This window comes from Camellia sinensis, chromosome 3 (assembly GCF_055761805.1).
Source record: "Camellia sinensis isolate YWXY chromosome 3, ASM5576180v1, whole genome shotgun sequence".
Taxonomy (NCBI): domain Eukaryota; kingdom Viridiplantae; phylum Streptophyta; class Magnoliopsida; order Ericales; family Theaceae; genus Camellia; species Camellia sinensis.
This window is the reverse complement of record NC_138963.1, coordinates 20715526-20787614: the sequence shown is the minus strand read 5'-3', so window position 1 is coordinate 20787614 and position 72089 is coordinate 20715526. Positions and strand designations below refer to the sequence as shown.

Genomic DNA, 72089 nt, shown 5'->3' with positions numbered 1-72089 from the left:
GTAAAAAGTGATTTGAAAAGTCACAATTTCGGGACTTAAACCCAGTCGCCCGCTCGAGCGTAAAACACCCCGCTCGAGCGTCACTCACAGACTCCCGCTCGAGCATCCAAACTTCCGCTCGAGCGCCGGATGCACTCTCCCAGCATTTATACAGAACCAGGCCTCCGCTCGAGCTTCCAACTCTATGCTCGAGCGGCACTCAGACAACCCTGCTCGAGCGGCCAATACCACGCTCGAGCGTACAACGCTGCACAGGAAAATACTGAATGGGTGTAATCTCCGCTCGAGCGCCAAAACCCCCGCTCGAGCGTACAGGCCAAAACCTGGGCAACTAGTTTTGGTTTCTAAACTCAACCAACCTGTAACAAACTTGCCCAACACATCCTATAACTCAATTACGAAGTGAAAAGGATATAAACAAAATAATAAACAACTACCAACATCCACGGACACATGTCCGGATCACTGTACAACAAGGATAAACCCGGGATCGCTATAGAGGGTGTCTTAAGGTCCTAAGAAAGAGAGGGCCATCCCCTCTCCTTATTGTCTTCATTACTTGCATTTTTGGCCTTACAAAGGGGCCTATGTTTGCACACATCTTGAGCTCGGTTCAGGCATTTTTCAGTGGGTTTTAGGACCCTCAGAACTCATTTTCAAAGTTGGTTTGGTCTTTCTAAATGTCTATCTTGCATGTGCTTAATAACTCCTTGCATGGCCCTCTAAAGTAACTCATCATTTTTGCATGTCGTGGTTGCATAGCAGTGGTTATTTGGTCCTATTTTCACATGTTTTATTCACTGATTTTTGATGGTTTGGTGAGATTCCATGTGCATCATATACTTGCCATGCAACCCATGTTTGCTAGTCAAAGTTGCATGCTATTTTAGTCCATCTTGCTAACATCTTTAGGCCATGCTTTGAACTGGAAATATGCATGTTTTGGGACTGCCTTGACTCTGTCTTCATGCTTCATAATCAAGTAATGCATGCTTTGTATAGCTATAGGCCAATGCGTATGCCTAGTTTTGTGTTTCGGGAGCATTCCATGCATCGAGTGCCATGTTTCCATGATTCGGGGCTGTTTTGTATCACATTTCAGTGCTGGAATTACATGCTTGTATGCCATATTTCATGCCTTGCCATGCCTTGTTAGAGTTGCATACTATGCCTTAGGTTTGGTCCTCGGTTTGCGTGCATGCGTGCACGCGTTTCGAGAGTCTCATTTTCATCTAATAGCCACTGATTTTGGCATGCTTGCGAGCTATCCATGTTAGTTTAAGTCCATCATCACATGTTGTTGCATGCCATGTTTGCTTACATGTTTAGGTTGCGCGTCTAGTATACATTGCTCACTTACATGTTCATGTTGCATACTTAGCCTCCATGCCTAGGTTGCATTTCATTGAGCATGCATCACTTGCCTCTTGATCAATCATGATAGGGGTTGGGGCCCTTTGATGTATTTTGTGCTTGCTTTTCATTTGATATCGAAGTTGCAAAACTTGGCCTCTTAGGCCATCATGCATAATTGATGGCCCGAGGGTCGAGGGACATACTCCCTTGAGTCCATTACATGATTGGGAGAGTGGCCATGCATACATTGCTTTGAAAATTCCATGCCATACACTGCTTGCCCTCTGCTGCTGTCAATTGCAGGTTCTGCAGGAAGTTTTGGCCGGTTGGCTACATATAGTGCCGACCGGCCAGGAATTTGCAGTCGATATATCAAAATGCAGCCGGTGATCATTCCCCGCGGCCGGTGACCATTCCTCCTAGCCGGTGGTGCTCCAAAGTGTGCAGAGAACCTATTCCAAGACTTGTGCAGTCTTCAAAGGAGCTAGGGCAGTGTAAACAGAGGCAGTAGTGTTATGGCAGCGAGTTTCCGGGCAAGACGAGTCAAACATGCATCACTCGCGCATTCTGAGGCACAGCTGCGGCCACCTTCTTTCTGCATTTATTTTGTTAATTAATTAAGGGTCTGTAATAATTAATTAGCTAGGATAGTTGATTTGTTATTCGGACTGTATTATTCTTTCGGACCCTGCGAGTGAGGGCAATTGTGTAATAAGTGTGCATGAGTGTGTGTATGTCTTCCAACCCCACGTCTTTCTTCCCTTTTATTTACCCGCTTATGATGGTAGACTAGGGCATATTTAAATTAGCATACCTTATGCTTAGCATGCGTGCATCCATACATTTGTCTTACATGCACCAGGCTTGGTACACCATGCTAACTGCACTCGTATTTCAATTCCAAGTTGAGTATTTGTTAGTTGCAGCATTTCACATGCCATGTTTAGGATAGCCGAGCCTGTTTGGATTGCATCTTTGCATGTGTTGCATTAGCCATTTCAAATATGAACTAGGATCATGCATATGATTACTAACTGGTTTCTGTTTTGGCTTAGAGTACTAGGTGAGCTTTTATGCTTTAGCATGCCACATGCGTGTGAGTGTTGCCATAATTGCATGATTACCATGAGGCTAGCTGCTTATGTGATATAACTGCTTGAATGCCTGTGGATGGAGGTCGAATTGCTTAAATTGGGATATTGCTCAATCATTAGCTAGCTGCCTTTGATTAAAAAAAATAAAAAATAAAAATAAAATCAATCTGATATTGCTCAATGAGAAAAATGAATCAAATTTTACAAGATCAATAGAAAAAAAACGTTCCCATAATTTAAAATATGTGAATGAGATGCAACATATGACCCACAGCCACAACACACAGAATCAGTTTGCTCTATATCTTCATCTATTCATCATTTGCTTCTTTTTGGGAGGCTTGATTTTGCCAGAAATGGATTGATTTTCTGGAAACTTGTAAACAATTGATGGTGCATGATATAAATATTTATTTGGAGATTCTTAATTGTTCGATAGTTCTTTCTATTTTACATTATCATCGATAAATGCATTATACATACATTAAATGCTTGCAAAATACTTCCTGTGAATATAATTAAATTAACGATATTTCTTTTTTCATTTGAAGATATTCTTCTTATTCATTTATGATGTCCCAGGTACCTCAAATTGGGCCATCTGAAGATGAGACGGTTCAGCTACAGTGTCCAGTACCTGAACCATAATCTCTAGCAAGCTCAAAGGAGGCTGATCATCCAAGTTTGGTTTCAGTTTTGGAAGCCCCATTTGTGGAAGATGTAAACATAATATCACCTGGTTCAGAATGCTTTAAGAGAGTCAATGCTGATCTTCACGATAACCCAAACAAAAACTTTTTATTCATTTACTAGTGTGTCGGAACTGTTGGAATTGTGGTCATTGCATCTAATTTGTTCTGTAGGCTGTGTTGGCTAGGCCCATATACAAAAGCCATGATGTTAACAAATGATAACAAAAAATTCATTGCAATATTGGGACATCATACAGTTATACACATGCTATAGGTGTAATGGGTTAGCATTTATCTTATACAGTTAATAAATTGATACCCTTCTGACTTTTAATGAGTAGTATAGTGTGAGCAACTTAGAATCTAGCCCAGAATGGTATGATTCACCAGCTTTATACCATTTATCTTGGATTAGGGTACATGAATCTCTGTAAGCTAAGTTAATTCTTGATCTCACCCTTTTTTGGCCTTTAATAAGCATAGATCAAGTCCATTCCATATACTACATCGGTCATTGTATGATAAATTCCATATACTACATCAGTCATTGTATGATAAACTACAGTTTAACTACTCTGCTTTAATTTTTTCTTTATGTTCCTTGTTACTGGTAGGGCTTCCAATGCAGCTTAAGCTACTCAAGATGGAGTCTGGAGCAAATGCAGATGGACTAATGCTTACACCAAGTGACAAAGATGTTGGCCAAGGATTTGTCTCGGTCTCTGAGAACAATGAAGTATTTAATGATGAGAGTTAGGAATCTGTCTATCTAGCTGATGTGCTAATTGACTCTAGATATGATGATGCTGACCCCGACACTTTCATGTCAACATGGTACTCTCTCGATTGCCCTATGGACCCTTGTTTATTTGACAACATCGAGGAGAAGTATTCCAATGAGACAACGTTATTGAGGTCTGAAAGGAAGCTCCTGTTTGACCGCATAAATTCTGGGCTCTTTGAAATGTTCCATCAGTTCATGGACCCACTCCCGTGGGTGAAGCAGCCTACAGGGAAGGTGGACCTTACAAGGCAGAAGCATTGGATCGGTTACGAGCTGCGTAAGTTGTTGGCAAGTGAAGAGAAGAGCATGCATGAGGACGTGACAAAGAGGGTGTTGGATAGGGAGATGCAGTGGCTTGATTTTGGGGATGGCGTGGACGCGATAGGTACGAAAATTGAGAAATTGTTGATGGATGACTTAATAGTGGAGGTTGCGAATATGTTAAGTATGGATCAGAACTCGATTTTAGGCGGAACTAGAGACAAACGAATACCAAATGCAAATGGACTAATGCTTACACCAAGTGACAAAGATGTTGGCCAAGGATTTGTCTCAGTCTCCGAGGATAATGAAGTATTTAATGATGAGAGTTGGGAATCTGTCTATCTAGCTGATGTACTAATCGACTCTGGATATGATGATGCTAACCTCGACACTTTCATGTCAACATGGTACTCTCTCGATTGCCTTATGGACCCTTGTTTATTTGACAAAGTCGAGGAGAAGTATTCCAATGAGACAACGTCATTGAGGTCTAAAAGGAAGCTCCTGTTTGACCGCATAAATTCCAGGCTCTTTGAAATGTTCCGTCAGTTCATGGACCCACTCCCATGGGTGAAGCAGCCAACAGAGAAGGTGGGCCTTACAAGGTAGAAACATGGGATTGGTTATGAGCTGCATAAGTTGTTGGCAAGTGAAGAGAAGAGCATGCATGAGGACGTGACAAAGAGGGTGTTGGATAGGAAGATGCAGTGGCTCGATTCTGGGGATGGCGTGGACGCGATAGGTACGAAAATTGAGAAATTGTTGATGGATGACTTAATAGTGGAGGCTGCGAATTGTAGACGCGCCCGCGGAGGGACCCTCGCTACAGCTCGGACTCTTGATTTGTGTCACGGTTCTTAATCTGAACCAAAGAGTCCAAATCTGGCAAATCGTTTTGAGAAAAACAGATTTTTCGAAAAGTAGTGCCAAACATGGACTGCTTCGCCAGATACAGAGTCGCCACCTAAATATTTTAAAATGGGGAAATTTAGGAAACCCTGACTCGGTGCCGAAGGCCACACGTCCGTCATCACCGGAGTTGTCTCGGCTCGGGAGCTTGGGTACGATCGGGGAAGGTCAGCTATGAGCACCCCCTTTCACCCGGTCCGAAGACCGGCCTCTACTAACCGTGATATCCGTTTTTGAAAACTTTATGTGTTCTTAAACCAATTGTTAGCCTAGAATTACTATGTTGTGCGCGCAGCAAACAAGTATAGACTAGATTGCCTAATTTGGAAAGAAACATTGCATATCCGTTCGTTTTGGAAATGCTTTAAATTTTGCTACTCGCAAGTAGGCTAAAATACGGATTTCAATGAGTTTTTCCAACTCAAACAATCCAACCTCCACCCACAGGCATTCAAGCAGTTCATAACACATAAGCATCTAGCCACATGTTAAGCATGCTGTTATGGCAACATTCACACTCATGCGATATGCTAAAGCGGAAATACTTACATCGTACTCCGTGCCAAAACAAAGAACTCGTTAGCAAACATGCATGATCCAAGTCCATGTTGAGTGTCTAATGCATCGCATACAAAATGTTGCTAGAATAGGCTCGGCTATCCTAAACATGTCATGTGAAAATGCACAATTATCACATATTCACTTTTTGATTTGAAGTACGAATGCAGTTAGCGTGATGTACCGAGCCTAATGCATGTAATACAAAATGCATGAATGCATGCACAATTATCACATATTCACTTTTTGATTTGAAGTACGAATGCAGTTAGCGTGATGTACCGAGCCTAATGCATGTAATACAAAATGCATGAATGCACGCATGCATAGCATAAGGTATGCTGAATTTAAAAATGCCCTAATCTACCATCATAAGCAGGTAAATAAAAAGGGAAGAAAGACGTGAGGTTGGAAGACATACACACACTCACGCACACTTATTACAGATTTGCCCTCGCTCGGAGGGACCAAATAAATATTACAAATTAATTAACTACGCAAGCTAATTAATAATTACAAATTGCCTAATTTAATTAACAAATTAAATAGACTAAGAAAAATAGTAAAACGTCTCGAGAAGCGCGCCGCCATGCACAAGCTGCCTCTGTTTTCCTTCTTTTACTCCTCTGGAGGCTGTCAAGGCCTCAGGACTGATCCCTTGGACAGAGAGGATCACCACCGGCTGATTGAGATTGCCACCGGCAGTGTGGTATGGCCATCGGCACAAAATTGAATCTGTCGGCAGAGAAATTGTTGCCGGTCGGCACATTACACTGCCAGTCGGCAGAGTATTCCTGCAGAACCTGCAACTCACAGCAACAGAGGGCAAGGCAAAGCATGGCAGCACAATTCAAAGCATGTATGCACCAACCATGTCTCTTATCATTGTAATGACTCAAAGGGACATGTGCCTCGGTTCTCGGACCACCAATCACGCATTTCCATGCATGATGGCCCAAAGAACCAAGTATGCAACTTTGATTTCAAATGTATGCAAACCAATCAAACAAAACTCCCAATCCCTATCACACAAGTCAAGGGACAAGGAATGCATGCAAGATGCAATGCAACCTAGGCATACAAGCTAAGGATGCAACATGGCATGGCAAGGCACTTATGCAAGCATACAAGCATACATATGGCAATGCAAATAGATGGAAAGGTGGTCTTATACATGAATTAGGCAGCTCTAAAATAGGCCTAAAACAGTAGCCAAAGTGCTAAAAAGTGAGGGCTAAATGGGATGCACACACATATGCACATAAGGACCAACACTTAAGCGTAAATCAAACAACATTCAAGCACACTTGAAAGGGGGAATCATGGACAATTAGCATGCAACATAAGCATTGAAAATGCATGTTAGAATGGTGCTAAACCAAGCAACAAATCAAGCTAAACATGCAACAAATAGTCTAAGTGTTCAAAGCAAATCCAAGGAGCATTGAAATCCACTTGCAAGACTAAATATGGTATGAGCTTATTGACCCAAAACAGAGTTTTAGCACACAACATAAGGCCCAAAAGACCACTTAGATGGCATCTAAATGGCTCAAAACAAAGGCATGCACAAATGGTCAAAACAAGGAGCATGCAACACATGCTTCCAAAGCATTAAAGAGGCATGCAAGGCAATCAAACAAGCATGGAAATGGGACTGAAATGGCATATAGAATGATCCCAAATCACCAAAACAATGCAAAGATGCCATGCTACACATGCACATACTCAAGGCCAACAAGCCCAAATACAAAGGAGCTATATAATGCATGTTAAAATCGACCCAAACGCTTATGGACAGACCTAGAACATGGAAAAATAAGCACATAATCTTCACAAGACTAAGCCTAAAACATGCTCCAACAAAGGCTAACAACCTAAGGCACATTAAGGCATAAACAAGGCATTACATGGCAACTATGCTAAGCATGCATGGAGTTCCAAAACCAACTTGAAATCATGTTATATTATGGATATATAAGCATGAAAAATAAACCAAACATGCTCAACACACACTCAAGCATAGGCTTCCTTAAGGGGCCAAAATATGTCCTTTTCAAGGACAACAAGGAGAGGGGGTGGCCCTCTCCTTCTTGGAACTTCAAAGCATCATCTTCACCACTGAAATCCCTCAAGATTTCAGTGGTGAAGAGACCTCAACACCAAAATCCCGGAGCTAACACAAAATGGCTCAAAATGAGGCCTTTTGAGGCCTAAGGGTGGTCAAAAACCCTCAAACAACAAAACACTCTTAACAAACAATAAAGAGGGCCTAAAAACAGAACTTTTTATGTTATACAATAAGCACAAAAACAGCTCTAAGATAGGTATAAAATCAATGCAAAAATGGGGGAAAAAGGGACTAGAATCTCACCCTTGAAGACCCCTTCACAAATTGTGCTCCAATGGCCTCCTTTGGCTTCAAACCAGTCAAGAAACTCAAGAACAAGCACTTAGAACCCTAGTTTCAAGAGGAAGGTGAAACACTAGGTGTTTGTGTGCAATAGTAAGACACAAAGCACCTAGTGAACAAAATGAGAGGGAAAGAGAGATAGAATGTGTATCTCACCCAAACCCTAGAACAAGAGCTCAACAATGGCTGTTTTACTCTCAAAATATCCTAAGTCTCTAACCTTAGTCTCTCCTTTTTGCCTTAGAGAGAGCTTCTCTCTATATTGTCTTGTAAAGCTTACAAGACAAGCTTTTTAAGAGGGAGATCCCTCCATACACGTGTATGGAGGGATGCAATAGCAAGACAGCTGTCTAAAAATATCTGCAAAAGCAGATGAATAGCAATCGGCCGGCCAAAAATGCCATCTTGGCAAAAAAGGGTGCCGACCGGCACAAAAAAGTGCTGACCGGCAACAAATAGTGCCGGCCGGCAAACTATATTGCCGGTGGCAGCAAACACCAGCCGGTGGCCTCTAGCCACTGCCGGTGGTGGGTGGGGATGGTCTACAAGCCCCACCCTGCCTCTCAAAGGCAAGATGCAAGTGTTTGGTGCAAAACCAGACACTAAACGGTCAAGTTCGGAGATCCTGAGGCAAGGCGCGCGAGCCGAGGCCTCCGGGAACTCCAAACGAACACAAACATGGAAGATCACCATGTGTTCAAACAGTGACGTCCAAGTCTTGAGGACGGTCAAAAATGGGGTGTCTACACGAATATGTTAAGTATGGATCAGAACTCGATTTTAGGCAGAGCTAGAGACAAGTGAATACCAAATGCAGATGGACTAATGCTTACACTAAGTGACAAAGATGTTGGACAAGGATTTGTCTCGATCTCTGAGGACAATGAAGTATTTAATGATGAGAGTTGGGAATCTGTCTATCTAGCTGATGTGCTAATTGACACTGGATATGATAATGCTGACCCTGACACTTTTGTGTCAACATGGTACTCTCCTGTTTGCCCTATGGACCCTTGTTTATTTGACAACGTTGAGGAGAAGTATTCCAATAAGACAACGTCATTGAGGTCTGAAAGGAAGCTCCTGTTTGACCGCACAAATTTCGGGCTCTTTGAAATGTTCCATCAGTTCATGGACCCACTCCTGTGGGTGAAGCAGCCAACAGGGAAGGTGGGCCTTACAAGGCAGAAACATGGGATCGGTTACAAGCTGCATAAGTTGTTGGCAAGTGAAGAGAAGAGCATGCATGAGGACGTGACAAAGAGGGTGTTGGATAGGGAGATGTAGCGGCTCGATTCTGGGGATGACGTGGACGCGAATATGTGGAGGTTGAGAAATTGTTGATGGATGACTTAATAGTGGAGGTTGCGAATATGTTAATTATGGATCAGAACTCGATTTTAGGCAGAGCTAGAGACAAGCGAATACCGAATGCAGATGGACTAATGCTTACACCAAGGTTGCGAATATGTTAAGTATGCATCAGAACTCGATTTTAGGCAGAGCTAGAGACAAGCGGATACTAAATGCAGATGGACTAATGCTTACACCAAGGTTGCGAATATGTTAAGTATGGATCAGAACTCGATTTTAGGCAGAGCTAGAGACAAGCGAATAGAATTGAACGGAATGGAATGGAGCTAGAGACAAATTCCACGCTCCCTACCTATGCTAATTTTATTATCCCGTCCAATTGACAACTAGTACCCTTAATTTTTTATTTTCTGTTTTTTGTCTTTTGTATACAATATGATCATAAAAATTATTAAATATTTTCGGATTATCATATAACATTGTCTATATTTTTTTTTTTTATCTTCATATGACATTGTCTATATGATAATTAATCTCAGCAAATGAGAAAAATCACAACACACAGCCATCATTTGTCTTTTGATTGTCTAATAAAGGTATAAATCTCCATATTTCAGTCATACAATATTTTACTACATGATTAATTTAGAATATCACATAAATAATATTACATAATGTTTTGAAATTACTAAATAATTACCCTATGATCATGGTTTTTCTACCAAACTATATGTTAGGATTGAAATTTCAGCACTTCTTTAAAAAAGAAAAAGAAAAAGAAAAAGTAGCATTATATAAATGAATGTAAATCATCATGATAGTTTACACGAATCTACATTACTTGTTACCTCTTTTCTCTTCTCTATTCTATTGGATCTTGTTTGATTCTTATGATGATTTTTGTGACATGAACAATTTTATAAATTAATAAAATTTAAAGAGACAAAAAAGAAACATGTGATATTTGTTTCGTTTACCCATCAAGTGATATGAAATTAAGCTTAAGAGGTTGTTTGGGAAACTGATAAAATAAGATAAAATAAAAAATCATTAAAAAAGTTTTAAAAAATCTTATGAAAAAGTTAAAGATTCATTTCTTTCTTTTTGTACTTCTTTTTGTAAAAATTCAAAAAATTATTGTCAAACACTTTATTTTTTTCACCTCATAATTTAACAAAATTACTAAAAAAAACCATTTCCTTAACACCCTAAGTATTAATGCATATATTTATTTTTTTTCCATTCAGATAAGAGCATCTCAAACTTTTACTTAGACTTTCCATCAAATTTAAATTTGTTAAAATACGCACACTTTTGTTGCTCCAACCATGGCATCAAACCCATATCAAATGAAAGGAAAATAAAAAAATTTCATCAAATTGAGGGAGGCTTCATCGTTCATCAAATTTTAACAGATAGCCGTTACTTTTGCAGAGGCTTCACCGTACACCGAATGACTGGCCGTTTGTCCTCCCGATCAACTGATTGTTTGATGAAAATTTACATAGGTCGGACGACCTCCTGGTCAACCAGTTGTTTGATAAAAATTAAAAAATTAGCATTGGAACACATAGTATCATATGAAACTTTTCATTAATTTTTTATTCAAATTTAATATTAAATTTTTTTTGAGTAAGCGTTAGAGATACTCTAATAGCTGTCTAATTGTCTAGCACATGATCTGGGTGCCCATTATCCCCCCAATACAGCCAAATGGAAAAAAGAAAAACAACTCAATGAGGACACAAAGAGGAACATACCGATACATACATGGTTATTGGAGACTGGAGAGAGACGAGAAGAGAAGAGAAGAGAAGATGGGTTGGTTCATCTCCAAATTACAACAACATTATTTTTATTAGAATGCCTTTAACCCAGATTGATGTTGTTATATAAATATATGAAAACAATTTTATCTTGTATTCTTGTGAGGTTATTTGATTGTCTCAAAATTATATATTTGATTATTTAAAACAACCTTTTTAATTAATTAATGTGTATTTGATTTTATTGTTGAGCCAAATAAAATAAAATAAGATTGAATATATATTTAGCTTTGGTTGTGAACCTTGGAGAAAAAAAAAAGGTCATGTTGGGTTGGGAAAAATCCAAACGCATTAGGAGATGGAGAGGTTAGTACCCATGGGGAATGGGGAATAGGGAAAAATTATTATAAGGGAATGGGGATGGGGAATTAATATCCATCCCATTAACCCCCATTGCCATCCCTAGCGATAGAAAGGGAGAGGAGAGGAGTAGAAAACAAGAAGAGGGAGAGGGAGAGAAACGCTGAAGAGAGAGAGGCGCTAGTTTGTTTAGGGTTTGGTTTGGAAACAAAATATATATGTATATATATATGGTTATTGGTCATTTTACACAATTCGCGACTAAATATTTTGGTCGCCAATTAGTTTTATAAATCCCTTCAAAAATTTTAGTTTTTTAGCGACTAAAATTTTTTCTAGTCGCTGAAAATAAATTTTTGTCGACTAAACTTTTGGTTACCAAAGATAAAAAGTAATTTTTTATTTTTTATTCTGCGACTAAATTATTTTAGTAGCTAAAACTAACTATACAGCAACCAAAATATTTTTTAATCGCTAAAAATAAATTTTTTGTGACCAAACTTTTGGTCGCCAAAGATAAAAAGTAATTTTTTATTTTTTATTCGGCGACTAAATAATTTTAGTAGCCAAAACTAACTATACAACGACTAAAAAATAAATTTTTGGCGACCAAAAGATAAAAAAATAAATTTTTGTTTTTCATTCTGCAACTAAATAATTTTAGTTGCTAAAACTAACTATACAGCGACTAAAATATTTTTTCGTCACTAAAAATAAATATTTGGCGACCAAGCATTTGGTCGCCAAAAATAAAAAGTTAATTTTTATTTTTCATTCAGCGACTAAACAATTTTAGTAGCCAAAACTAACTATACAACGACTAAAATATTCTTTGAGTCGCCAATTGTGGCAAATTTAGCGACCAAATTTTTTTTAGTCGCCAATTGTGGTATTTTTAGCGACTAAATTTTTTTTTAGTTGCCAATAATCAATATGCCCTGACTAAAAAAATTTAGTAGCTAAATATTGTACTTTTGGCGACCAAAATATTTTTAGTCAGCAAAAGTGTATTTTCTTGTAGTGTACAGTCATAAAAAATTTAAACCATATTATGAGCACACAAGATTTGTGTGACCAACTGGTTCATGTGAATTAGACCTCGATTAGTTTGACTAATTAACCCCAAATTATTTAGTGTTTTATAATCAATACAAGTCTTTTAATTTTGTCAAGTTAAAAGAAGTTGCAATATGAAATATGAACTTCTAAAGAACCATTAAAATACCAAAAGGATGGACAAGCATGAGAGAGTATGGCCAAGAATTGGTTTCATAAAAATAAAAACAAAAGAAAAATTTTGATATACAAATAAAAATTTGTACAAAATAATGTCATAGATTTGAATTCATTCATTTCAAAAAAAAAAAAGAAAAAAAAGAAAAAGGAGACCAATATTAAATTGATTTATTATTTTAAAAATGTCGTTGACATAGATAAAACGCATCAATATATGATAATGACATTTTTAAAATAATAAGTTAGGTCTTTTGGTTTAAAATCACTGATACAAATTTGCATGACATTTTTAAAATAATAAGCTGGGTCTTATAGTTTAAAATGAATTGATATAAATCTCCAAAATCATATTCTATATAAGTGATTTTTTGTTTCTTTTTTTTTTTTTTTTTTTTGGTATACTCCTTATGTTTATATATTTTACAAAGAATATAGGATATCAAACAAACAACATAGTAAAATCAATTATGGATTCAAAATTTATTGATTCAGTTCCACCCATGAGCTAGTTGGTATTTCGGCTGAAAATGAACGGATAAAAAATAATACATCAATATAAATTTTTTTAAAGATCCATTTTTATATCCGAAAATGAAATTAAGAATTGACTAGATACATAGTCTAATCACATGATTTTATAGCCCAAAACAACACAATAAAACAGAATTATCATACAACTAATTTTGAAAACTTTTCTAATTTTTTTCCCCCCTTGTGTACATGACATTTCTAATTTTCAATTAATATTATTATTGGGCTGATTATCACCATATACCACATGTTTTTAGGAAGTTCTAGATGCTGAAAGGTTCTGCATTATACTCACCATACAAAGCTTAGACCAAACTGTGAAAATTTTGTTTTCAATCCAAACAAAGCCATAACAAAAATCTCTTCTCAACAAAGGCCATATGATAGGCAAATTTCGATTCACTGTTACTGTGGTATATATTTGACCCCAATTCATTAAACAAAAACAAATTTGAATTCATACTACAAGGTCTCACTGTCATACACAAGAAGCAATGAATCACTAGTCCTTACAATTTTCAGACATGCACCGTGTCACCTTGCTCAACTCCACACACAATTTCTCCATGTGACAGCCAATGGCCTGCCGCTAGAGTTTTAATATTCGATGCATCTTTGCTCTACAAACATTCCCTTGACATTGACAACCTCCCCTAAAAACAAATCTAGATGACAGGTTTGTTTGTCTACCAAACTAAACCTAGAACAGCCAAACTAAGCAAAACATATTAGCAAACTGCAGTTTGTGGAGGGGTGTAGGGGAGAGAGAGAGTGAGAGAGAGAACTGAGCAATTACTTCCATAAATCCAAAATTCAAACACAGCCTAAAGAGTTTCATTGTTCTATGTCCAGGTACATACTGTAACAAAAAAGGAGTATAAAATAAAAAAATGGAGTAGAAAAATAATTTCGAAGTGATGGAATCTGATTTTTATGCATTAGATTGTGCAAGTCTATCTTGTACCTTCATCACTTTGAAATTATTTTTTTCTACTCTCCACTTCTTTGAAATTCACCCTAACAAAAATATCTTCCTGCAATGCACACTCTAAAAGAGTATTTTTTCATCTTAAACTGTTTGCATACCCGAAGACAAAATGTAGGGATAAAAGATTTAAGAAAAGAAAGAAACAACAGCATGCATGCATATTAAAAGGTCAGCATGCATGGCTGCTTTGTGACACACCTCCTTTCCTATTCATACATGAAAACAAAAACAATTCTCAATCAGATCACTGGTATGCTAACAAAAGAAAATAGCAGCAATATTACATAAGCAACCAAGAATGAACAAAATAATCCCTAATTCCTACACCTTTAACCGCGCGTCACTAATCTGCTATCTGCTGCACCTTCTTTTCTAACATTGATGTCCCCTTAAAAATCATCAGCTGGAGGTTCCTCGTATACTTCAATAACTGCTCAGACATGTTTATATCAGTTAGTACTGAAGCACTGGCTGTGAACATAAACATGGGACACAAATAGTACCAAAGTCGATGACCAATTAAACCATGAAAGTACCCATTTTGCCAACACCCTTTTTCAGAGTGGAAATGTAAAAAATTTTTCTTCCTTCTTAAAAGAAAAAAGAAAGAATTTATAGTAACATCTTCACTTGTATAAATATGTAGTTGTTTCAATCCTATCTCATGGCATACATGCAGTGGCGGAGCCAAGAAATTAAATCAGAGGGAGCACTTATTAATTATAACATTGAAAATTTTTACAAAAATATTTTACATAAATTTTTATGATTGACTTCAAGAAAAATAAATAAATATATATATATATATATATTATTTGTAACTAGTATATCATGGACAATATAAAAAAAAAAAAAGAATCATGGATATAAGTTTTAAAATAAATTATATAATAATAAAGTAATTTTTTATACAAATTTCAGTAAAAATTCAATATAATAGTAATACCACATCATCATTGACATATGATATCACCAATCAATAGTAAAGAAACACATAGACGATGAACCCCAAATGTCAAATGTAACTAACAATTCAATGAATTTCATATCTTCATTGAAATTAATTATAATTGAATGTCAATAATGATAGATATCGCCATTGTATTGAAATTTTCATAGCTAATAATATGACTTATCGTAATATCTTTATTTTCAATAAAAAAAAAGCAACCATTATTATTCTCATAATTTTTAAAATGTCATTAATATTTTACTCTAAATAATATTTTATAATCTTTTATTTAAAATATTTTTTTATGTTTGCAAAAAAAAAAATTATTCCAAAACCCGGAGTTGGAAGGGGGCACATGACCTCCCTAGACCCACTATGGCTCCGCCACTGCATACATGTTATGTACCTCCTTCTGAGGCATACAAAACTGTAGAGTTGCGCATTAACTCAAAATTGAAGCAAATGTATTTTAAGGTTGACACTGTAAAGAAAGAACCTCAAAAAATGCCCGATCGGGAAAGACAAGATTTGGTAATTAACAAAATGTGATTTATTGATCACTTTGATAACTAACCCATATCATCTAAAACCACAAAATCTATGTTCTTCCCTTGCCCAATTATAAAATGGCAACGAAAAGTTCTGGCTACACACCTCTGGTCAATGCACTGACAAAAGTAACTAATATGCGGTGCCAAATACCGAGTGTAGCATAGAATGCATTCCCATTGCATTTTCAATTTTTTTTTTTTTCAATCCCCTGCGGACTGGAGATTCTATAAGTTTAAGGTAAAAACATGGGAGAAAAAAAAAATTGAGCCATTAATTAAGTTGTAGAAGAGCATTACCCTTTCATCACTCATCTTTCTGAAACCTAATTTTTTCGTCCAGATTGATTCAGCTTCCTCAGCAACAGGGAGTACCAGATTTTCAACATTCAGGGAATACAATAGAATATCGATACATGAAAACAATGCTTGGAAATATCCCTACAGATAAAAAAAATCATCAACAAAAAAAAAGGAAGGAATAACTCCGGCTGCAAAGAAGGGAAAAAAATCAATAAATAAAGAAAATTAAAAAACAAAAGAAAAACTTACTTTTCCTTGATTCTCTCTACTTGTAGCCACTAGAGGAAGCTCAGCAACCTCACGTCCAAAAATCCTCAGAAGACCAGCCGATACAACAACTGACCTGTGCATGACATTTTGGAATCCAATGATTAAAAAATAATAAGAATATAAAACTACTAACAACCATTAACAAAAATGAAAATGAGAATGTAAAGTAAATTAATAAAACATGCAGAAACAACTTTAATGTGAAGCAACTTACTTTACGATTAAAACGACACAGTACATTCCACCAAATTCTTGCCCAGATATATTTCTCCTGCATTAAGTACAACAAAGGGAATTTTAAACAGGTTTAGTAGATTAACCAAAAACATAAAGATCAATAAGAAGTCAGGAAAATTTAACTAGTGAAGCAAACAATCTACTTACATAGCGCCCTTTTTCTCCTTGTTTTTCCGTTCTCAAATTTCATTAAATAAATCCAATCCTTTTCTCCTAATTGAACCTTATGGTCAATCTTTGAAAAGCACATAATGTAAGTTGAACAATTCTAGGACATAAAATAGAGGTTCGTTTGTAAGCAAAATTCATATTTTCCTCCTGCAAAATGCATTCTTTTTAATAATGTATTCTTGATTAATGTAGTCACAAGTATTTGTGGACAACCTACAAAATAACTTCATTTCACACCAATTCATTAATAGAGGGAAATGATGAAATTTTCCTCAGAAAGCTCTTAAATTTCTTCCATATGGCATAAGTTTTGGTAGATACCCTTCAGATGAAGAGCTACTTAAGCACAATGTACAATGATAACACACCCATAGACCATAACAGGTATAAGATCACAACCAGAAGTTGCAACAATAGGATCAAAACATTCCTGCCAAAGATGAGACATACAAATAGATTTAACCCCCCAAGTAATAAAAGAAAGTATAACATAACAAAAAGGAGTATCTTTATACAACTGCTGTCAGAAGGACTATACAACAAAAGAAAAAAGAGTCAAAATCAAAACCATTTTTGGACAAAGATACATTTAAGATATAGCATAGAGAATCAATATTAACCAAATGCCCCGAAGAGGTCCTAGCCCCTAGATCTGTTTCTTCTAGTACATAATATTACATTATGTTGCTAAAGAGAAGTAACCGAGAAGTAGCACTAGAATAGATAAGAACAAAATTAGACAGGCTTTTACAAATTTTAAAAATCACATTTTGCTATTCTACATGGTAGCAGCAAAAACTTACTCGAAAAATTGTAGCAGCCCTAGACAGTATTGGCAAATGTTCTGGATAGCGACTTTTCCCACTTAAAATCCACCATTGAACATCATTTGAAACTCCATTTGTAAATCCTTTCTCAACATGTTTTCTGTGTATTGCATATGACACTGAAGCTGGAATCATCTCCGCACCAACTAAAACTAAATTTTGTAGTGCCACATGGATCCTATTGCAGTCATCACAACAAAACCACTTATCCCTGGGCAGTTCCTGCACCAAATATGAGAAACTATACTGAGTCGCTAAATAAATACATGTTGAAAGCATTACAAAGATTTTGAAACTTACTTTTAAATCACAAAGGCCACTGTCACGCAAGCAGCCAACATGGTACTCCTTCTCACACTAAACAACAATAAACAGTTAGATTTAGATAATTAAAAAGAACACACATATGGTAAAATATACAAGGGAAAATGCAAGCCCTACTTGGTCACAAAGCATAATTGTTCGTTCATCAAAATTTTCAACACTGAAATCGTGAGCCTTGTAAAGATAACAAACAAAATTAGTCTTACTAACAACACAGAAGTGGACATGACTTAATGAAAGGGCATAGATGGAGAGAATTGGGATAATTAATTTTCTGGAGGGAATAAATAAGCATATGGGTTAATGAAATAATAGCGAATAATTTTGAAAGTGACACAATTTGATGCTGTGTATAGCATGAAATTTCTATATTGGTATAAATTTTTTGGACTTTTACTGTTAAACTGTAACGCCCTCAAAATAACAACAATAAACCCATCAAATAAGACATACATTTACATATAAACTAACCACATTCTTTCATTCATTAGAATTTCATTACATAAGTATTACATGTCAACATCGTAACAAAATGCCCTACGGGCTTACAGCTTTCCAAGTTAACACTTGGTTACAACAAAAGAGTACTAACTCGTTTACACAATAAGCCCTAGGCTTGAAGTTACATGTAATACATCAAAAGTTAAGCGACAAAAGTATGTCCGCCACTAGCCTCCAGCTATGTCCTTGGAGGTGGCATGCTTCCTGCACCTGAAAATGATATTCCCATATAGGGTGAGCCACAGCCCAGTAGAAATACACTAAACCAACCATGGACAATGACTAAAATATTAGCAATTGATAGATGGTCAACACTGATACAATCACATAAATCACATATTTATGTCTTACAACTTATGAGTCTAAGTTACCTTTCATTTTCCCTTTTTTCAACAGATAAGCATGCTAGCTCTATTAACATTTCCACAGATATGTATAAAAACTATATCTCACATTCAGATAAGCATACAAGCTATATCCACATTCTCAACAGATATGTATAACAACAATATCCCACATTCACAGATAAGCATATAAGCTGTATCCACACTTCACAACAGATATGTATAACAACAATATCCCACATTCACAGATAAGCATATAAGCTGTATCCACACTTCACAAAGATAAGCATATGAGCTCTATCTTCACTTCTCTAGACAAGCATATGAGCTGTGTCTACGGAGTTCATCCCCTATCTCCTCCCAATACCTATCCGGTTTAGAGGTACATCCCCTATCTTCCCCTAAACCGCGGAGTACATCCCCTATCTCCTCCTCTACACATAACGTATACAAACACAATGGTTCTATATACAATCACCCAATACATACAAATAATGTATTCTATCAACCGTCAAGTTCCATGACATATTTCATTGATTAGTTTCAGTTTACCTAATCATCATGCATTGTCTACAACAATCACGACTATCCTCCACCGATAGCCCAAAGCAGTTATTTCTAAACAGAAAATAAATGCACAAATGGATATTCAATCAACATTTCATTCCTCATTTCTCACAATTAATTATCTCAATTAATTAAACAATGTAATTAGGCCATTTTCCATAATTACCATTTCAACCCTTAGGTCCCATTTTCATCAATGATTCAACATCAATTCCATTTCTCCATGCCAAACATGCATCTAGGTTTATTATGAATAAAACCCCAACTTTTGTAAAATTACACAAAAGCCCCAAACTTTCACAAAATTACCAAACCAAGCCCAACATCTCAAAATACCAAAATTTAAAGACAAAACCCATAGAGAGGAGTAGGATATCCCTACCTCAAATTCGGAGTCCCAAAGGAGAAGACGACAAAACCCAACGTGCTCCAAAACCCGAGATTTTCATATTAAAATGAAGCCCTCGACGATCAACAACTTTTTTTGTAAAGGCCAAAGGTGAGTAAATCACTCCTACTAGATCAAAACCTAGAGAGAAGGTAGAGTCTAGAGTGAGAGGCTCAACAATGGTGATTTTGGAAAAGTAAGAGAGAGAAGAGAAAGTGAAAAAGTGATTTGAAGAGTCACAAATTCGGGACTTTAACCCAGGTCTCCGCTCGAGCGTAAAACACCCCGCTCGAGCGGCCACTCACAGAATTCCGCTCGAGCGGCCAACCGCCCGCTCGAGCGCAGAATGCACTCGCCCAGCACTTTTGCAGAACCAGGCCTCCGCTCGAGCTCCCAACCCTACGCTCGAGCGGCACTCAGACAACCCCGCTCGAGCGGCCAATACCACGCTCGAGCGTACAACGCTGCACAGGAAAATACTGAATGGGTGTAATCTCCGCTCGAGCGCCAACACCTCCGCTCGAGCGTACAGACCAAAAATCTGGGCAACTAGTTTTGGTTTCTAAACTCAACCAACCTGAAACAAATCCGCCCAACACATCCTATAACTCAAATACGAAGTAAAAGGATGTAAACAAAATAATAAACAACTACCAACATCCACGGACACATGTCCGGATCACGGTATAACAAGGGTAAACCCGGGATCGCTATAACCTCCCCCCCTTAAAGAATTTCGCCCCCGAAATTAAGCACAAGTTTTCAAAACAAGTTTTCCTTCATTTTAGACAATGTTACAATTTAACATTCAACAATTCGACCCATTACCGGTCATCCCATCCCTTTAACAAGAGACATATCACAATATGTAAACAACATATGTATTTTCAACATGCATCAACATTATGCACTATCTTTCCAATTTCAACAATATATTCAACATATATAGTGTTACATTCAACTTCCATATGAGGCAAGTTCTTAAAATATAGTTCCAATAATCAAAACATTTTCAATGTTTCACAACTTAAGACATATTTAAAAGCTCTTAAGTTCAACAAAATGTAAAATTTAAATACAAGATCACACATCAACAAACAAGTCCGGATATTTCTCACGGACTCCCAACTCACGTTCCCAAGTGGCTTCCTCCACTCCGTGATGTTTCCACAAGACTTTCACCAAAGGAATGGTCTTGCCACGAAGGACCTGATCCCGCCTATCCAAGACCCGAACCGGTCTCTCCTCATACGAGGCATCCTCATCTACCTCTAAATCAGTCCAATACAACACATATGATGGATCTGGCTCATACTTCCGAAGCATACTCACATGAAACACGTCATGCACTCCGGACAACTGCGGTGGTAAGGCTAACCGATAAGCAACCTCACCAATCCTCTCAAGGATCTCAAAAGGACCAATAAACCGAGGGGATAACTTCCCACTCTTCCCAAATCTCATCAAGCCCCGTCTAGGTGATATCTTCAGAAAGACATAATCACCTACCTCAAACGCCAAAGGCCTCCTCCTACGGTCGGCATAACTCTTTTGTCGACTCTGGGCTGTAACAAGCCTCCTACGGATAAGCTCAACTTTCTCCGTCGTCTCCCTAACCAACTCTGGACCCAACAAAGGTGCATCACCCACCTCGGCCCAACACACTGGAGACCTACACGGTCGGCCATACAAAGCCTCAAACGGTGCCATACCGATGCTAGACTGAAAACTATTGTTGTAGGCAAACTCTACCAAGGGCAAGTGCCTCTCCCACGTCCCACTGAAGTCCAGGACACAACCCCGAAGCATATCCTCAAGGATCTGAATAGTACGCTCGGACTGCCCGTCAGTCTGAGGATGATAAGCCGTACTAAAGGTCAACTTAGTGCCCAAGGCACTCTGCAAACTCTGCCACAACCTAGCAGTAAAACGAGGATCTCTATCTGAGATGATCGTCACTGGGACCCCGTGCAATCTCACTACGTCCCGAATATACAAGTCGGCAAGATGATCTACCGAATCTCTCACGCGCATAGGAATAAAGTGTGCCGACTTAGTCAACCGGTCTACAACCACCCAAATAGCATCACTACCCCGTTGAGTCTTCGGAAGACCTGCAACGAAGTCCATAGTGACATGCTCCCACTTCCACTCGGCAATAGGCAAGGGTTGCAACAAACCCGCTGGCATGCTCGGCCTTCACTTGCTGGCAAGTAAGGCACTTCGATACGAAAACAGCCACATCTCTCTTCATACCCCGCCACCAAAACTGGCGACCCAAATCCTGATACATCTTAGTACCTCCCGGATGCACCGCAAGGCGCGAATGATGAAACTCTCGGAGTACTTCCTCTCTGCAAGACTCCGGTACAAACAAACGGTCTCGGTATCTCACACTCAAGTCGGGATACACCGTCAAACCCTTCTCAACTTTCCCACTGGAGATCTTCTCTCGGAGGGATTCTACCTCAAGGTTACCTCTCTGTGCCTCTAGCACTCTAATCACAAGTGTAGGCTGCGCAACAACAGAAAACAAGGCCGCAGCCTCAACAGATTCGCCCAGAAGCAAATCAAACTCACCAAGTGCTCCCAACATCTCCCATTCCCGGATGGCTATACTAGCAACATCACTAATGGTCTTCCTACTGAGGGCATCGGCCACAACATTGGCCTTTCCCGGATGATAATGCAACTCAAAATCATAATCCTCGATGAACTCCATCCACCTCCTCTGCCTCAAATTCAAGCCTCTCTGTGTAAACAGATACTTCAAACTCTTATGATCCGAGAATACCTCGAACCTCTCACCATAAAGGTAGTGCCTCCAGATTTTCAAGGCAAAAATCACTGCTGCTAACTCTAGGTCGTGTGTGGGGTAATTCTTCTCGTGTATTTTCAACAGACGTGAGCCATAAGCTACCACTTTTCCCTCTTGCATCAACACACAACCCAAACCCTCTCGTGAGGCATCACAATAAACCGCATAACCCAACCCTCTCGCCGGAATAATCAACACCGGAGCGGTGGTCAATCTAACTTTCAACTCCTGAAATGACTTTTCACAAGTCTCACTCCATACAAACTTGACTCCCTTCCGAGTCAGTCTAGTCAACGGTGACGCTAACCTGGAGAAATCTTTCACAAACCGACGGTAATACCCAGCTAATCCCAGAAAACTGCGGATCTCAAACACACTCTTAGGCTGTGCCCAATCCTGCACTGCCTCAACCTTGGATGTATCAACAGACACCCCTTCCCCGGATACCACGTGGCCTAAGAATTTGACTTCCCTCAGCCAGAACTCACACTTCCCAAACTTGGCATACAGCCTATGGGCTCTAAGTAACTCAAGCACCACTCTCAAGTGTTCCTCGTGCTCCTCCTCGGAAGACGAATAGATAAGAATGTCGTCCACGAAGACGACCACAAATCGGTCTAAGAACTCCCGGAAAACCCGGTTCATCAAGTCCATAAAGACTGCCGGTGCATTGGTAAGCCCAAATGGCATCACCAGAAACTCATAATGGCCATACCGCGTTCAGAATGCCGTTTTCGGAATATCCTCTTCCCTGACCCTCAACTGGTGGTAACCCGATCTCAAGTCTATCTTAGAGAAACAACGGGAACCCTTCAATTGGTCAAACAAATCATCTATACGGGGCATAGGATACTTATTCTTAACCGTAGCCCGATTCAACTTCCGGTAGTCAATACACAATCTCAAGGCACCATCTTTCTTTTTAACAAAGAGTGCCGGTGCTCCCCACGGTGAAACACTAGGGCGAACAAAGCCCTTATCTAGCAATTCCTGGAGCTGAACTTTCAACTCAACCAACTCTGCTGGAGCAAAACGGTAAGGTGCCATAGAAATCGGCGTCGTGCCAGGCACTAAATCAATAGAGAACTTTATCTCTCGGTGAGGTGGCAAACTAACAAGATCTTCGGAAAAAACATCCGAATACTCACAGACCACCCTCGGCAATACAACCTGGGTCTCACCACTCTCACCACTCTCAAAGCTAGCAAGTAAACTACTAAGCTCACTTCGCCCTCGCGAATCATACCCCGGTGGCAAAACACTACCAACCCGGTCTCCCAAGAAATGGAACCACTCCCCGCTCAAGGTACATAACGTGACCTTCTGGCGGTAGCAATCAATAATAGCCCGGTATGACGATAGCTAGTCCATACCCAAAATAACATCAAAACCCTTCATGGGCATGACAACAAACGGAAAAGGAAGCCTATAGTCGGCGACCTCTATATCACATCCTCTAACACCCTGTTTCAGGATCAACTCACCACCCAAAGGCGATACTACACAAATAGGAGATGCTAACTGTGCTAACTCCAATTCCAAAACCGATGCAAATGCAGCAGATACAAAAGAATGAGATGCACCCGTGTCTATCAACACACTAGCAACTGAGTTGCAAAACAGAAAAGTACCTCTCACTACTGATGGAGCCGGTACTAAATCCTGCGCGGTAATAGCATACACGCGCCCCGTAGGCCCCTGGTCTACCTGCTCACCTCTCGGAGCAAAAGACTGCTGCACAGACTGGGATGACGAAGCTCCCGGATTGGAGAAAAGATTAAAAAATAAAAAATAAAAAATAGCTGGCCTGCACCAACCCAAACTTCTTGTGAGTTCAAAACCATAAATGAGACTATAAATAAAGAGATAACAATTAAAAGGAGCTGACATGAGATAAAAACCCATTTAGACAGCACTGACACAACAATCTGACCCTGATAAACATGGAACTATACTAATAATTAAATGTGTATATATTTAACAAATCAATGAACCTCAAGGAAAATATAAGATCGTGACCTTTTGATCAACACTCTTGAAAGAGCCCATCATACATAAAACTGCTATTTGGGTTCTCAGGATTAGAGCAATGTATAAAATCCATAGAAGAAGTAATTAATTTCTTCATTATAAGAGAACTTTAACCAAAATTTTATTGAATGACTACACTTAACCAACCTGCAAACAACGCAACCACCTATTTCAATTTTTAGGGCCTTAACAACTCGTGTCAACCGAATTATAATATGTCTTCCCGTATTTGAGGACTCTCCAGCAGATTTTCGTCCAAAACCAACTTTATCTCTACAATATGGGCAGTGCCAGTCACCTTTAGGTGCACACTGTAAATCCAAACAAACTGAAAGAAGCCACAAGACAGTGGGAAAAAGGAAGAGCAAAAAAAAATTGATAAGTATTTATATAACAGAAGAAAAACAATGAAAATGTATATCAGGTTAAACATAAGTTAGATACGCTTAAATATACTAGCTTATTTGAGTGTAGGTGTAGCAACCCTCACCTTACTCTTGTCATACTTGCATACATTCATGCATGATCTTGTCTTGTTATGCTGTTTTGCAAGTTTTGTCTTGCCTTGTTTTGTTTAAGTGTTGCTTGCATGATTTTGTTCCTTGCTTGGCGTGTAGCCGAGGTCATCTTGAGCTTAGTTCACCTTTGAACCTTTGTGTTTAGAACTGTTTTGGAACCACCTGGTCAGCAACATCTTCACCTCGGGCTTTGTTTGCCGAGATGTTTTGCACTTAGTGATCCTTGTCCTTGGGCAGGTATGGCCTAGACCGAGGTGTGGCACACCCCGGCCAAGGTGTGGCATAGCTTAGTCAAGTGTCGTCCTCCCTAGCTGATGTCTTTGTTACCTAGTTGCCGAAGCTTTGACTTTAGCCGATGTCATTACTTGCTGATGTGTGTTGCCTTAGCTTGCTACATACGCTTTGTCATAGACTTGTCTTATCAATCAATCACCTTTTGAGTTGAACCAACCCGATAGCGCCACATGTCCGAGCTGAAGGTTAAGACAGCCGGCAGACCTAGAAACAAATCATTTTTGTCTCAAATCTTTGCCTTTAGAGAGAGAAGCTCTAGAGAGAGGAGGAGAAGTTCTTGAGTGAGAATAGATCTTCCAAGCTTGATCTTCGAGGTTTGAACCGTTGGATTCGAGTTTTGAGGTTAGAATCTTGATCTACTCTGGTTGTTGTTATTCATCATCTAGCTGCATTGCATGATCGGGTCTGTTTTGCATGTCATGCATCGATTTGAAGTTGGTTTTGGAAGAGGAAAATAGTATTCATGTGTTCTTGAAGAAAAGTCTCGTTTTGATCCGAAAGTTTGGAACCAGAACCATGTTTTTGTGTTTGTTCTTGCATGACCTTCTTGTATGGGTACCCAGGTCCATGTTTTGAACTCATGGCATGAAATCTCAGATTTTTGTAACAAGTTGTGATCTTGCATTCATTTTTCCTCATGATCATGTTCATCATGTTCTTCATGTTCTTCAAAGGGAAACCCAGGTTTTCCCGACTTTGTTTTTGAATGAGGCCATCGGGACCACACCTCGGCAAGGAGGTGTAAGACCTCGGCAAAGACCTGGTTGGTACCCAGTGTGTTTTCATGAGACGGGAGCAGTGTTTAAACTCCCAGCATGTTTTCCTTTGTTATTGACGTGGATTTGGTGAGAATGCCGAGATCATTTGCATGCATATAAAGCTTGTTTTGAGAATGTGATTGCCATGTGATTGTAGGTCCTTGATCTTTGCTTTGAGCCTACACCCGAGGAGATCTATGTGAGTGGTGCTTTTAATAAAGCTATGTTATACTGTTTTGATAAATCTTGCTTTGCTTTGTTTTGACGAAAGTATTTGTTAAGCATGAATGAATAGCCCTGTTTTGAAGTATAAGCCTTGTTTTGATGTCATTCTTGAGAAGTCCCTTGTGCTGGAGGACTCTAAACTTTCGCAGCACTAAGTATAAAAGGATACGGTCCTTCTTGGAAAGACTATCGTGTTAAAGCGGGCTACGGGCGTAAGTAACACAAGACTACCGTGTTAAAGCGGGCTACGGGCCTAAGTAACACAAGACCATCGTGTTAAAAAGAGCTACGGGCTTAAGTAACACAAGTCCCTTGTGCTGGAGGACTATAAACTTTCGCAGTACTTTTGACTAATCGATTACGGATCGTGCAATCCTTGTTTTGCCACTGACGGTTTACCGCGTGGACTTGTTTGTTCGGAAAGCTTGATTTGTGTTTTGCCGATGTCAGTAAGCATCCCTCGAGACTTGTAAGACTTTGATAGATAAATACGGTTCATCCCTTGTTTTGATAAAGTTTTGATGTGTTTTGCTTGGAAAGGATCTCGGCTAATATCCGTAAGGTTTTGGCATATTTTGTTTGGAAAAGACTTCGGCTATATTCATGCAAAACCTTTATTACTTGTACCATTCACTGAGTATCCAAGCTCACCCCTCTCTATATATATGTAGGTGATGAGCAGGACGGCGGTGACGCCTAGATGTGTTTTTGAAAGACTGTTTTGGATCCTTGATTTTTGGTCGGCTTTGTTTTGTATTCACGTTGGCGAATCTTGAAAATCATGCTTCTTGGCTTGTATTCACTGTATTTTGTATATGTCGGCTCGAGAAGCCTTTTGATCAAGATGTAATACGTATCTTGCTTTGTTGTATTCAAGTTGTAGAGATGTATGCCATTACATTTGATCTATGCACTGCTCTTATGGACCACTGGCATTTTGATTTATTGCTTCCGCATTTGTGAGCCCCGTTTATTATACTCTGATTGTGTTAAACTTTTGAAAGTTGGCCTTCGGTAATCTTGGATTACTGGCCATCACGGCACCAAACTACTAGGGGCGGTTTGGGGTCGTGACAGAATGGTATCAGAGCACAAGTTCCTCAGTATACGTTATTCACACACTTTGAGTCCTAAAGAGCATAGGATTTCCCTTAGAAAGATGTTAGGATTGCATCATGGTGTTTGCTATTTGAAAGAGGTGTGCATTGTCTTGACAACCTATTTGTTACTTGCCTACGTGGTTATTTGCTTATTTGTTTAAAGTCACACTTTACATGCTCATAGCATCATGAGAAGAGGTAGACCTCCACTTGGTCGGGATCAGCCCGAAGACAGATTGGACAGATTGGAAAGATTAGTGGAAGGTTTGGCCCGCGAGTTGAGGCAAACAAGACAGCAGTACGCTAGTGCTACGTCGACTCAGGCCGAGCAGACCAACGGCCGAAATGTAGTTCCGCCTCCACCTCCTCCAGTGCCGCAAGTTCCTCCACAGCCAGCCTTATATGGGGATGGCCAATATCTTTGATCAGGGAGTTCAAGAAAATGAAACCATCGAGATTCTCTGGGGGTATAGAGCCAATGAAGGCTGAGGCGCAGGTTTTGGAAATGGAAAAGTTGTTCGAGATCTTTCCTAGCACCGACACTCAGAAGGTGACGTTGGCAGCATTCACCTTAGATGATGACGCTCGCAGATGGTGGATGATGGTTCGAGAAAGCAATCCAGATCTGAGCTGGACCCGATTCTTAGAGTTGTTCTACAACAAACACTTTCCCCTAAGTGTTCGAAACCGCAAGGCTACCGAATTCCAGACTTTGACGCAAGGCAACCGAACAGTGGCAGAATACGACCACGTTTTTACTGAGTTGGCGAGGTTTGCACCTCACATGGCCAATGATGAATACATGAAGGCCAGAATGTTCGAGAGTGGGCTTCGCGGACCGATTCAAGACCGGGTTAACTTGCATAATATGCTGACTTATGCCGAAGTGTTGGACAAAGCCATTCTGGCTTAAGCTAACCTAAATCGATACTAGAGCTCGGGGGAGAGCCAGCGGAAGAGACAAAACTATGACAATCGCCGAGCACAGCTAGGCACCAAGAAGAAGACGAACATGGGCAGTGCTGGTAACCTAAGGCAGGAAGGTAATGCTAAACCGACGTGTTCGGATTGTGGAAAGAAACATTTCGGGGTCTGTCGTCGGACGTCTAGAGCTTGTTATGAATGTGGCGAAATGGGTCATTATGTGAAAGATTGCCCTAAGACAAAGGCTGATAACAACAAGAAATGTGAGAATACCTTGGGTTCCGTTCAGAAGGGTAATGTTGGAAAAGGGCAGATGAGACAGGGCAGAGTATTTGCACTAGTGCCAGGGGACACTCAAAATGCTAAGACAGTGGTGTCAGGTATACTCCTAATTTGCTCCCAAAATGCCTATGTGTTGATTGATTCGGGTTCTACGCATTCGTTTGTATCTGCTAAGTTTGCCGAGAAAATTAATAGAGAACTAGAGCCCCTTGATTATGTATTATCCGTGTCTACTCCATCTGGGAGATCTATGATTGTTGCGTCCATTTATAGAGCATGTGTTGTTGTGATAGAGAATGTTGAATTGCTAGTAGATTTAATGCCTCTGGACATAACTCATTTTGACGTTATACTGGGAATGGATTGGTTAGCCGCGAATCATGCTTCTATTAATTGTGTTTCGAAAAGTGTCACACTGAAACCCTCAAACCTAGCCGAGGTTATTTTCCAGGGTAAAGGGATAGTGCCCCCACCTTACTTGATTTTGTCCATTAAAGCCTATAAGTTAATTCAGAAAGGGTGTCGAGGCTACTTGTGTAGTATACTGAGCGATCAGAATGAAAATGTTAATTTAGCCAACATCCCAGTTGCTAGTGAATTCCCCGACGTCTTCCCAAACGAATTGCCTGGCCACTTAGCCGATAGAGAGATAGAGTTTACTGTTGATATCATGCCGGGAACACAGCCGATCTCCAAAACACCCTACAGGATGGCCCCAGCTGAACTTAGGGAATTGAAACTGCAATTACAAGAACTGTTAGATAAGGGATTTATTAGGCCGAGCACATCACCATGGGGAGCACCTGTTTTATTTGTTAAGAAAAAAAAAAGATGGCACACTCCGTCTTTGTATCGATTATAGAGAACTTAACAAGGTCACTATCAAGAACAAGTACCCATTACCTAGGATTGACCATTTGCTTGACCAATTACAAGGAGCACGAGTCTTTTCTAAGATTGACCTTAGGTCTGGTTACCACCAGCTTAAAGTTAAAGCCGAAGATGTTGAGAAGACTGCTTTTCGGACAAGATATGGCCACTACGAGTTTTTAGTAATGCCTTTTGGGGTGACCAATGCCCCAGCTGCATTTATGGATTTAATGAACAGAGTCTTCAAGCCATATTTAGATGAGTTTGTAGTTGTCTTCATTGATGATATATTGATCTATTCCAAGAGTAAAGCTGAACATGAAAATCATTTGAGACTTGCCTTACAGATTTTGAGAGACCGGAAATTGTATGCTAAGTTTAACAAGTGTGAATTTTGGCTTCCTACTATCTCATTCTTGGGTCATGTGATTAATGAAGAAGGTATCTCGGTTGATCCTAGCAAAATTGAAGCCGTAGTAAATTGGCCGAGGCCGACTAATGTGTCCGAGATTCGTAGTTTTCTGGGTTTGGCAGGATATTACAAGAAGTTTGTGAAGGATTTCTCAAGGATTGCAATTCCATTGACGCAATTGACTAAGAAGGGAACACTGTATGAATGGACTAAAGATCGGGAGTCAGCTTTCCAAGAACTGAAGACGAGGTTAGTTACAGCACCAGTACTCGTACTTCCATCAGGTAATGAAGAATTTCACATTTATAGTGACGTATCACATAAGGGCTTGGGTTGTGTGTTAATGCAAGGGGGTAAGGTCATAGCTTATGCATCTCGTCAGTTGAAACCCCATGAGAAGAACTATCTTACCCATGACTTAGAATTAGCGGCCGTGGTATTTGCTTTAAAGATTTGGCGTCACTATTTGTATGGAGCTTCTTGTCAGGTTTTTACAGATCATAAGAGTTTAAAGTACCTGTTCACTCAGAAGGAATTGAATTTGAGGTAGAGAAGGTGGCTTGAGCTGTTGAAGGACTATGATATGCAAATTCAATATCACCCAAGTAAAGCTAACAGCGTGGCCGACGCTTTGAGCAGAAAATCAGATGGAAATTTGGCGTGTTTGACCATGATAGCAGTGGAGCCAACTATTGTTGATGAGGTAAAGACAAGACAGATGGAGGATAAATTCTTCAAGAAAATAGCCGAGGAGATTGTCACAAAGCCGAGATCAGGGTATACCATCGAAAATCAAGTGCTCAAGTTTGAAGGAAGGTTATGCGTGGCCGACATCCCGAGTTGAAAAGGAGAATTTTGCAGGAAGCTCATGGTTCCAAGTTTGCTGTTCATCCAGGGAGCACCAAGATGTATCAAGATGTGAAGCGGACCTTCTGGTGGCCAAATGTGAAAAGAGAAATAGCCGAATTCGTGTCCCAATGTCTGCATTGTCAACAAGTGAAAGCAGAACATCAAAGACCGGTAGGACTTCTTCAACCTTTGCCGATTCCTGAGTGGAAATGGGAACACATCTCCATGGATTTTGTGGTGGGTTTGCCGAGGACGCAAAGAGGTATGGATTCAATTTGGGTTATCGTTGACAGGTTAACTAAGTCAGCACACTTCTTGCCAATTAAAACTATGTTTAATGCCGACCGACTTGCCGAACTGTATATGAATGAGATTATTAGACTTCACGGTGTGTCAATGTCCATTGTATCAGACCGAGATTCGAAATTCGTTTCTAGATTTTGGTAGAGCCTGCAAGGAGCCTTGGGGACTGAGTTGAGGTTTAGCACAGCTTTCCACCCCCAGACTGATGGGCAAACGGAAAGAACCATTCAGACACTTGAGGATATGCTCAGAATGTGTGTATTGGATTTCAAGGGAAGTTGGGAATCGCATCTACCATTAGTAGAATTCGCATACAACAACAGTTATCAAGCCAGCATTAGAATGGCGCCGTACGAAGCCTTGTATGGAAGAGAGTGCAGGTCGCCGATATGTTGGACCGAGGTGGGAGATACAGCTTTGATTGGCCCCGAGTTAGTTCAAAGAACGACCGAAAAGATTAAGCTCATTCAGCAGAGGATTAGAACCGCGCAAAGTCGACAGAAGAGTTATGCCGACCAGAGGAGAAGGGAGCTAGAATTCGAGGTTGGGGATCATGTATTTTTTAGGATCTCGCTGATGACAAGAGTTTCAAGATTTGGGAAGAAAGGTAAATTAGCACCCCGATATATTGGACCGTTTGAAATTCTTGAGAGAATTAACCCCGTTGCCTACAGACTTGCTTTGCCGCCAGATTTAAGCCAAGTCCACAATGTGTTTCATGTTTCGATGTTGAGGAGGTACATCCGAGATCCACTACATATAATTGATCATTCTGGGATTACGGTTAATGAGGATTTGGGCTACGAGGAGAAACCAATGAGGATTATTGACAGGTAAATGAGACAGTTGAGAAACAAATCGATACCAATGGTAAAGGTCGAATGGAAGGAGCATTACGGCACAGAAGCCACGTGGGAAAAGGAAGAGGATGTGAGAATCCGTTATCCAGAGTTGTTTATAGAGCAAGGTAATTTAAGTTTGGGGACCAAACTTCTTTAAGGGGGGTAGACTGTAGCAACCCTCACCTTACTCTTATCATACTTGCATACATTCATGCATGATCTTGTCTTGTTATGTTGTTTTGCAAGTTTTGCCTTGCCTTGTTTTGTTTAAGTGTTGCTTGCATGATTTTGTTCCTTGCTTGGTGTGTAGCCGAGGTCATCTTGAGCTTAGTTCACCTCTGAACCTTTGTGTTTAGAACTATTTTGGAACCACTTGATCAGCCCCCATCTTCACCTCGGGCTTTGTTTGCCGAGATGTTTTGCACTTAGTGATCCTTGTCCTTGGGCAGGTATGGCCTAGACCGAGGTGTGGCACACCCCGGCCAAGGTGTGGCACAGCTTAGTCAAGTGTCGTCCTCCCTAGCCGATGTCTTTGTTACCCAGTTGCCGAAGCTTTGACTTTAGCCGATGTCATTACTTGCCGATGTGTCTTGCCTTAGCTTGCTGCATACGCTTTGTCATAGACTTGTCTTATCAATCAATCACCTTTTGAGTTAAACCAACCCGATAGCGCCACATGTCCGAGCTGAAGGTTAAGACAGCCGGCAGACCTAGAAACAAATCATTTTTATCTCAAATCTTTGCCTTTAGAGAGAGAAACTCTAGAGAGAGGAGGAGAAGTTCTTGAGTGAGAATAAATCTTCCAAGCTTGATCTTTGAGGTTTGAACCGTTGGATTCGAGTTTTGAGGTTAGAATCTTGATCTACTCTGGTTGTTGTTATTGATCATCTAGCTGCATTGCATGATCGGGTCTGTTTTGCATGTTATGCATCGATTTGAAGTTGGTTTTGGAAGAGGAAAATAGTATTCATGTGTTCTTGAAGAAAAGTCTCGTTTTGATCCGAAAGTTTGGAACCAGAACCATGTTTTTGTGTTTGTTCTTGCATGACCTTCTTGTATGGGTACCCAGGTCCATGTTTTGAACTCATGGCATGAAATCTCAGATTTTTGTAACAAGTTGTGATCTTGCATTCATTTTTCCTCATGATCATGTTCATCATGTTCTTCATGTTCTTCAAAGGGAAACCCAGGTTTTCCCGACTTTGTTTTTGAATGAGGCCATCGGGACCACACCTCGACAAGGAGGTGTAGGACCTCGGCAAAGACCTGGTTGGTACCCAGTGTGTTTTCATGAGACGGGAGCAGTGTTTAAACTCCCAGCATGTTTTGCTTTGTTATTGACGTGGATTTGGTGAGAATGCCGAGATCATTTGCATGCATATAAAGCTTGTTTTGAGAATGTGATTGCCATGTGATTGTAGGTCCTTGATCTTTGCTTTGAGCCTACACCTGAGGAGATCTATGTGAGTGGTGCTTTTAATAAAGCTATGTTATACTGTTTTGATAAATCTTGCTTTGCTTTGTTTTGACGAAAGTATTTGTTAAGCATGAATGAATAGCCCTGTTTTGAAGTATAAGCCTTGTTTTGATGTCATTCTTGAGAAGTCCCTTGTGCTGGAGGACTCTAAACTTTCACAGCACTGAGTATAAAAGGATACGGTCCTTCTTGGAAAGACTATCGTGTTAAAGCGGGCTACGGGCCTAAGTAACACAAGACTAATGTGTTAAAGTGAGCTACGGGCTTAAGTAACACAAGTCCCTTGTGCTGGAGGACTATAAACTTTCGCAGTACTTTTGACTAATCGATTACGGATCGTGCAGTCCTTGTTTTGCCACTGACGGTTTACCGCGTGGACTTGTTTGTTCGGAAATCTTGATTTGTGTTTTGCCGATGTCAGTAAGCATCCCTCGAGACTTGTAAGACTTTGATAGATGAATACGGTTCATCCCTTGTTTTGATAAAGTTTTGATGTGTTTTGCTTGGAAAGGATCTCGTCTAATATCCGTAAGGTTTTGGCATATTTTGTTTGGAAAAGACTTAAGCTATATTCATGCAAAACCTTTATTACTTGTACCATTCACTGAGTATCCAAGCTCACCCCTCTCTATATATATGTAGGTGATGAGCAGGACGGTGGCGACGCCTAGATGTGTTTTTGAAAGACTGTTTTGGATCCTTGATTTTTGGTCGGCTTTGTTTTGTATTCACGTCGGCAAATCTTGAAAATCATGCTTCTTGGCTTGTATTCACTGTATTTTGTATATGTCGGCTCGAGAAGCCTTTTGATCAAGATGTAATACGTATCTTGCTTTGTTGTATTCAAGTTGTAGAGATGTATGCCATTTCATTTGATCTATGCACTGCTCTTATGGACCACTGGCATTTTGATTTATTGTTTCCGCATTTGTGAGCCCCGTTTATTATACTCTAATTGTATTAAACTTTTGAAAGTTGGCCTTCGGTAATCTCGGATTACTGGCCATCACGCCACCAAACTACTAGGGGCGGTTTGGGGTCGTGACAATAGGGCTTGTCATTTAACGCTTTCAAATTGTAATGTAAAGGTTGTAAAATGGCCTTACCTTGCAATATTTCAATTGAGTATTAAAATAACCGATCAATAACGAACCAAGAAGAAGAAAGTCATCTATAAATACTTCAAGACCGCTTCTAACAAATTGTGTTTCACTTTCACCACCATTATATGATTCCCTAAAAAGCACATTGGGCAAGCTTGGTATTACTTACAAGAGTTAGCTTTTATGTATATAGCATTTCAAATTATTAGCTCAAAATAATTAAAACAAGTTGTCATTTTGTTTAGTGCAGATCTTAATAATATGTGAAAAAAGTTGAGGTTAGTGGCTAAATAAGTTGTCACGTAGTTTTTTTATTGTGCAAATATCCCAAATGCCCTCAAAATTTTTTTTATACCAGTAAAAAAAAAAGATACGAGGCTCTTCTGTCCATACATATTTAATGGTTTTGAAAATTATTTTTTTTAAAAAAAAACTACAAAGTCAAATTGTAACTTAAGAAAATCTCACTTTTTTTTGTCAAATAAGCTGAAAAAATCAAATAAGTTATAATTTAAAATTGCAACCAAACAACATTAGTCAACTTTTTTTAAGCAAATAAGCTAAAAAAAACTGACTCATAAGTGTTACCAAATGGGCCCATTAGACAAAATGAAACCAAAAAAATACTAGCTTAAAAAGTTGACATGAATTGAGAAAATGTATCCCTTAATGAATTACAATGAACACACAACCAAACCATGACATATCTACACTACAGTTTTTTTTATCAACTGTTCTAGTATCTACATAAGTTATCTTATTCTACTTTTAGTGCGCAGTAGTCACTTCAATGGTGGAATGTAATTCTTAGAACACCAAATAAGAAATAAATTAAATGTCTTCTGTATAACGTAGAGATGAGAACCACACAATATGAACATCAATCACAACAAGAACAGAGAGAGTACATTCAAGGGAAATACCCACCTGCATGAAAAGCCCGAGGGCATCCATCACAAATAATTAGATCCCCTCCAGATCCACATGCTGCACACATATCATCACTGCTTCCAGTAGCCAGATTTTGTCCATTAGCCAATGACAAAGCTATATCGCGAAGCGTCAGTTCGCCTGAAGTATAGATATTCCGGTAGCTGGAGTAATGTTGGCTACATATTTTGTAAAAGCCAGTTACAGTTCGACACGTGGCATAGTAAGGATAATAAAGGAAGGTTATTCAAGCCTTTAATCCTGATCGTACACGTGACAATAAACATTGGTCCTCACATGATCCGAGTAACACTAGATCAAATAAACGGGATGCAAGATGACGTGTCTTCAAACGGTTACTCATATTCAAATCTAAGTACAAAAGGGAAGCTCAACTGCCAGTAATGGCGTAATGGAGCTACTTGTAAGGAAGCATGACCAGCGATCATGGAGGAGCAGTTCGACAGTTCGAAGTGCAGTTCGAAGGTCATCACTGACGAGTATAAATAGCAGGGTAGCCCCCAGAAAGAAGGACGGACTCAGACCATACAAACCAGTCATTTACTTCATATATTTTCTTTCCAGTCATTTACATTTCCAGTCCTTAAATACCTGTTCTTTAAATATCTGCACTTTAAATACTCGCACTGCACTTCGATTCATAGGAGTAGCTTCAAGTAGATTCAAGTAGACTGCTGTTGTAAACCTCTCCGAGGCTGAGTTCGGACCGTTGTAAGTGTTCATTTTTATGAAATACTTCAATTGTTCTTCATATTACTGTTATTTCTCTTAATTTCTCCTAAGTCAAGCCACCAGTAAAAGTCCTCTTCATTGAGGCTGAAAAGAACTAAAACACAATCGTCTGATAATTGGTTGGCAATTATAATTTCTGTAAGGACTGATTGATCCTTGCTGGCACGCTCACATTCACAAAAATACCCTTCGAAAAGCCAAAAAGCCAACATATATTTTTGGCACGCCCAGTGGGACCTAATTAAAAATGGCTAGAAGAAGACGACAAGGAGAAAATGAACGCTTCGAAGAAGGCGTGGAAGGAGAGGTAGAAATACCAAATCCAGAGGATAATGTGGTAACACATCCTGTGGAAACTCCTATATTGTCAGAACCCATGGTCGAGCAGACCAGTACTTCTGGACAAGAACCATATGTTCATATTATTGGACAAAACCAAGGAATTGGACCGTCCACTATGCCAACAAATCCATGGGATGGTTTAGTGAATGCCATGGGACAACAACTAATGAACACAATGGAAAGGTGGGCAACATCCTTTTTGGATCGAATGAATAACCACCAACCAACAAACACAAGACAAACGGAGGAAGTTGTAAATGTCCCCCAGCAAAGATTGGCTAGAGAAAAACAGCCTATGCAAGTTAATGGTCAAACTAGTACCCAAAACTTTGAAAGACCATCACCTCAGTCTTGGTATGAACCCATTTCAAGGCCTATAGCAGGCCAAAATACCTCAGCACTTAATAATGAAGCCACACAAGTTGGTGGATCTGGCCAAGTACAAGAAATTGGTGTAAGAATGGTTACAAATCCTATGTTCGAAGCCATACCTGGCACAAGAGGGTACACCAATCCCTTATTCGAATTTACACCCGGGGGGTTGGAGGGTTTTCCTACAAATGGTAGAGACACGACACCTGTCCCAGCACCTGTTGCAGGTCCTTTCGCAGGTCATGCTCAAAGAGGTTACCCATACCCTCAACAGCAACCTGCACCGCAAGGACAACCAGCCCCAAATTTACCACCTTATGGACCAAGAGGACCACAAGCACAAGTTTATCCACCAAATCCTGTGTTTGCTCCTCCAGTAGTGGTTCAGCAGGCACAAAATATGGTCCCTAGAGACCAGATTGTTGATATTGTTAGGGAGATATGTGGACCAATGGCTCGGGGGGTCCAGACTCCTATATACAGAAAACCATACCCAGAATGGGTAGATAGGGTACATGAATACCCAAGGGGATTCAGGATACCAGATTTTACCCTTTTTTATGGGACTGGAAATCAATCAACGATAGAACATATTGCTAGATTTGCTGCTCAATGCGGTGAATTCACTAACCATGATTATATGAAACTGAGATTATTTCCAAATTCCCTAACGGGAGGAGCATTTGTATGGTACATCAACCTTACACCTGGCTCCATTCAAAATTGGCAACAAATGGAAGAGGCATTTCATGCCCAATTCTTCCAATCAGAACCAGAAGTATCTATGGCAGATTTGGCTAGGTTGAGTCAAAGGCCTGAAGAAAAGGCTACTCAGTTTATTGCCAGATTTAAAAGGGCTCGAAATAAATGTAGAGTCATCCTGCCAGAGCCAGAATTCGTCAGATTGGCTCAAAATGGTTTAGAATTCAGGCTTCGAAAGAAGTTTGATTCAACTGAATTCAGAGATTTGGTCGAACTGACCTATAAGGTGTCTCGATATGAAACATTATTAGAAGAGGAACAAGATCGAAATAATGCATCATATAAGACATATTATAGAGATCCTAATTATGAAATAGATGCAGCAGAGATTGTAGGCAAAGAACCTGTAATCTGTGAAGCATTAATTCGTAAGGATACAACTATAGACCAGCAGTTTAAAAAGAAAGACTTTCACAGAAAATACTCTTTCGATTTAACAAAAGCAGATGACATCTTTGATCATTTGCTCGCGGCTAATTTCCTTAAGTTGCCCAAAGGAGTAAAACTACCATCTCCGGATGAACTGAAAGGAAAAGTATACTGTAAATGGCATAATTCTTGGTCTCACTCGACTAAAAACTGCATTGTTTTTCGAGACAGGATCCAAGAACAGATTCGGAAAGGAAGTTTGAAGTTCTCAGCTAAAACAGAAAAAGCCATGGGAATTGACAGTGATCCCTTTCCAGAAGTTGGAGAGGCAGCAGCCAATGTCATTACATCAGATTTCCAGAACTTGTCCTTGACAGAATTGGAGGAAGTCAATGTGCAGATGCATGTTGCTAATCAAACCAACGTCAAGAAGAATACTAGAAGACTACCAGTTATTGAACAAGGTTCCTCACACCAGATGGAATGTTCTGATGAAGAGTCACTGGATGATGATTCTTTAGAAGCAGCAGTGATGCAGAGAATGTGCCCCAGGTGCAGACTCAGTTACAAGTGGTTGAAGGGGCTTCCAACTGATGGGAAGCAATACTACAGGGATGTTCAGAGACGTCCTAAATCAACCAATGCTTACAACAAAAGGCCGTATCCGGCTAGTGATAGGCAGAGACCACCAGTGGTTGAGCCTGTGGTAAACAGAATGCATGACAAAGGCAAGGAACTCTTGCATGAATCCAGACCACATAATTATTATAGAATGCAGAGTAGCAATTCTGAAAGAAAGCTGGAGAGGAGTTCAGTCCATGGAATCAAAGCCAGAGATTGGCTCCCTAGATCAGTTTCACGCAGGACAGAAAATGGTCACCCTTATCGAAGGTCTGAACCAGATTCAAAACATGAGGACAAAACCAAGCACTTACCTTCACGGCCAGTTTCGAAGATGGCTTCGAAGGTGGAAAAAGGCAGGTCAGCTTCTGAATCAGTAAGCTCATGGGTACCTGGGGTCCCGGATTGGTTTGTAATGCAAAACAAACCTAGGGAGGTACGTGCTTATGGAGATACTGTAAACCAAGGCAGGATGATCAAGCCTCCTATGGTGGCTCCGAACAACTGGGTACTGCTTAAACACCCAAAGACGAGGGAACCCGACATGATCCCAGTCATCTCAAGATCACAGAGGAGAAAAATTCAGCGCAGGTACACCCAGTACCAAAAGGATCTGAAGGAAGGTGGAGAAAATTCTTCATCAGTCAAAACGGAAGGGAGGAAGAACCTAAAATCAGACCATGCTCCAAAGCCAGTTCCACAGAGCACAGTGGTCTGCAGCCGAGAACAGTTGGCCAAGGTTTATTCTGAACTGAAAACCAGAGAAAAGGCCAGTTTGGTAGGGTTGGAGAAAGCTCTGATGGAAACAGATAGTGAGACTGAAGAAGAGATTAGCGTGAGTCAGAAGAAAGAGGTTGTGGAGGAAGAGATGTTTGAAGCTTTCATGGCTGAGCAAACGTTTCTGACTAAAGAGCCAGTTGAAAAAAATCCTTCGAAGGGATCAGTTAGTGATGAAATACCAGAATGCATCATGCAGGATGTTTCTGAGGGAGTCAACCAAAGTAACCAAGAGGGGAAACAAGTACAGCCAGCCATCCAGTTTGGCTCGTTTCCCCCAGTATCAGTAAACATGGTGCACATATTGCCACAAGAATTTCAAGCTGGAGATGAGAATCAAGAGGGGCAGGAAGCTGACCCAGTTCAGATCTCCAGTGAAGATTCACAAGCAAGTATGGTGCAAGATAACTTCGAAATGGTCATCCCGATGGAAGATGGATATGAGAGTGAAGAAGTGGTAAGCATCAATCTATCATATCCATTTGAGTACCCCTCGGATTCGATGACACAGCACGTCAGGCCCTTGTACATCAAAGCTTTCTTTGATGGGGTACAGCTGAACCGAGTCCTAGTAGACAATGGGGCAGCAGTGAACCTACTCCCGAAATCTTCTTTGAAGAAACTAGGGAAAAAGAATCCCAGGTTGATACCAACCAGCACAACCATTGCTGGATTTGCTGGAGATAAACAAATGGCTCAGGGGATTCTACCCATTAATTTAAGTGTGGGAACCAGGGATTGTATGACAGCATTTTTCGTAATCGACAGTAATGCTAAATACAATGCTTTGCTTGGAAGGGACTGGATCCACACTAACAAGTGTGTGCCTTCTTCTTTACATCAGAAAATCATGATGGCCTTGGGCAATGGAGAGACAGAGGAGATCGACGCAGATCCTCAACCCTTCATAGCCTGTGCAGACTTTGCGGAGGCTAAATTGTATATTGAGGGAGTGACACCTCTCAGTATACTGATGAAAGATGACAATTCAGCCGAAGTGACGGCTGATGAAGAGGTGACACACCTGAAGCACTTAGTCCAAAAAAGTGCTGGTGAAGAGGTTGTCCTTAGAGATGACAATGATGCCTGGTTATAGGCAAAGAGAGGAATCACCAGAAGCCAAATCCTTGGCTTTGATCAAGTTTTCAGCATTGGACATAAAAGCAATAGTCCAGAAAGTTCAGGAGCAAGAGAGAGAGGCCATGATAATTGGCTGCAAACAGCAGCAGCAACAGGCTAGAGTCTTGACTCTTGGTAAGTACTGTGCTTTGGACATTGAAACAAAAGTCCAAGAAATACAGGAAGAGGAAGCCTTGTGGACAGATTTTGTCTATGAGGAGGAGGGCAGAGATATTGAACTGAAGAACTTAGGGGCAGAACCAAGCTCGAAGATCACTTCAAAGGCAGCAGAAACTAGAGGGAGTTCTCATGCACAAGATCCTTTAGAAGAAGTAAATCTAGGGGAAGGTTCTGTACAACAGCCCACTTATGTAAGTGCTTGTTTGAATGCTCTGGACAGAAACCAGCTTTTGGTTGTTCTGAAGAAATACAAAGATTGCTTTGCATGGTCTTATAATGAACTACCAGGATTGGACAGGTCATTAGTGGAACATAGGCTCCCTATGAAGCCTAATTTCAGGCCCTATAAGCAGAAACCAAGAAGGATGAGTCCAGAAGTAATTCAGAAGGTCAAGGAAGAGATCCTTAGACTCCTCAAGGCAGGTTTTATTAGAACAGCCAGGTATGTTGAGTGGCTATCTAATATTGTGCCTGTAGTCAAGAAGAATGGCAAAATGAGGGTATGTATCGATTTCAGAAATTTAAATCTAGCAACTCCCAAAGATGAGTACCCTATGCCTATAGTGGACTTGCTGGTAGATAGTTCAGCAGGTCACCAAGTCTTGTCAATGATGGATGGGCATTCCGGCTACAACCAAATATGCATTGCAGAGGAAGATATCCACAAGACAGCGTTCAGATGTCCTGGGAATATTGGCACCTTTGAGTGGGTTAAAATGCCATTTGGTCTAAAGAATGCTGGAGCTACATACCAAAGAGCCATGAACACTATCTTTCATGATCTTATTGGAGGATATCTGGAATGTTATATTGATGATATTGTAGTTAAATCCCAATCCATGAAAGAGCACCTGTTTCACTTAGAAGCAGCTTTTGAAAGGATGAGGAAGTTCAAGTTAAAGCTCAATCCTCTTAAATGTGCTTTTGGGGTATCATCTGGAAATTTCTTGGGCTATGTTGTTCACAAGAAAGGAATACAGATTGATCAGAATAAAGCCAAAGCAATCATCGAAGCCAAACCCCCATCAAGTAAGAAAGAATTACAAAGGTTCCTTGGGCAGGTTAACTTTCTTCGAAGGTTCATTTCTAACACTGCAGGGAAAACTAAAATATTTTCTTCCTTGTTAAGGCTGAAAGATGAAGAGGAATTTGTGTGGACAGCAGAGCATCAGATTGCTTTCGAAGGTATCAAGGCCTACTTGGCTAAACCTCCAGTGCTGATGCCACCAAAGGGGAACAAGCCCTTGAAGTTATACATAGCTGCAGCAGAGGATTCATTGGGAGCTTTCTTAGCCCAAGATAATGAAGAAGGCAAGGAGCAAGCTATTTATTACCTTAGTAGGTTCTTAAGTTCGTGTGAATGTAAATACTCAGCTGTTGAAAAGCTGTGTCTTGCTTTGTATTTTGCTGCAATAAAATTAAGATATTATCTTTTGCCTACAACTGTCTTGGTAATTGCAACCACAGATTTGGTTAAATATATGTTATCTAGACCAATGTTGAGGGGAAGAATTGGCAAATGGATACTTGCCTTATCAGAATTTCATCTAGAATATGTCCCTCAAAGGGCAGTAAAAGGGCAGGTTTTAGCCAATTTCTTGGCAGACCATCCATCTCAAACTGAGAACCAGGAGATCATGGAACTTGGTATGACCAGTGTTGAGCCATGGCAAATGTGGTTCGATGGGTCGAAAGCAAATGGGTTAATTGGAATTGGTATTGTAATCAAGTCTCCACAGGGGACAGAAACTACCCATGGTTTTAGAGTGGATGAAGCTACCTGTTCCAATAACCAGGCTGAATATGAAGCCTTAATTGTGGGACTAGAGATTCTTATTGGATTACAAGTACATGCAGTTGACATATTTGGGGATTCTCAATTGGTGATCAACCAAGTGAAAGGAATTTTCAAGTGTCAAAGCATAAGTATCTTGCCATATTATGTTGTTGCATTACATTTGCTTTCTCAGTTTCAAATAGCAAATGTAACCCATGTTCCAAGATTCTTGAACAATAGAGCCAATGATGTGGCTCAAAAGGCTTCGAACTTCAAGAGAAGGGATACTACCCAAAGGGACATAAGCCAAACAACATATCAGAGATTAATTCAACCTTTGAATAAAAGGAATGTGATCTTGGAAGTCAATCATAATGACTTACAAGAACAAGATTGGAGGCATCCAATAATGCAGTACTTGGTTGGTCCATCTTCGAAGGCCAGTAGAAAAGTTAAATTGCAGTCTATGCAATATATGATATATGGTAATGCTCTCTACAAAAGGGGGGGAGATGGCTTATTGTTGGAATGTCTAGGCCCAAAAGAAGCATTAACAGCCATGGCTGAGGTTCATGAAGGCATCTGTGGTGCTCATCAACCTGGTGTAAAAATGAGATGGTTGCTCCGAAGGCATTCCTATTATTGGCCAACCATTCTTAAAGACTGCATAGAATATGCAAAGGGGTGTCAGGCATGTCAAAAGCATGGCACAATAAGGCACGTGCCCATAACTGACCTACATGCAGTAGTAAAGCCTTGGCCATTCAGAGGGTGGGCCATGGATATGATGGGAAAAATACACCCACCTTCTTCGAAACATCATTGTTTCATTCTAGTGGCCACTGACTACTTCACTAAATGGGTCGAAGCTAAGCCATACAAGGCTGTAGACCAAACAGAGGTTATTGGTTTTATTAAAGATTTGATCCATAGATTTGGAATCCCGCAAACCATAACAGTTGATAATGGAACTGTGTTTGATGGGAAGATGGTGAAGGCTTTTGCGGCAGAATTTGGAATTAGCCTTGTTAATTCCACACCCTATTATGCACAAGCTAATGGTCAAGCTGAGTCATCCAATAAGTCCTTGAAAAAAGGAATACAAAAGGTTGTGGATGACAATCCCAGGGATTGGCATAACCTATTGTTGGATGTTCTGTGGGCATATAGAACCTCACCGAGGTCAAGCACAGGGGTCACTCCTTATGCCTTGGTGTATGGACATGACGCAGTCTTACCAGTAGAGATTAATGTCAAATCTTTGAGAGTAAGATGTCAAGACCAATTGAATCCTGAACAATACCATCAAAGTATGTGCTTAGAATTAGAAGGCATAGATGAAGCCAGAATTTTGGCATTAAATAGCATTCTTTTCCAAAAGAAGAAAGCAGCCGAGAATTATAATAAGAAAGTCAAACACATTGGCTTTGATGAAGGTGATTTGGTATGGAAGACAATACTCCCAATTGGGATTAAAAGCCATAAGTTTGGCAAATGGTCACCTAATTGGGAAGGTCCATATCAAATTCATAGGGTTCTGCCTTTCGGAGCATACCATTTAAGAAATTTGAATGGTTATGTACATCCCAAAAAGATTAATGGCAGATATCTAAAACCTTATTTTCCAACCGTTTGGGAGACACAAGGGATAGAGTAAACACCATATGCAAAAACACAAAGCTTGTTCAAATTATATTCAAAATAGTGTGCTTTCATAAAGAATCAAGTACATTATGCCACAAGTTGGCCCAAAAATCATTACAATGCTTTAATTGTTTTTGTACAATAGCTTTCCTATTACTAAGGGAAGGAAATAATTGAATAGCTGCAGCCATGTTTTCTTTTCGATCAGCCAGTCCTTGATTGGTGATGTGCAATTTCTTATCAGTTCGAACCAAGGCTTGGTTTACTGCAGCTAACTCCTCTTCGAGCTGAGCTTTCTTCTCCAGAAGTTGGACTCGAAAGTGGGAGGCAGAAGAGTGTTGCTCTTTCAGAGTTGATACTTCAGTATGCACCTGAGAAACAAAACTCTGGTCCTTAACCAGCTTATCATCCGCAGCTTTAGCAGCATGGCAAATGTTGAGATAGAAATCAATAGTAGCTGCAGCCTGAGATAGATGACTTGAAACACTCATGGCAGACTGCTCAGCAATGTTACAGCATTGAAGGAACCCGTTCCTGATGATAGGCCTTTGTAGAGCCTCGAAGGGGATCCTCGAAAAGGAAGTCAACAGTTGCAAGCATGTGTCCAAATCTACTAAAGGTACAAAAGGCTTGTTGCTGGAGGAAGGAGAACTCTCGAAGATTTCCAAAAGGGAGTTAGCCAAGGCTAATGGCTCAGCTTCAGTAGTAGAAGTAGGAGAGGTAGAAGGAATGTCAAAAAGACTAGCTAGTCTTTCTTCAAAAATGTCTACCTCATCCCTTGACATGAAGGGCATAGAGAGTGTTGTGGTGGAAGACACAAAGGGCTGCATAGGGATGGGAGAAACAGATGGAGCATCTTTGGCAGCCTCTATGGTCTTGGTCACCAGCAAATCAAGTGAGGAAGGGCTGGAAGTAGGCATTGGTGATGAGTCATGAATTGGAAAATTATCGGCATCCCCTGAAGGAGAATCAACTGCCATGCGAGATGAAGTAGCAGTAGGAGGAAGAGTGAGGATCGAAGAAACAAACTGAGGCAGATCAAGAGTCAAGAAAGGGAAGTTGATGCAGCCATAACCTGTTCGAATACTAAGGTATTGGGATGTTCGACGAGTTAATGTAGATGATCTCCAAATGGATGACGGTTGTATTTCCAGAATATGGACTTCATACACGTTCTGGAAGCGCGGGAAAATTGCAATCCACTAATATCACCAAGTATTGGGTATATTAGTGCGGGGGGTAATGTTGGCTACATATTTTGTAAAAGCCAGTTACAGTTCGACACGTGGCATAGTAAGGATAATAAAGGAAGGTTATTCAAGCCTTTAATCCTGATCGTACACGTGACAATAAACATTGGTCCTCACATGATCCGAGTAACACTAGATCAAATAAACGGGATGCAAGATGACGTGTCTTCAAACGGTTACTCATATTCAAATCTAAGTACAAAAGGGAAGCTCAACTGCCAGTAATGGCGTAATGGAGCTACTTGTAAGGAAGCATGACCAGCGATCATGGAGGAGCAGTTCGACAGTTCGAAGTGCAGTTCGAAGGTCATCACTGACGAGTATAAATAGCAGGGTAGCCCCCAGAAAGAAGGACGGACTCAGACCATACAAACCAGTCATTTACTTCATATATTTTCTTTCCAGTCATTTACATTTCCAGTCCTTAAATACCTGTTCTTTAAATATCTGCACTTTAAATACTCGCACTGCACTTCGATTCATAGGAGTAGCTTCAAGTAGATTCAAGTAGACTGCTGTTGTAAACCTCTCCGAGGCTGAGTTCGGACCGTTGTAAGTGTTCATTTTTATGAAATACTTCAATTGTTCTTCATATTACTGTTATTTCTCTTAATTTCTCCTAAGTCAAGCCACCAGTAAAAGTCCTCTTCATTGAGGCTGAAAAGAACTAAAACACAATCGTCTGATAATTGGTTGGCAATTATAATTTCTGTAAGGACTGATTGATCCTTGCTGGCACGCTCACATTCACAAAAATACCCTTCGAAAAGCCAAAAAGCCAACAAGTAAATAATGGAAAATATTAATTTAGCATAGCGTACTCACAATCACCGAACCAATGATAGGTTTTTTTAAGGCTACTCACGGTTGGCGTCTAGCAGACCATCCAGCATGAGCCTTAAACTGCGAAGGACTAATCTGCTCACAAAGGAAAATAATCTCATAACTGAGACCTATAAATGTCTGGGGGAAAAGGGGCGAAGAGAAGGGGATCCTAGCACTTTATTCAATAAGTGTTGTGCCAACAACTACAAACTATTCCATTTCCTTGTTTGTAGCCCCCAAGTATTCTCTGCAATAAAAAAATAAAATATATAAAATGAAGAAATTGAGAAGAATATAAACACGTCAGCAAAAGAAGAGAGTGCATCAAAAAAACCACCTGTCCTTTGGAATAGTAGGCCAATTCAGCACCATCTAAAAGTCCATTAGGCATGAAAAGTAATCGATGCAGATCATTATCCCTGTAATCAATTTGCAAAATTTCAATAAGCATAAGACTTCAAGCCAAGCCCAAAAAATCCCAGAATTAGAAGCAGACTTCTATAAAAGTACCAAGAAAACTGAGACACTTGACCAGGGAGAGGGAGAATAGAGAGAATAAGTTTTAACTTTTCTTGGTACGACCTTCTGCAGTTTTTTTCTGTTTCACAACTGAACTAGAATGGTAGAAGCTTGGCCTACACAAAAGATTGCAAAATTAGTGACAGAGAGAATGATGAATTTCATTTTAGCAATCAATTCAATGAAAAAGAATCTTGTCTGTTTCAGAAATATGAATTAACTAACATAGATAAGAAAAAACAAATTGAGAGAGAGCGAACTTCTTAGAGACCCTTTTTTTCTTCCCCTCTAACGCCTCCTTCATGCAGTTTTGCTGTTTAAAATCGTAGTTCTGAACATAGGAAGACAAAGTAGGGCAAAGGTTGTCTTCTATCATTTGACCACTGCAGCCAAAAGCTTCAGTTTAGTGATGTTGTTGGCCGCTAAAATAATAACCTAACAATTCTTTGACCACACAATATAAAAAATCAAAATCAAAATAAACAAATAAACTATAAGGAGCCTTCAAAAAACTATGCTTCGTAAAATCCTAAACTAACATAAACCTGCTACTTGGTGGGTCTCTTAAGCGATTATGGCCACAAACCATAATCTCTAACACAATTAAGATCACCACAACCATGCATTAGTAGAATGGCAATGTACTGTCAAAAAGAACATTGTACACTTTTATACTTGCAAAATATATGACATGTATATACAGCATGAGTCTTCTAGCAGTATATGATGACACACATGTACTCAAGTTTCACCTTCCTGTTATTATTTGCACAACACCAAACAGCTTTATTATGTACACAACAAATCATATTGGATAATAAATTTGTAAGCTCGAAATGAACTTTTACATGTTAAACAAGTATTTTGAAAATCTGATTCAAAACCAAATATAAAATATATTAATGAGATAATTCCCAAAAGAAAATATTTCATGTACCTTGTGGTAGCATGATGCATCCCAGGAACATGATATGACGTCTCTTCTCAGTTTTAACCATATGACTGTTTTCTTGGAGATTTTCTGCGGGTAAAAGTGAATGTCAAAATCAATTCAATAACTAAAAAGAAGAGCTTTTGCGAAATGAACAGCTTATGCCTAAAGCACTAAAAAGTAAATTAAAAGCTTGGAATCTGCATCACCTTTCCAAACCTGGAAAGACTCTTCATTGACAGATGAACCGGCAACATTCTTTACCACTTCATCTAGTACACTATGTGGTGCAGTCTTGAGTTCTTGGATTACACTATATATTGGCTTCCCATTCTCCAGGTATATGTGGTTATTCGGGTGTCTAGTTTTGCCACCAGCATGCAACTCAAACTCATAGGCACTAAGTATCTGCTTATACCATTTAATTGTATGGTAAACAAAATTAAATGCAAAAAACAGCCAAATGACCACACACACATACACACACACACACACACAAAAAAAATTGAGATAAAACAACTTACTTTGGAGAAATTGCATAATGAGCAGCCACACAAATATCCACAGCCTTTTATGATTCCAGGAAGCTCTCTCTACAATCATTTGAAACAGAATAAGAGTTCCACATATTTTAAAGATTGAGTGAAATTTTACCAAAATAAAAATGGAACTACAACATACCTCCTGTGAAGTAGTAACGTACTTCACCCGAGCTCCTTCTAAAATCCCAGTAGATAAAAGCTTTTTAACAGTTGTGGGATAACTGTCTGGCAGAACCTTCTTAGACATTTTCAGTTCCATATTAGGCTGACATAAAAAAGCTTTGTTGCTCTCATCAACAACCTTCCCATATGAACTTATTTCTGTATTCATATCATCTGATGCTGAATGATTCCACTGGGAAATGCCATCAGACCCGGAACCCACTACTGTTGCAGATAACTGATTATCATAGTCCTCCTTACGCTTGCTGAATTTGAAGGTAATTTTCCTGATACCAGTGGAGCTGAAATCTTTTGGAATCTTGCGTACAAAAAGGGACGTAGAAACTGCCCCATATGTATCATTTTTACTCTCCTCTTCTTCATTTAGGCTCTCCTCGGATCTTGAATTCCCAGAACAAGTGGACGAATTCTCACAAGAAGCAACTTGGTTATTGCTCACCAACTCGGCCAGTTGACTACTAATAGTCTGAATGCTGCAAGCATTATCTCTTGGAGACAAATTTGGGTTTGAAACTTCTGAGAATATTTCATTGTTTGAAGCTTCCTTAACCTACTTGTTAGAAGACTCCAATTCAATATCACTTAAAGCATCCTTTGTCTGCTTTTTCGTGCAACTAGACTCCAATTCATGCTTGTTAGCACAAGACTCCAATTCAGTATCACTTAAAGCATCCTTTGCCTGCGTCTTTGTGCAACTAGACTCCAATTCATACTTGTTAGCATAAGACTCCAATTTCAGTATCACTTAAAGCTTCCTTTGCCTGCTTCTTTGTGCAAGGCTCAACTTCAGTATCGTCCCCTAACTGTCACGACCCCATTCCGCCCCTAGTAGAATGGTGCCGTGATGGCCAATAATCCGAGTTTACCAAAGGCCAATTTACAAGGATTCACACATATTCAGAGTATACATATGGTGCTAACATGTGCAGAAGCAATAAATTTAAATCTAATTAGTCTATAAGAGCTGTGCATAGATCGAATGGAATGTCATACATCTTATCAAGGTCTTACAACTTGGATACAATAAAATGAAATACAAAAAAACACATCTTGACCAAAAGGCTTCTCAAGCCATCATATACAAAACACAATGAATTACAAGCTAAGAAGCATGATCTTCAAGATGCTTCAAAATGCGAGTCCAAAACAAGTTGCAAAGCACATCTAGGCGTCACCGCCGTCCTGTTCATCACCTACATATATATAGAGAGGGTGAGCTTGGATACTCAGTGAATGGTACAAGTAATAAAGGGTTTGCATGAATAATATCCGAGATCTTTATCAAAGCGATACACATTATATCTTGAACAAAATCAAAGGCAAAACAAGTTCATCTAACAAGTCTTTCAAGCTTCATCAATCAAAGTCTTTCAAGGCTTTCAAGTTTCAAGGGGTGACATTAATAAAGGTGCTACAAAAGCTTAGAGTCCTCTAGCACGTAAGGACTTTCAAAGGTTGTGCTATAAATGCTTATAGTCCCCTAGCACGTACAGACTATCAAAGGTTGTGCTACAAATGCTTATAGTCCCCTAGCACGTACGGACTTTCAAAGGTTGTGCTACAAATGCTTATAGTCCCCTAGCACGTACGGACTTTCAAAGGTTGTCATCCAAAACAAAGCTTATATTTGGCACACAAAACAAGGATAATCATTCACGCTTGATTAAATACTTTTCAAACAAAGCAAAGCAAGGCTTATCAAAACGTTATAACATATCTTTATTAAAGATACCACTCACATAGTTCTTCAAACGTCAAGGTCACAGGCAAGGATCCAAGGCCTACAAGCACATAACAAATCCCATTGAATGCACTATCAAATAAGCTTTTCATGAATACAAATAATCTCGGCACTCCTTCAAAACTAAGTCAAATCAAAACAAAACACGGTTCTTCATCTCGGAAAAACATAGTGGGCACCAACCAGGTCTTGGCCGAGGTCCCACACCTCCTTGCCGAGGTGTGGTCCCGATGGCCACATTCAGGGAAACGAAGTCGGGAAAATCTTGGGTTTCCCTTTTTTCGATGAACATGAAGAACATGAATGCAAAGAGCATAACTTGTTATTACAAAATTTGAGATTTCATGCTATGAATTCAAAAATATGGACCTGAGTACCCATACTCGAAGACTTTATGAAAGCGAACACAAAAACATGAATCTTAATGCAAGCTTTCGGATCAAACAAGGCTTTTATTCAAGAACACATGAATGACACTTTCTCTTTCTAAAACCAAACTTTAAATCGATGCATGGCTTACAAATCATGCTCGATCATGCAATGCCGCTAGATGAACAATAAGAACAATGAGAGTAGATCAAGATTCTAACCTCAAGACACGAACCTAACGGCTCAAGGTGTGAAGATCAAGCTTGGAAATCTATTCCCTTTCTAAGAACTCCTTCTTCTTCTTAGAGCCTCTCTCTCTAAAAGACAAGGATATGATACAAAAATGATGTGTTTCTCAACAGCTCACTGACTTAACCCACTGTAGGGACACGTTGCACCGGCTGGTTGGCTCTACTCAAAAAGGTGACTGAGTGAAAAGACAAGACCATGACAAAGTGTGTTCAACAAGCAAGATGACATAGCCACTCCGGCAGGTAATGATCTCGGCTAAGAAGGACAACACTTGGCCTAGCTGTGCCACACCTCGGCCTAGATGTGTCACACCTCGGTCTAGGTTGCACCAATCCAGGAACAAGATCACTTAGGCGCAAAGGTAACATCTCAGCCTAGATAATGTACATCTCGGCCTTGGTGATGAACACCTCGGCCTAGATAGTGACATCTTGGCCAAGATGCCAAGGTGCGAGTGGAGGTTAACTAAAAGATTCCAAGATAGTCCTAGGTATAAAAGACTCAAAGGTGCGACCCAGGCTTAGGATGACCTCGGCTAAACTCACACCAAGCAAGGAACAAAGTATGCAGTAACACTTAGCAAAACAAAGACGAGATTTGAAATGCAAGCTTAACAAGACAAAATCGTATAAATGCACGAAAGCATGACTAAGATGAAGTGCAGGTTGTTGCATCCTACCCCCTTTTAAAGAAGTTTGGTCCCCAAACTTGAGTTACCTTGATTCGAAAACAATTCCGGATATCGGACTTTCATCTCTTCTTCCATCTCCCATGTAGCATCCTTGCCGTAATGCTCCTTCCATTCGATTTTCACCATCGGTATCGACTTACTCCTCAACTGTTTCACTTGTCTATCAATAATTCTCATTGGCTTCTCCTCGTAGCCTAAATCTTCATCAATCCTAATTCCGGAATGATCAATCACATGCAGTGGATCCCGAATATACTTCCTCAACATCGAATATGGAACACATTGTGAACTTGACTTAGTTCTGGTGGTAAAGCCAGTCTATAGGCAGCTGGGTTAACCTTCTCAAGTATTTCAAACGGCCCGATGTAACGAGGTGCTAACTTATCTTTCTTCCCAAATCTAGAAGTTCCTTTCATTGGTGAAACCTTCAGGAATACATGATCCCCAACTTCGAATTCCAACTCTCTTCTTCTCTGGTCGGCATAGCTCTTCTGTCGACTTTGAGCAATTTTGATCCTTTGTCGAATGAGCTTAATCTTCTCAGTTGTAACTTGAACCAGCTCGGGGCCAATCAAAGCTTTATCTCTCACTTCAGTCCAACATATCGGTGATCTGCACTTCCTTCCATACAAAGCTTCGTACGGCGCCATGCCAATGCTAGCTTAATAACTGTTGTTGTAAGCGAATTCTACTAACGGTAGATGTACTTCCCAACTTCCCTTGAAATCTAACACACATAGTCTGAGCATATCTTCGAGTGTCTAAATCATTCTCTCTGTTTGTCAATCAGTCTGGGGATGAAAAGTTGTGCTAAACTTCAACTCGGTTCCTAAAGCCCTTTGTCAACTCTGCCAAAGTCTAGAAACAAACTTCAGATCTCGATCTGACACAATGGACATCGGCACTCCATGAAGTCTCACAATCTCATTCATATACAGTACAACAAGTCGGTCAGCATTGAATGTAGTCTGAACGGGCAAGAAGTGTGCTGACTTGGTTAATCTGTCAATGATAACCCAAATTGAATCCATGCCTTTTTGTGTCCTCGGCAAACCAACCACAAAGTCCATGGAGATGCGTTCCCATTTCCACTCAGGAATCGGCAAAGGTCGAAGTAGTCCTGCTGGCCTCTAGTGTTCTGCTGTCACTTGTTGACAATGTAAACACTGGGATACGAACTCGGCTATTTCTCTTTTCATATTCGGCCACCAAAAAGTTTGTTTCACATCTTGATACATCTTAGTGTTCCCTGGATAGACAGCAAATCTGGAACCATGAGATTCCTGTAGAATCTTCCTTTTCAACTCTAGAATGTCGGCCACGCACAATCTTCCTTCAAACTTAAGTACCTGATTTTCAATAGTGTACCCTGACCTCGGCTTAATGAGAATCTCATCGGCAACTTTCTTAAAGAATCCGTCTTCCATTTGTCTGGCCTTCACTTCCTCTATAACAGTCGGCTCCACTGAAATCATGGCTAAACATGCCAGACTTCCAACCAATTTTCTGCTCAATGCGTCGGCTACTGAGTTTGCTTTACCTGGGTGATACTGAATTTGCATGTCGTAGTCTTTCAATAACTCAAGCCATCTTCTCTGTCTCAAATTTAACTTCTTCTGAGTGAATAAGTACTTTAAACTCTGATGATCTGTGAAAACTTGGCAAGAAGCCCCATACAAGTAATGACGCCAAATCTTCAAAGAAAACACCACGGCTGCTAGCTCTAAATCATGGGTGGGATAATTCTTTTTATGAGGTTTCAACTGACGGGATGCATACGCTATAACCTTACCTCCTTGCATTAACACGTAACCTAATCCCTTATGTGAAGCATCACTAAAAATCTGAAATTCTTCTTTGTCTGACGGTAGTATAAGTATCGGTGCTGTAACCAACCTCTTCTTTAACGCCCGAAAAGCTGATTCCCTATCCTCGGTCCATTCGTAAACCACTCCTTTCTGAGTTAGTTGTGTCAGTGGTACTGCAATCCTTGAGAAATCCTTCACAAACTTCCTGTAATAGCCAGCCAAACCCAGAAAACTATGAACCTCGGACACGTTGGTCGGCGTCGGCCAATTCACGACGACTTCAATCTTACTTGGATCAACAGAGATTCCTTCTTCATTAATCACATGGCCCAAAAATGAAATGTTGGAAAGCCAAAATTCACACTTGCTAAGCTTGGCATATAATTTCCTGTCTCTTAGGATTTGTAAGGCTAGTCTCTAATGATGCTCATGCTCATCACCACTCTTGGAATAGATCAGTATGTCGTCGATGAAAACAACCACGAACTCGTCTAGGTACGGCTTAAAAACTCTGTTCATCAAATCCATGAATGCTGCAGGAGCGTTGGTCACTTCGAAAGGCATCACCAAAAATTCGTAGTGGCCATACCTTGTCCGAAAAGCAATCTTCTCGACATCCTCAGCCTTAACTTTCAGCTGATGGTAGCCCGACCTCAGATCAATCTTAGAAAAGACCCGTGCCCCTTGTAGTTGGTCGAGTAAATCATCAATCCTCGGCAATGGATATTTATTCTTAATGGTCACTTTATTTAGTTCTCGGTAGTGGATACAAAGACGAAGTGTACCATCATTTTTCTTGACAAATAGAACTGGTGCTCCCCAAGGTGAAGTGCTCGGCCTAATAAATCTCTTGTCGAACAATTCTTGTAATTGTAGTTTCAGTTCCTTGAGTTCGGCTGGGGCCATTCTATAGGGTGTTTTGGAGATATGCTGGGTTCCTGACATAACATCAACCGTAAATTCTATTTCCCTATCCACTGACTGGCCAGGCAATTCATTTGGAAAGACATCGGGGAATTCTCTAACCACTGGGATGTCGGCTAACTCAACATTTCCATTCAATTCACTTAGTATACTACACAGATAACCTTGACACCCCTTTTGGATCAACTTATAGGCTTTCATGGATGAGATTAAGTAAGGTGGGGGTACTACTCCTTTACCTTGGAAAATAACCTCGGCTTGGTTTGGGGGTTTCAGTGTGACATTCTTTGAAACACAATTAATAGATGCATGATTCGCTACTAACCAATCCATTCCCAATATGACATCAAAGTGAGTTATGCTTAATGGCATTAAATCAACTAATCATTCTACGCCCTCAATCACAACGACACACGCCCTATAAATGGATGCAACAATCATAGTTCTCCCAGATGGAGTAGACACATATAACACATAATCAACGGGTTCTTGTTCTCTATTTAACTTCTCGGCAAACTTAGCAGATACAAATGAATGTGTAGAACCCGAATCAATTAATATATATGCATCTTGAGAGCAGATTGGGAGTATACCTGACACGACTGTCTCAGCATTCTGAGTGTCTCCTAGTACCAATGCAAAAACTCTGCCCTGTCTCGTCTGGGCCCTTCCGATGTTAGTTCTCTGTGCGAAGCCCGAGGTACTCCCATTCTTCTTACCATCATCAGTCCTTGCCTTCGGACAGTCTTTCACGCGATGACCCATTTCGCCACATTCAAAACAGGCTCCTGATGCCCAACGGCAAACTCCGGAATGCGGTTTCCCACAACTTGCACACGTCGGCTTAGCATTACCTTCCTGGTTCGAGTTACTGGAGCTGCCCACATTCGTTTTCTTCTTGGCGTTAAACGGAACTCGACGATTATCATAGTTCTGTCTCTTCCACTGGCTCTCTCCTGAATTCTGATATCGGTTCAAGTTAGCTTCTGCGAGGATGGCCTTGTCCAATACTCCAGCGTAAGTCGGCATGTTGAGCATGTTAACTCAATCTTGTATCGGCCCACGAAGCCCACTTTCAAACTTCCTGGCTTTTCTATATTCATCATCGACCATGTGAGACGTATATCTTGCCAACTCGGTAAAAGCACGGTCATATTCTGCCACTGTCCTGCTGTCTGGAACTCTGTAGTCTTGCGGTCTCGAACGCTAAGGGGAAAGTGTTTGTTGTAAAACAACTCCAAAAATCTGGCCCAAGTCAAACCTGGGTTGCTTACTCAGGTCATCATCCACCATCTTCGTGCATCGTCGTCTAGTGTGAACGCGGCCAATGACACCTTCTGGGCGTCAGTGCTGGGAAAAATCTCAAACAGTTTCTCCATTTCCAAGACCCACGCCTCGGCTTTCATCGGCTCTATACTTCCAGAGAATCTCGGTGGTTTCATTTTCTTAAACTCTCGGATCAGGGCTGTGGTGTCGTCCTCATATAAAGCTTACTGTGGAGGCATTTGCGGCGCTGGAGGAGGTGGAGGCGGAACTACATGTCGGCCGTTTGTCTGCTCGACCTGGAGATAGATTGGCCTAGGTTGTCTCAACTCACGAACCAAACCTTCGACCAATCTCTCTAATCTGTCCAATCTGTCTTTGGGATGATCTCGGCCAACTGGTGGTCTACCCCTCCTCATGATGCTAAGAGTATGCAAAATGTGACTTTAAAACAAAACGATCAAATAATATGCATGCAAATAACAAATAGCCACGCCGAGATGATGCACACATTGTCAAGTAGCAAGCATTATGATGCAATCCTAACATCAATTCTAAGGGAAATCCTATGCTCTTTAGGACTCGAGGTGTGTGAGTAACGTACTATAAGAAACTTGCGCTCTGATACCAATCTGTCACGACCCCATTCCGCCCCTAGTAGAATGGTGCTATGATGGCCAGTAATCCGAGATTACCAAAGGCCAATTTACAAGGATTCACACACATTCAGAGTATACATATGGGGCTAACATGTGCGGAAGCAATAAATTTAAATCTAATTAGTCCATAAGAGATGTGCATAGATCGAATGAAATGTCATACATCTTATCAAGGTCTTACAACTTGGATACAATAAAATGAAATACAAAAAAACACATCTTGACCAAAAGGCTTCTCAAGCCATCATATACAAAACACAATGAATTACAAGCTAAGAAGCATGATCTTCAAAATGCTACAAAATGCGAGTCCAAAACAAGTTACAAAGCACATCTAGGCGTCACCGCCGTCCTGCTCATCACCTACATATATATAGAGAGGGTGAGCTTGGATACTCAGTAAATGGTACAAGTAATAAAGGGTTTGCATGAATAATATCCAAGATCTTTATCAAAGCGATACACATTATCTCTTGCACAAAATCAAAGGCAAAACAAGTTCATCTAACAAGTCTTTCAAGCTTCATCAATCAAAGTCTTTCAAGGCTTTCAAGTTTCAAGGGGTGACATTAATAAAGGTGCTACAAAAGCTTAGAGTCCTCTAGCACGTAAGGACTTTTAAAGGTTGTGCTACAAATGCTTATAGTCCCCTAGCACGTACGGACTTTCAAAGGTTGTCATCCAAAACAAAGCTTATACTTGGTACACAAAACAGGGATAATCATTCATGCTTGATTAAATACTTTTCAAACAAAGCAAAGCAAGGCTTAGCAAAACGTTATAACATAGCTTCATTAAAGATACCACTCACATAGTTCTTTAAACGTCGGGGTCACAGGCAAGGATCCAAGGCCTACAAGCACATAACGAATCCCATTAAATGCACTATCAAACAAGCTTTTCATGAATGCAAATGATCTCGGCACTCCTTCAAAACTAAGTCAAATCAAAACAAAACACGGTTCCTCATCTCGGAAAAACATAGTGGGCACCAACCAGGTCTTGGCCGAGGTCCCACACCTCATTGCCGAGGTGTGGTCCAGATGGCCACATTCAGGGAAACGATGTCGAGAAAATCTGGGTTTCCCTTTCTTCGAAGAACATGAAGAACATGAATGCAAAGAGCATAACTTGTTATTACAAAATCTGAGATTTCATGCTATGAATTCAAAAATATGGACCTGAGTACCCATACTCGAAGACTTTATGAAAACAAACACAAAAACATGAATCTTGATGCAAGCTTTCGGATCAAACAAGGCTTTTATTCAAGAACACATGAATGACACTTTCTCTTTCTAAAACCAAAATTTAAATCGATGCATGGCTTACAAATCGTGCTGGATCATGCAATGCCGTTAGATGAACAATAAGAACAACGAGAGTAGATCAAGATTCTAACCTCAAGACACGAACTTAACGGCTCAAGGTGTGAAGATCAAGCTTGGAAATCTATTCCCTTTCTAAGAACTCCTCCTTCTTCCTAGAGCCTCTCTCTCTAAAAGACAAGGATATGATACAAAAATGATGTGTTTCTTAACAACTCACTGACTTAACCCACTGCAGGGACACGTGGCACCGGCTGGTTGGCTCTACTCAAAAAGGTGACTGAGTGAAAAGACAAGACCATGACAAAGTGTGTTCAACAAGCAAGATGGCATAGGCACTCCGGCAGGTAATGATCTCGGCTAAGAAGGACAACACTTGGCCTAGCTGTGCCACACCTCGGCCTAGATGTGTCACACCTCAGTCTAGGTTGCACCAATCCAGGAACAAGATCACTTAGGCGCAAAGGTAACATCTCAGCCTAGATAATGTACATCTCGGCCTTGGTAATGAACACCTCGGCCTAGATAGTGACATCTCGGCCAAGATGCCAAGGTGTGAGTGGAGGTTAACTAAAAGATTCCAAGATAGTCCTAGGTATAAAAGACTCAAAGGTGTGACCCAGGCTTAGGATGACCTCGGCTAAACTCACACCAAGCAAGGAACAAAGTATGCAGTAACACTTAGCAAAACAAAGACAAGATTTGAAATGCAAGCTTAACAAGACAAAATTATATAAATGCACGAGAGCATGACTAAGATGAAGTGCGGGTTGTTACAATAACCATTCATGATCACACTTCGATTCAATTCTCGATGAATTCTCATTTTCGATTCCTCCATCGTCTAACACTGCCACAAAGACTTCCCCTTCACCTTCACCTTCCCTCATCCAAACACACCACCTTTATTTTTTTTCAAATCTACAAGCTATTAGCAGTTCTAGACTTCAGACTCCTCCACAACAGCATTCAAATTGCTGAATTGAACTAAGAAACAAAACCCTAATCCAAATATGATTGAAATTGCACCCATACACACGCACACTTTGATTGGATTAGGATTTGAACTAGCCTGCATGTGAATTTAAAACAAATTTACAATTAAGTGGAACCCTTTATATCATTCAAGCAACAAAACCCTAGCCCAGCCACAAAACAACGTATAACACAAGGAAACAACCAATTCAAACCAATCAACTACCACCCAAACCTTTTCGAACTCGAATTGGTGGAGAAAAGGCTCGAAAATCGATTCAACATACCTTTTACGTACCCCTGATTACAAATTGATGCTGAAAAATCTGAATAAACAAGAACAGTTATTCGAGATCCAAAGGTATGAGCACGAACCACCTTTCAAAAAAGCAAACTTCAATATGTACAGATCTGAAATTCACAAAGAAGACTAGGACATGTACATGTATATGTATATGTACTGTTGGAGTGAGATGGAATTGAAGGGAACGAAAGTTAGGGTTTTCTTTTCATTTCTAATTGGTCTGTAAGAACAGCGAACGCAGAGAGCGCCAACAAACCAAACCGAAATTTTGGGTTCGCAGTCAACATTTTAGAGAAAGAGAGAGGAATAGAAAATTGACGACCAGATTTGGAAGAAACTAGAAAGTGGCGAGTGGATAAAATTTTTAAAAACAAATGGGACCTCATTCGGTACTTAGGCCTGTTTTGGTATGCATTGAAAAAAGATAAAAAGTAAAAAAATTATTAAAAAAATTAAAAATTTATCATTATTTATTAAAAAATATATATATATAAAAATTAAAAAGGCGCCAAGTGATGTCACTGATGGCCAAGTACAAGCCATACATATTGTAGTGATGGTTAGTGGTACAAATTTACAACGCGGGGTGCACAAAAAAATTTACCCAGAATGGTGATGTTCGGACCATGGGGCCCATCACGAGTTCTATTTTGATAATCTGAACCGTTTAATGTGTAGAACTTGTCGAGTACTATATATTTATATAAAAATCACGTTCATCGGATATTTCTAACTACATGATCAAATCAGTTTTGTATAAAAAAAATAGATAGTGTTATAGTTAACGGTTGACAAAAAATTAATCCGATCAAATAGCTATCGATATTCGATTAGCGTGATGTTTTGCAAACGTATAGTACTCGACGAGTTCTACATATTGAACGGTTCTGATTAGCAAAACAGGACCCGTGGTGGGCCCCCATGAGCCGAACAACATCGTCCAATTCAATGCCCGAAAAGTAGGCAAGCATCTCATATACTACTCTTTTCCAACCTTGCTGCCTACCTGTAATGACCCCGAAATACATGCTACAATTAGCGGTAATTAATTATGTGTTTATGAGAATTAATTGAAGAATACCTGTTTGAATTAGAAGAATATCTGTTGAGATGAGAACTTTGGGACTGAAATTGATGACCGTAATGGGTTCAGAAAACGAAATTGAGCACGCCTATGTGATACTGTAGACACCCCATTTTTGACCAACCTTAAGACTCAGATGTCACTGATTGAGCGCTTGGTGATGTTGCATAATGTGCTCGTTCAGAAGTTTCAGAGTTGCGGCCGTGAGCCCTGCCTCCGGACTTCCGAACCCTCTTCTGTGCCTTGTCTCGGTTTGCGAACCAGACTCGGTTTTCTCTGTTTCTTTTCCTGAGGGAAGGGAGAGGTCCCGTAGACTATCTCTCAATGTCCGTAGGCTACATTTGGCAGCCGCAGGCCATTTTGCCCATTTCGGAGTCAGGTTTCCGGTTTTTCGGGACCGTTGGCCGTGTGCCTCGGTTCGGGACCGCCTAACCACCTCCGTTTGCTCTAATTTTTGGCATACTCCTTATTTGCTCCCTTTTGAGGGACACTGGGGGCTAAGAAACCCACTTCGTGGCCGAACGCCACTTTCGGGACCTCGAACTGCGCGTTTTGGTCCCCGAGCATTCGTTTTGCAACGGTTTTCGTTCATTTTTGGCAGGTACCTCTGTTTTATCACTGGAGATGTCACTGAAGGGTGGGAGGCCAGCAATTGTTGCAGCAACCAGTTATACATCCTCCGACGCCCTCCGGCGCCCGTTTTTCACACTTCCAGGCTAATGTTGAACACCTTGGGCCCACATTCTTGAACTTTGAACCACATATTTGTGATGTACATACATGAGAGGACCCTAAAAGTTGGTGGCCGTCCAGTAATTCCACCTGACCCTTTTGAACCCCTCTTTCCGAGCTAATGTTGAACCCCTTGGACCCACTTTCTCGGACTTTTAACCACAGGGTTGTGTTGTACACAGATAGGAGGACACCATCAGTTGGTGGCCGGCCACTAAATATGATTGACCCTTTTGACCCCTAGCCGGCCGGCTAGGGGGTGTGGTCGGCCGGCCACCTGCAGCAAAAGTAACTGGCCGGCCGAGTTCCTTGCACTGTGCACTTTACAGCTGTGGAGCTTTATCCCCCAGAAAATATCTTTATCCGGGGGATATTTTGTGGGGGAAAGTTGCTCTCCTTTTCCCCCACATTTACACCCCATTTTTGGCCCTTATAACCAGCTGGTGGCTTCACTTGTAGGGGTTAGAAAAATTGCTCTTCAAGCTTCCATACACAAAGCCATCTTTATCCCTCTCATTTCCTTGAAAAACTTCCAAGTCCCTAAGCACCATCTCTTCTACACCACCAAGCTCTACCATCACCACTTCATTTCCAGCAAAAAGGAAGGCTTCTCAAAGGCTAAAGGAGCTGCAAATTGATCCAAGAAGCAACAAAAGCTTTGATCTTCAAGGGTGAGTAACACTTCTCCTCTTTTGACCCTTTTTCTTGATCCATTTGTAAGCCCCACATGATTTTTGTTTCAAGCTCCGGCCCTAACTGAAAGGGGCCCTCTTTTGAGCTCATCTTCACTTTTCATTAAGGGCTCAACCCTGTTTGAGCCCTCCATGATGCACTTGCTTCATTGATCCTCTTATATGTCATAATCTTGCATGCTATTTTTGGCCCATGAGTAATCTGTTTTTGAGCATGTTGTAAACTGATATTAGGCTTATTTTGAGCCCCTCTTCAACATTGAAAAGGGCTTAACACCATTTGGGACTTCCATGTTGTACTTACCTTTATACTCCTCTTTTCTTCCCCATTCTTGCATGCAATGGCAGCCTACCATGCTTTTGTTTTTGGCCATTTTACAGTTCTGAAAAAGTGCTTATTTTGGTCCATTCTTCATGTTTCATTTATGTCCTTTCATGGTTTGGGACCTCCATATGCCACTTCATGTTATATCTCTCTTTTATTCCCCATTCTTGCATGTTTAGTTAACCTATCATGCTTTTGTTTTTGGCCATTTTACAGTTCTGGAAATAGTCCTATTTTGGCCCATTCTACATGTTTTATTAAGGGTCTTTGGCTGTTTGGTGAATATTTTGCATACCTCATGTTATAGCACCTTTTGAGCCTCATTTTGCATCACATTTCTATCATGTTTGTATACTGATTTTGGGGCTTCCATATACTGTAAATATTCATATTTTTAGTCCCTCTTCAGTGTTGTAGAAGGGAATTTTTCAGTTTGGATTTTGCTTATATCACTTGCTTCATTACCCCTCTCTTGCCCCCTATTCTTGCATGCCATTTTTGCCATACCTATGCTTGCTGTTTGGCCATGTTTATAACTGTGAAAGTGCCTTTTTTTGGACTGTCTAGCTTCTGTCTTTGCATTGCATGTCCATATTGTGCATGTTTGGCATAGCTATAGGCCATTTCGGGTGCCTAAATTCGCATTTCGGGACTATTTCATGCATTTCGTGTCATTTCGCCTCATTTTGGGACTGTTTTCCCCATATTTTAGTGCTGAAATTCCATTAGAATGACTGCTATCCATTTCATGTCATTGCATCGCATTTTGCCATCGCCTCGGTTTGCGTGCCCGTGTGCGCGCATTTCGAGGCACTTCATTTTCATCTGCCGGCATCCTATGTGAGTGTGGCTGAGGCTCACTCATGTATAAGCCCATATCATTTTCATGTCATTACATCGCATTCTGCCATTGCCTCGGTTTGTGTGCCTGTGTGCACGCATTTCGAGGCACTTCATTTTCATCCGCCGGCATCCTATGTGAGTGTGGCTGAGGCTCACTCATGTTGGTATAAGCCCATATCATTTTCATGTCATTACATCGCATTCTGTCATTGCCTCGGTTTGTGTGCCCGTGTGCACGCATTTCGAGGCACTTCATTTTCATCCGCCGGCATCCTATGTGAGTGTGGCTGAGGCTCACTCATGTTGGTATAAGCCCATATCATGTTTTCATGCCATTACATCGCATTCTGCCATTGCCTCGGTTTGCGTGCCCGTGTGCACGCATTTCGAGGCACTTCATTTTCATCCGCCGGCATCCTATGTGAGTGTGGCTGAGGCTCACTCATGTTGGTATAAGCCCATATCATTTTCATGTCATTACATCGCATTCTGTCATTGCCTCGGTTTGCGTGCCCGTGTGCACGCATTTCGAGGCACTTCATTTTCATCCGCCGGCATCCTATGTGACTGTGGCTGAGGCTCACTCATGTTGGTATAAACCCATATCATGTTTTCATGCCATTACATCGCATTCTGCCATTGCCTCGGTTTGCGTGCCCATGTGCACGCATTTCGAGGCACTCCATTTTCATCCGCCGGCATCCTATGTGAGTGTGGCTGAGGCTCACTCATGTTGGTATAAGCCCATATCATGTTTTCATGCCATTACATCGCATTCTGCCATTGCCTCGGTTTGCGTGCCCGTGTGCACGCATTTCGAGGCACTCTATTTTCATTCGCCTGCATCCTATGTGAGTGTGGCTGAGGCTCACTCATGTTGGTATAAGCCCATATCATGTTTTCATGCCATTACATCGCATTCTGCCATTGCCTCAGTTTGCGCGCCCGTGTGCACGCATTTTGAGGCACTTCATTTTCATCTATCGGCCTCTTATGTGAGTGTTGCTGAGGCTCTCTCATGTTAGTGTAAGCCCATATCATATTTCCATGTCATTTGCATTGCATATGTCATTTTCTCGGTTTGCGTGCCTGTGTGCACGCATTTCGAGGCATCTCATTTTCATAGCATAGTGCATACTAGGTTGTATCTTAGATTGCATTCTGTCATTTTCTCGATTTGCGTGCCCGTGTGCACGCACTTCGAGGCATCTCATTTTCATAGCATAGTGCATACTAGGTTGTATCTTAGATTGCATATGTCATTTTCTCGATTTGCGTGCCTGTGTGCACGCATTTCGAGGCATCTCATTTTCATAGCATAGTGCACACTAGGTTGTATCTTAAATCACATTCTGTCATTTTCTCGGTTTGCGTGCCCGTGTGCACGCACTTCGAGGCATCTCATTTTCATAGCATAGTGCATACTAGGTTGTATCTTAGATTGCATATGTCATTTTCTCGGTTTGCGTGCCTGTGTGCACGCATTTCGAGGCATCTCATTTTCATAACATAGTGCATACTAGGTTGTATCTTAGATCACATTCTGTCATTTTCTCGGTTTGCATGCCCGTGCACACGCATTTCGAGGCATCTCATTTTCATAGCATGGTGTATGTTAGGATTGTATCTTAGTCGCATTTCATGCATATCATGCATATTGCATCATGTTCGGGATAGGAGTTAGCCCGGGCACGGGAAACGAGGTGCGTTTCGTACTTCGAGTGACGGAACGTGTCTCAATTCCCCAGTCACCGACACTCCGGATTATCCATGATGGAGTTAGGTTTTAGCTGTAGTTTCATGTGCATTCATCCTATATTGAGTTGTGCATTTCGACTCCTCGGCCATCATGCCTCGGTATGCGTGATTGGTGGCACGAGGATCGAGGCATGCATATATTTGTGAAAATACATTGCTATGCTCCTTTCCTGCTCTCTGTTGCAGCAAAATCAGGAATCAGTAACTTTTTGGGGCTTGGCACGCATTTCAAGAACAGGTGTAAACAGAGGCTAATTGGGGCATTCCGGTGGATTTCCGCGCAAGACAACCCGGACATGCATCATCCATCAGAAGCAAGGCAGTCCCTGGCTTGCATGCCAATTTTACAGCTTTCTTAGTTAATTTGTTAATTAATTAGGATTTTGTAATATTCGGACTGTAATATTTTGGACTGTAATATTCTTTTATTCGGGACTGTATATTTATTCGGACTCTCCGAGTGAGGGCACAACTGTAATAAGTGTGCGTGAGTGTGATGTATGTCTTCCAACCCCACGTCTTTCTCCCTTTTATTTATCCGCTTATGATGGTTAGATTAGGGCATATTTAAATTAGCATATAGTATGACAGCATGTTTGCATTCATTCATCTGTATTGCATGCACCGAGCTCGGCGCATCATACTAATTGCATTGTACTTTCAATTTCAAAGTTGAATACATGATAGTTGTAACATTTCATATGCCATCTTAGAATAGCCGAGCCTGCTATAATTGCATTTTGCATGTGTTGCATTAGGCATTTCTGTATAGTTAGGATCATGCATGATTTCTAATGAATTCCTATTTTGGCTTGGAGTACTCGGTAAGCTTTATGCTTTAGCATCCTTGCATGCGTGTGAGTGACTGCCATGAATAGCATGCTTACCATGAGGCTATGTGCTTATCTGATATAACTGCCTGAATGCCTGTGGGTGAAGGTTGGGTTACTTAAATTGGAATAAATCATCAAATGTTTTAAAACCTACCTGCGGGTAGCAAACCATTTTAAAAAACAAGAATGAAATGTTTCGTTCCAATACAGGCGACCCGATCTATATTTATATGCTATGCGCAGCACATAATAACCTAGGCTAATAAACCGGAATAAGAACTCACAATGTTTTCAAAAATTGATATCATGGTTAGTAGAGGCCGGTCTATGACCGGGCGAGCGGGGGTGCTCACGAAGTGACCTTCCCCAATCGTACCCAAGTTCCCGAGCCGAGGCAACTTTGGTGATGACGGACACGTGGCCTTTTGGCACCGAGTCAGGGTTTCCTAAATTTCCCAAAATAAAATATTTAGGTGGCGACTCTGTATCTGGCAAAGCAGTCCATGTTTGGCACTTCTTTCAAAAATCTGTTTTTCTTAAAACGATTTGCCGGATTTGGACTCTTTGGTTCAGAATTAGAACCGTGACTAACGAAAGTCGAGTCCGAGCTGTAGTGAGGTCCCCCGCGGGCTTGTTACAGATACCAGGAATTTTTAGAACCATTTGGGAAAATAAAATGAAGACTGAATTTCGTCTGATTCGTTAGGCCATGTTTGGCTCATAGTTTGGCACAATTATTTATTAATGGTATATAGATAAGTATAAGGGCCTTTGTTGACCATGTTTTGACTCAAAAAGCAAAAGAGAAGAAAAATTCTGGAAAGGAGAGAGAGAGAGAATTCGTGAGAAAGGGGAAGAAGAGGAGGAAAGAGAGAGTCAAGCTAAATCTTCTACAATTAAGTGAGTAAGGTAAGGATTCCTCTCTAATTTCCTGAAATAAGGTTGATACATCAATGATCTCGTGTTAAATAAGAGGATTGAAAGGGGAAATATGTTTAATTTGAGCATGCATGGCATGAATAGATGATTTATGGTTATATTTGTCATATTTTGAGGAAGAACCTCCATGGATTTAAGAATGAAGCTTTTATGCTCAAGTTTATGAATTTCCATTTTACTCCAAGATTTGAACTTCTATTGTTCCATATGGGTTTTGATTTGAAGTTTTGATGTTGATTTAAGATGGGTTTTAAGTGTTTTGGGTCTTGGATTTCATAAATGTGGAAAGTGATTTTGTAAAGAGGAGAATGAAGCTTGGAAGAAGAACCAGAAATTCGGATTTTTGCTCTGTACGCTCGAGCGGAGGGAAGCCCGCTCGAGCGGTGAAAACAGCCTCCCAGCAGTTTTGGGACTTTTTACAGTACGCTCGAGCGGCCAAAGTGGCGCTCGAGCGGGAAGGCCTTTTTCAAGAAAATTTTGGGGAAGTTGCAGACTTAATTTTAACATGTTAATTGCATCATTTATCATCTTATAAACATGAAATGAGTATGAATCAAAGTAAAGAAAGATTAGAATGAACATGAAATGAAGTAAAGGAAAGAATGAAGTGCATGAATTACAAGATTTAATGATAATATGTATTGAGAAATGTGTTATAATGTTGATATTTGCAGGTCAAGATTTGAAGACCGTGCATTCGGTTTCGGAAACCCTCTGTGAGTAACATTTCTGTAAAGATATGTTAGTATGAACTATGTTTTAAATGTATTACGTTATGCTATGCATTGAAATGAGAATGTTTTCCGTGAACGAATGTCCTGATTTGCGAATCTAGTATGGCATCCATAGATAGTTGGGTCATGGGGGCGGGAACATGCAGGCCCATGCGTCATGAGTCATGGGGAACGGCATGGAAGGACAAGCCCATGACTAGTTACGAGATCTCGTAGACTGTTGACTGATAGACTGTTATGAAAGGTTCTGTGGAGTATGCCATTACGTATGTTCTTATGATGACTGATGACTGATATATGTTTATGATTGATTTATTGTGAATTTATGAAAATGTCGGACTTCGTTCACTAACCTCTTTACTGTTATGTTACTTGCTGAGCTCTAGCTCATTGTTTGTATTTATGTATTATAGGTGAGCATTCTGGAAGTCAAGCCTAGGCGGAGTCCGAGCCGAGCCGCCGTTTTGAAGCCTACCCAATGTTTTGTGTGCTCCGAGCCGGGGCTAGGCCTGGAAGGCCGTTTTGTGAGCTTTGTCTTGTTGTATCTGTGGCGTGAGCCTATGTTTTGTACATGAATTTTGACTTTATGTGATGTAATGTAGTGGGTAAATTAACACATTTTTTTTTGGCATGTAATGTATGTTCATATAAATGCACAGCTCTTTGGACTATTAGTGGTTATTGTTTTCGCTTCCGCGAGCCCCTTTTATTTATGTTTTGTATAGCAAGGCCTGTGGAAATCTAGGATTACTGGCCGGTCTCGTTGCCAAACTTCTAGGGGCGAGTTTTGGGGTGTGACACTACCGTACAGCCTACAATGCACAAACTTCTCCTATACACTAATTTATACAAATTTTTAATACACATTTTTTCATAAAAAAAATCAAAAAAGTTAATCCAAACAACCATATTTTTTTCCTCAACTTTTTAGTCAAAAAAGTCAAAAAATGTACTTATTTAGGACACCCCAAGCAACCCCTAATTATAGGAAACAGTTTAGATTGAGCCAAGTCATCCTCACGAGGAGATGAATGATTTAGATTTGTTCATTTAAAAAAAACATTCAATACATTAATTCTACTCCCTCTTTCTCAAACACACTCCTTCTCTCTTTCTTCATCCCTCTCTCTCACACGCACATTAATTATACTCCCATAAGAAGGACGAGAAAGAGACACGACTTCACCAACCTTATAATCACCACAAGAACTCAACAATACTCATTAATGTCGAATCATTTTCTTTAGTTTCTGAGAAATTTGAAGCTCTGAAAAGCCTCATACCTACCTACGACCAAGAGAGAAAGACTGACTAGCTATTTCAAGAAACCACCGACTGCATTGTTCTTCTCAAAACCCAGGTCTCGATTTTGCAGAGACTCGTCGATTTCTATGACTCTAGTCAAACCATAATTCCTTATAGTGATTTTCTCATTTTTATCAATCAAGAATAACAGATATGTAATATATATAGAGAGCGATCGATTTCTTTGTTTTTCTGCTTTAGATTTTGTATTGCATTGTATGGCTACTTCTTTTAACTTCAAATAGTAGAATTTCCCTTATTTTTCTCGACTTCCAAACACATTTATTTCTTTATTGTTTTTTTTCCCTATTTTTCTCATTTGTCTGTGGAAATTAGATGAAACCTTGGGTTTGTCAATTGGGTCGGGTTTTGTCTATCTCTCTCTCCTTAGATTTGAAATTTGAATCAAGAGAAAATGGGGCTCTCGGTTATGGGTTTTGTCTATCTCTCTCTCCTTGGGTCTATCAATTATGTCTTAGTAAAGCTTGCTTGATAACATCCAATTATGAACTCTATAATTCAAATTTTAGATCTATTTTTTGGGTTACTTGTGTTTGCCATTGAATTTTCATGTTCTAATTTGAATTCTTTTTTGTTTCTTGTATTTTTTGTGTTTAATTTGTTTCACTGAGAACTCAATGTCATATTCTAATTTAGCACTCAAGGACCCAAATCCCATATCATGGTTAGAATTTGTTTTTTCACTATTGTTGTTCATCTTACTACCATTGTTGGAAGTTGTAGCAATGGAACCTATACATTTCCTTATATTGTTTGCATATAGGCTTCTTATTGTTGTTTCCAGAGAACCCAGCCCTCCATGTCTGCAATAGAAGCAAGACCATCATCTTCTTCAATGGTGGTGTGTTCTGTTGTTCATCTTCTTCAATGGAAATAAGGCCTTCTTGTGCCTGTAGAGTCCATGAGTGTGTATCTAACTAATGTGGGTTTTGTTTAGAGAGAGAAAGAGAGAGAGAGAGATGATGATGATGATGTCAGTGGTGTGTTATGTTCTGCTTTTTTTTTTTTTTTTCTTGCCCCAAAACGACGTCGTTTTGGGGCATTGTAGGAAACCATGCAGGAAAGTATGACAGAGGATCCGAACTTGTGTGGTAAGTGTATGAGAGTGAGGGAGAGTGGTGTGAGTGTGTGGGATATGGGGATGTTACTGTGATAGCAGTGATCTATTATGAGTCTGTGTAGGCTTTTTTTTGAGTCTTTTTTGATAATCTGAACCGTTTATATTGTAGGGTTTGTTGAATAGATCATCCATGTAAAAAATAAATTGATTGGAAATCTATAACTTTATAACAACAGCACATTTGTTTTTTAAAAAATAAACGGTTGACATTATCTTGATAATTTTTGTAAAACAATTTGAATCTGATCGTAGGGTTACGGATTTATGATTAACTTGATTTTATATGGATGATATACTCAATGAACTGTATAATATGAACGGTTCAGATTATAAAAAAAAAGACTTAGAAAAAGCCTCCACGAGCTCACAACAAATTGTTACTGTGACTTAGTCACAGCAACATCCCTAGGTTCGAGTATGTGTGTGTGTATGGAGAAAGAGATAGAGAGTAAATGTGTCAAAAAGAGAGGAATCGAGTGGCAATGTGAGTGTGTGTTTTGGAATTTTTTTTTTTTAATTTTTAAAAGGAATAAATATGAGCCACTCATCTCTCTGTGAATAACGTGGTCAAATTTGAGTTGTCCTCTAGAGGAAACACCGAAGACAGCTACTGGAAATTATCTGAATACCATTTTATAATAGGTCCAATTAACCGGTGATTTTTATTTTTATACGATATTACAAGTTTAAATTAATTATTCCTCCCGTTTCAAAATATTAGTTCTTATTTTATTTTGGGTTAATTATATATATATATATAAATAAATAAAAAAAACACTCAAAATTCCATGATTTTTCTATTTTAAATTTCAGTGTTTTAATTTCCACAAATTAAAATTTGAAATTCCTTCCGTATTTCAATTTAAGGGGGTTTAAAATGAAAAACATTGGAATTTAAAGTAAAAAATGCGTGAAACCTTAGAGTTTATTTTGTAATTAACCATTTTTTGTTTTTAGTGATTTTAATTTTTTAAAAATAGTTAATTACATACAAAATTTCAAGATTTCACGCATTTTTTCACTTTAAACCCCCTCCATTACTCTACACAAATGGAGATAGACAGAGAGGACAAATTGGAACATAGATGGAATTTTAGGGTTTAATTTGTCGAAATTGAAATACTGAGGTTCAAAGTGAAAAATGCGTGAAACCATGATTTTTTTTAAAAAATTAATCCTATCATATTTTATTATCTCAAAATATTAGTTTTTTTTTTTCAAAAATCAATAACTAAAATAACATGAATTTTATATTTTGTCATTCTTTTAGATTTATTAACAATAATATTTTTGAAATGTCATAATTGTACTACCCAATGGTAGTTTTAAAATGTAATAATTGTACTACTAAAAAAAAATCGATTTCTAAAAAAAAAAAAACTAACATTTTGGGACGGGAAGGAATATAATTATAATAAAAAATAATTTTTTTTTTAGGAACCTAGTCAATGGTTAATACTGGTTTAAGGATAATTTTAAAGAAATTGTTAGCTTAAGAGCATAATATTTTTTGAATAAAACTACTTCTATAATAGGGTGTTTAACATGTACTAAATTATTATATTTTTTGAACTTTTTACGAAAAAAATGAAATATAAGTTAAATTTGAAGTGATGACAGAGAGGTAATATGACCTAAATGAGCTGATTATGACCAAAATAAGATAATGTGCTAAAATAATATCTATTTTAACACATGTCAACCGTGCCTATCTATTCAATGAACAAATTTTTTATTTAATTCTCATTCTACTGAAAGAAAAAAATAAATAAATACTTTCATCCATCCTCACAGTGTTCGAAATGGGGTGATTTGATAAGAAATGTTGAGAAATGAACTATTTTTCTATGTTTGGATTATAGGTTGACTAATGGCTCATTTCGTAGCTCAATTTTTTAGTTTAAAAATAAAATAGTTAAAAAATTATCTTTCTATCTACTTTTATACATTTTTTTATAAAAATTTAAAAAAGTATCCAAAACATACTAATTTTTGGGTAAATTACTAATGAGATTTGCTTAAAATATAAATTGCTCTTGTGATTTAAAAAATTACAAATACCTCATTGTTAGTATTTTTTATTTGACAGAATTAATTAAAAAAATAAAATTCATAATTGCTCTCCTATACAATAATAAAATTATCTAAATTATTAATTGAAACATATTTCTAATATCATTAAAAACTGTTAATTGACTTGACGATTTATTAATAAAATAGATGATATGTTATGAAATTAGGAATCTCATGGGGTGGAATGTAATTTTAAAAACCACAGGGGCGATTTGTATTTTAATTAAATCTCAGGGAATGCATTTGTAATTTACCCTAATTTTTTTACCTCATATTATAGTAAAAAATTTAAAAAATTACTAAAATAACATGTTCCCAGACAGATTATAAGAAATGATAAAAAAAATTGTAGGAAAGACAAAGCCCTTGTTTGGAATGAGGCTAAATAGTTATAAAAATACAAAATATGCTAAAATATTTCAAAATGTCACATCTAAATCATAATAATTTTATTTATTTTTCACAATAGTAAAAATTGTAAATCCAAACGAGATTTTTTAGCCCCAAACTATAAAAACTTAAAAGCCAAAAACCAACACACTTCCCAAACGAAGCCAAAGGTAGCTTATGGTTTAATTTGGAAATTATTATTCTAATAAAAAAAATTGAAAACTCATAAGCAAATACTCAATTCAAAACTCTTTTCAAAATCTAAAATTCAAAACTATTTTCATAACTCTATTTTAAAAAAATTACTAATTTTTATTTTATTTTATTTTATTCTTTCAATTTTTTTTTTGAAAAATAATATTTTCAGAAAATATTTTTTTGACTTTTATTTTCGAAGAAAGATATTTTTTAATATTTTAATTTTTTCAAAAAAACTATTTTGTTATTTTTTTAAGTATTGACCAAATAATTTATTATGACTTAGATATATATATATATAGATTATCCAAAATTTTATAAAATTTTTA

At 39.5% G+C, this 72089-nt stretch overlaps 2 protein-coding genes across 2 annotated transcripts; one reads left to right on the top strand and one right to left on the bottom strand.

The window, feature by feature from the left end:
* The first annotated feature begins 8895 nt into the window (after positions 1 to 8895).
* On the top strand, positions 8896 to 9357 carry LOC114287390 (uncharacterized). The gene has a single exon (XM_028230719.2). It carries the CDS (start codon positions 8896 to 8898, stop codon positions 9355 to 9357), a length of 462 nt encoding a protein of 153 aa, XP_028086520.1.
* A 5091-nt stretch (positions 9358 to 14448) lies between these two features.
* LOC145821364 (uncharacterized) lies at positions 14449 to 52879 on the bottom strand. The gene is made up of 15 exons (XM_082917869.1): positions 52802 to 52879; positions 48356 to 48949; positions 48199 to 48267; positions 47884 to 48082; positions 46832 to 46859; positions 46562 to 46643; positions 46436 to 46471; positions 45034 to 45177; positions 17874 to 17930; positions 17550 to 17795; positions 17115 to 17176; positions 16553 to 16609; positions 16318 to 16411; positions 16066 to 16206; positions 14449 to 14695 (listed from the first exon to the last, which is right to left on the bottom strand). The coding sequence occupies exons 1-15, from the start codon at positions 52877 to 52879 to the stop codon at positions 14609 to 14611; spliced, it is 1974 nt and encodes a 657-aa protein (XP_082773995.1). The 3' UTR covers positions 14449 to 14608.
* Positions 52880 to 72089: the final 19210 nt, after the last annotated feature.

Coding starts and splice junctions, on each gene's coding strand:
- LOC114287390 (XM_028230719.2), top strand. CDS start 8,896: ATGCTTACACTAAGTGACAAAGATGTTGGACAAGGATTTGTCTCGATC.
- LOC145821364 (XM_082917869.1), bottom strand. CDS start 52,879: ATGGAAGACGGATTCTTTAAGAAAGTTGCCGATGAGATTCTCATTAAG. Junction 16,610..17,114: donor ATACCTGTTATGGTCTATGG/GTGTGTTATCAT, acceptor TACTTAATGCAG/GAGAAATATATCTGGGCAAG. Junction 16,412..16,552: donor TGTGTCGTTTTAATCGTAAA/GTAAGTTGCTTC, acceptor TGTCATGCACAG/GTCAGTTGTTGTATCGGCTG.